We start from the raw sequence: 71706 nt of genomic DNA, 5'->3' as shown, positions 1-71706 counted from the left end.
AGCACTATCCATGTTGAAATGAATGAATGACCTTACGTCTTGGAGGGAATAATATTAATAATTAGGGAAATCTGCATTTTATAGCTACATAATAGACCCGTAATAATTTTATGAAATGTATTTTATTCCATTCTTTGTAAACAATACGATGTCATTACCATAGTAACATATGCATGTTTCGTTTGGCCGTCCTACCTCTCCGTTGGACTGTTTGTTTTTTCCCGTGCCGTCCAGAAGGTGTTGTCCGTCTGCCGTCTACCGTCCATGTGAATGCAGCATAAGTATTCCTGAGCAAGACACCGGAACCCTGAATTTCAGCAGATATATTGATACCTCTGGACAGGTATGCGTTTAATTTGATCCATGCATTGGATAATTCATGCCAGAACAGGCGAGGACTGAAGCGTTCCATGTGTTATGAAATAAACTCACACTGCAAGCCAAAAGACGGGCGCCTTGGCCACGTTGTGCAGGTGAAGCTGGGCCCGGGACAGTCTTAGCTGAGGACTTGTCAGAACTGGAGCTGGTCTGATGGTTTTTAGCTGAGTCAGACTCAGTGGCTCATTCTCTGCTCTGTCATTATATGATTAGCTCCATAACTGTACCAACTGTGTGTTATTTCTATGTATGGGTATATGTGTCTGAGCAGGTTTTTCACCAGTGAAGACTTATGACTCCGCTGTTCCTCCTTGTGTTGCTCAAAGTTGACATAATGAAGGCAACATTCATACGCAAATATCAGATATGTGCATGAAAAATACACAAATACACTTTCTGTCAGTATTTGTTCACTCTTTTCCTCTTTCTCTCTCATGTTGAAAAGGTTGTCGTTGGTTCCTACTGCAGATGTTGTTTCTGGCAGGAACCATTTCAGCCGAGGACAGACAGGAGTGGAAAGTTTTTTTTTATACAGTTTGGGTGTCGCTGTGCGTGTTGAAGGAAAAGTCTACTCTTTAACCGCTGTCATGTGGAGTTTTACTTTTGGTGGGTTTGTTTAATGTCGGTTGTGCTGTGGGTGTTTGACACAAGGTGTGGATACTTGGGGTGGCCAAAAAGACTACCCAGTATGGATACTGATTCCTTATATGACCATATTCTACTGATTAGAACTAGCAGGATCGAGGAAAAGAAATGTTTAGTTTCAGTTATCATCAGTAGTTATGTTTCCATCATATTGTTGTCCAAGTTTTAATTGAATTTCTGCTAAATAAAATGTGAAAATCAAAGCATGTGCAAATATTTGAGATGGCATTTGTGTTTTCCAAAGCAACTATTGATTGGGTTTGTAACTCCCACCTGTGAAAAACATGCTGCTAGGAAGATTTGGTTTCCTTTGGACACAGCGAGGCTAGCTGTTTCCCCCTGTTTACAGTCTTTACGCTAAGCTAGGCTAACTGGCTGCTGGCTGTAGCCTCATACATACATGAGAGTTGTGCCAATCTTCTCATCTAACTCTCAGGGAGACCGTGAATAAGCATATATTAACATGTAGAACTATTCCTTCAACAAAAATTCTAATGGAAAATACTTTGAGAAAAGTTTGAGAAAATGTTTTCCAATTAACGACAATAATACGATTTTGTTGTTTTTTTTTATAACCAGAACTTAGCATTTCAGAACATTATTGCGACTTTGAGTTTTTCTGAATCCAATCACACAATCATATGGTGGGGTGGGGTGGGGCGGGGCTTATCTTTGCTGTACTTTTTGTACTTTTATCATTACGCTGTGGTTATTTCTTGTTGTGAGGAACAGTTGTGAGTCTGTTCTGGCATGGACTGAATTAAACGGACATATTTAGAGTCTCAATGAGTATACTGGCATTTATTAATCTGATCAGCTGATCAAGGCCATAGGGTCCTTCTTTGCTTTCTGTGCTAATGTATAGTGAACGCTGGATACAGACACAGATGCAGTCAACTTTGTCAGTCTCGCTCTTGCTCTTCTTCGTGCTCTTCCTCGCCTTAGCACTAGTTTAACCCAGTAGTTCAGTGACCTTGTATGTAGTGTATGAGACGGTGTTCACGGTGGGTGTGTGGGTGTGTGTGTGTGTGTGTGTGTGCCAAAGCAGCAGAGTGCTGTGATTCTTCCTGACAGTTCTGCAGTGCGACCCACTCCACTGCAGCAGTGTGTGTGTGTGTGTGTGTGTGTGGGTATTCCTGCATTCATGCTTGTAGATGTCTGAGTGGCGACTATGAGGAAATCTCTTAACACCAGTCTTGGTTTTGAGGGGTCCTGTGTGTGCTCATAATCATGTTGGTCTTTCTGAAAGCAGCCAGTTTTGCTGTGTTCTCACTGCAAGACTTAGAGAGGTTTTCACAATCAGCAGCCGCCCATCAGATGTCAGTGTGTAGATGCAGACTGAGGTGCTATTGCATGCTTTGACTGTGCCACTTGGCCCCATCCTCACAGCAGGGGGTCACCACACTGACCCGGGACATTTCTTTGGACAAACCATGATAGTTCCCTCTCCTTACCTAAACTGTGTCGACATTATCATTCAATCTGCTGATTATTTTCTTGATTTTATCATTTGTACTATAAAATATCAGAAAGCAGAGAAAAAGAAGAGTCAAAAAAGTCCATAACATGAAGAAGACGAAGAAAAACGAACAAATATTCACATTTGAGAAGCTGGAAAAAATATAATTTATTTTTTCAAATTGCTGTTGAATAATTTTCAAGTCAATTGTTTAATCGGCTAATAGTTTCAGCTGTAGTTGACATCACTGAATGGCGACACAGGCATTTAATATTTGAATTCATTTATTTTATTTACTGCTTCCTTGTCAGCCTGTGAGGAGATACAAATTGTGCATATACACTGAAACCCTAACCGGGGAAATATTGTGCACAGATTTGGTCTGTCAGCTAAAAGTTCCAGCAACCCTCCATGCCAGAATGGATGTAGAGGAAATGCCATAACACATCAACCAAGTTGGTTTCAGTGTGAACGCCTACTTACTTCCTGAAAAGCTGATGTTTTGGAGACGTTTCTACGCCCAGCTGTTACAAAATCAAACATGCTAAACTGTAATATAATTTAAATCGAGCTCACTTAGTAGCCTTTCCTAGTTAAGTTGCATTTTTCAAATGTTCAACATAGACACTGAACTTCACTCTGCAAAGCAGCACCACTTCTGTTCTATTTTATATTATTCCTTTTCTTCTGCCCTGCAGTGCTGGCAGCTTGTGCCCCATTTAAATAAAATAAAAAAAATCAGGCAGCAGACTTCACCCGAGGCTATGTGTGTGTGCGTGAGTGCAGTTGCCAGTGCTGTGTTAGGTGGGTTGCGAGGATGTGTGTTAGCTGGTTACCAGGCAGACCAGTACATTATTACCTCGTGCAGCTCTGCAGCCAGGCACTGGCCATGGCAGGGTTGAGGGGTTTGATTCCCACTGGACCTGTTAAGCACTGCCAGTGAAGAAGAGTTCATTTTGTTAAACTTGCTTCAGTAACGGCATCTGATCTGTTTTGAGTGCGATTCGCAGTGATGCAGCATCAGAGATACGCTGTGCACTAAGTGGCACTAAATGTAAAATGTGTCTGTGGCCTTCAGCTGCTGTAGTCTAAACTGTCTGCTGTCAAGACACAAGCTGTTCTAAATAGGTGGGTTGGGGGTTATCTACTACTCCCATGCCTTAACCTTCTCTGTTGCAAGTATCTCTCACACGCACACACACTGTCTTTCTATGCTCGTGAGGACCCTCATGGAATGAATGCATTCGCTAACCATTACAACTAAATGCCTGATATCTAACCTAAACGTAGTTCTAACCTTAATCTTTAAACCAAGTCTTAACCTTCAAACAGTACTTTGAAGTAGTGAGGTCCTCACTATGATGGACTCTTCAGCTTCCCAAATAGCTTTGGAGTTGGGAACATAATCTGTCATGATTTTCATTTTAGTTCTGTACAGCAAGCCAGGCCAGTAGACCTGCAGTGTGATGGCCAGCAGAACCAGCAGTTTGTTTTTCTCTTTTTCATGCATTCTTTTTCTGTACTTTTTGTACTTTAATCATTACGCTGTGGTTAATTCTTGTTGTGAGGAACAGTTGTGAGTCTGTTCTGGTGTGGACTGAATTAAATGGACATATTTGGAGTCTCAATGAGTATACTGGCATTTACTTGCAATGCTGAAAGAATTTTTAAAAGGGCAAACTTGACTTTAGTTGGAGTATACTGCTGGCCTTTGAAGAGTCTGTTTCCTTTTCCTGTGCTCTCAATACCTCTCTGGATGTAATCTGCAGCTACAACCGTAAACACAGCCTCAAACTTATTGTGTATTGTCTGAAACGTGATCAACGTCTTACTGACAGACTGCGGTAACATGATGAAATGTTGCATAAAAATAAAATGAGACCTGGGTGGACCTTAGGTGATTACTAAGTGATGTATGTTTGTGTTGCCATCAGGATTATGTTTCTTAAGGCTTTGAAGAATCTAAATGATTAAGCAATGCATGAGAAATGTTGTAACAATGTCTTTATTGTTTCAATTAAATGTTTCCCAGTTTGCTAATTATTCTGATAATTTGTTGTGGAAACTGTAATCATGACATTATACACACTATTAACTGTGCAGCCCACTTGAATTAGATGTCGAAGTCTCATTATGAGTGATATAATGGAGAGGTGAAGCTATTGTTTTCAGTCCGAGGTTTTAAAGCCTCTGTTTTGGCAGGCCATGTTGTTTCATAATACCCTTTAATGCGGCCCGTTAGGCAACAGAGGAGTCATAAATCTGCCGGGAAGGAGAACCAGAGCTTCAGCATCACGAAGCCTCAACAAGCATATTACAAACATATTTGTATCCACCAGGAGAGGATGGCCTCAAAAGGAAGGGATATTTACGGAGATAAGAAAACTCATAATCAGATACATAGTTCTGTAAGTCGATGGTAACCTTGTAAAGATGGTAGAAAGGATATTTAATAAACAAAAATAGGACCCAAAACTGAGATATTTCTCATTATAAGAAAACTCAAATCTGAAGATCCTCCTCCTCCTGTATCCGGCGAGGTCGGCTATCTCAGAAGTAAAGAGATCAGAGCTGCAATTAATTGATTCGTTGATTGATAGAAAAAGAATCAGCAACAATTTTAATACTTGTTGTTTACATCATTTTTTTAGGCAAAAATACCCAAACTTCTCTCTCTGAATGTATTTAAACTGCTGGACAGACAAAACACGACACTGGATGATGTCACCAAGGACCAAGTGACATGTGACGAGTATTCCTCACTACTTTCTGACATTTAGACCGAACCATTGATTGATAAATCTCAAACTAAATACTTGGCAGATTAATTTGTAATCGTTAGTTGCAGTCCTAAAAAAAACATTGGAAGACTAAATCCAAACTTGAACCTACCCAAGCTGCATTTACCCACAATCCAAGTTCACTCACAAAAGTCTGGGCAAGTACCAAAACTAATGTTTATAATATTGACCAACCAAGTTACCAAATTCATGCAAAATGAGATATTTGCAAGATAAATTCAGCAGCAATATTTACTTGGAGTTCACATCTTTGAAACAGAAGATTTTGGTGACTTATATGAGATGGCCTGAGAAAATGATCACATCAGTAGTACAACTAGTAGTAGTAAGCCAGTGGTTTACAGTGTTGGTCAGTATTACAGTGTTAGGGCCAAATAGCCTCTGCTGATCATTGCTAAATTAAGCTAGCAGATAATGGAAGTCCACTTCTGAACCACGGTCTGAACTGTCAGTGAAGGTTTGGAGTGCCTAGCACTGCTTTCAATGTCGGTTGGTAAAAAGTCAAACAAGTGAAATAAATCGTGAGATATTATTTAACTACACTTGTATGAATTCTGGATGATGCCAGATGTATTATCTGGGCATTTACACGGCTAAAAATGGCTGAAACCTAAGGGGGAAGATGGAGAGACAGTGGGGGTCTTAAGTTGCCATTCTCAATCGTTTTGATTTTTAAGATGAAAGCTAGTGCACTTCATTTGTCAGTCCGTCTCTTAGACCAACGGAGTGGTAAAATAATCCGGCTGTCAACTCTAAATCCTGGATGACAAAAGACAATGAACAACCTCAAACTCACAAGCCAAAAAATAAATATTTGCGGGAAAGATGATCCTCAAAGATATTGGGAAACTCTGAATCAATGATATTCATTAGGAGAGACTAACCGCAAAAAACAGTGATATTTATATTATTAAGAGGTTGTGATTAACCCACAAGCAGAGAACCTCAGCACACCAATCCCGTCAGAGTTATTTACAGAGGGCAGATGGTCAACCACAAGCTGTTTTGATTAGCTAATTCTTCCTAATACTTTCCTGTGAAGTAATCGGTTGCAACACGGAGGGATGAGGAACTATTTTAAATGACACATCGGTTTTTAATTCCTGGAATGAGATGGTCAAGTGTCAAGTCGTATGTCACAACCACATCAGTCCAGCTTGAACTTCACCACATTAGGGAAGGACACATGAAGTACAACCGATCACGGAGTTAGCAGATTGTTCTGCTGCCGTCAGTTGGTTCTGTTGCTATAGCAACGACAACTGACTTTATTCCATAGCGGTTTAACTGACAACCACCATTTTGTCAGATATCTGTGAACAAGCACCTTTTATCTGCTCTATAAATACCCCTGTTGGGCCATTATCTGTAGATACTCATTCTTACTGCTGTTTTTGAGCTTTGATATGTTTAATACTTATCTGTATAATATCTGTGATCTGTTATATTATTAGCTGTCCCAGACTTATGTGCTGTACATTTTTGATTTATGTCAAATGTGTCACAACATACCATTATAAAGGAAGCATTGTGGTGCTACAGAGATGCCCCGGCCTGTAAATCATATTCTCCAGACGCAAGGGAACATGCTTGTTTGTTACAGACCCCAGCAAAAATCACATTATCATCATTGTGAGCAAAAATTACCATTCCCACTAAAATGGTGACTCAAATTGCAATCGCAATATCTGTCCAAATAATTGCAACACTTTTTTCACTGGTGATACTTAAGGGACAACGCAACTTATTTGACTGTTAGTCTAGACTGAACTGTATCCAGTTCTTTTTTTTCTTTTCAAACTCTTATTTGTGGTGTCTGATCTTTTTCTGATTTGTAGCCGTTAACATCGAATTGGTTGCGTTTTATCTAATACTGCTTTCACTGTTGCTTGCAGTAAAACATTCACCAGCCAAGCCCTGTCTTCAACCTCCAGTGGTTTAGTGTGTTTAGCTCACACAGCTGGGCTCTTAGACACACTGTGAGGGCAGAAGAGCCATTCTTTGTATCCATGTATGATCTTTTCATTACCTAGTGAAGCCCTTCAGGCTGAGTGGTGGACTCTTTTGTTATGTAATAGTTTCTGGACGACAATAAAGGAAGGTCTGTGGCACGGGGCCATAAGCTACTTTTTAAAATATGAATGCACTTTGCAGTCAGCTGTCCAGCTTCGGGACAGTTGCTGGTTTGAATCCCCAGACTGGTTTTAATAGTCTGCGCTTGATGCACTGATGTACCCATGAGCAGTACTCTGGTAGAGAGCAGATAACTGTGTATTTGTCCCAACAACAGTGTTCCTGTTGTTTCAGCCATCAGCTACTGATCATATGAGAGCTGCTAATGACCTTATGCAAGCAAGGATTGTTGGATTGAGTGTGTGTGTGTGTGTGTGTGTGTGTGTGTAATAATTTTCTTCTGTGCATGTGATGTGTTAACATTTTTGTGTATTTGTAATGGCATGTGACAGATGCACACTCACTGTGTTTGTGTGTGAATTTGTGATAAAGGTCAGTTGTGACTGCAGCATGATTGAATCTGACTAGATGACGTTTTGTCATTATGAGCTGTGATGATTTAGTGAAATGTCACCAATTTGGAGCTGAATGTGCAAATACAGTTCAAGAGAGGCTGAATGAGGAAAATACAAAAAGAGCAGTGGGTCGAGAGAGACAGAGACACATTGGGAAAGAGAGAGAGAGAGACTACAGCAGTTTTTAAATGTTGTTACATGTCAGTTATTTTTAGGTCACACACATCCAACCTGCTCAGCATGATAGAAACACACACACCAGTGCCACCTGCTGACCGTACATTTGGTGTGTAGACAGCTGCTGTGTGTGTGTGTGTGTGTGTGCGTGTGCATGCGTGCGTGTGTTCAGAGGTATTTTTTCCACCTTTGATGGAAGCTAGGCTAACAGTTTCCCCCTGCTTCCAGTATTTATGTTAAGCTAAGCAATGGATACTGGACCCACAAAGATGGAACTTGCATTCTCCTCTGATTCTGGTAAAACAGCAAACATGTATTGTGTTTCTTAAAGAACTATGGCTCTCTACAATCCCCAGATATTTAGCCACCAGCCTAACCCAAACCAGTTGTCAGAAGCCCAGTGTGGTTTTCATATAGTGCCGTCAGCAGGAAGGAAGACGTGCGTCTGTTTTTCTGTCGGTCCAAAGGAAATATGAACATGTGTAATAATACTTTTTCTGTGTGTGTGTGTGTCTCTGCAGGGTGATTGAATCCATCCACTCTGTGCTGTGTTGGAGCTGGACTGAGCAGTGTCAGCAGACCAAAGGTAAACAGCGTTAAACTACTCTTACCATTTCATACCTCAATGTCACATGTGGGAAGGCCTGCTCTGCTGTTTGTGTGTGCTAGAATGTGCTTCATAGTGTTTACTTTACAAAGTCGTGTACATGCTCGAACAGTTTTTCTGTCACACTATATGGCCAAAAGAATGTGGAGCTTTTGGGTACATCTTGTCTGGCGCTGTTTTGGTTGGTTTGGGCTAGCCCCCCAGTTCCAATTAAGAGAGATCTTAATGATACAACATACAACTATATTTTTGACAATAGTGTGCTTCCTACCTTGTTTAGAGAACAAAACCAGCTCTGTAAAAAAGAAATTGTTTTCCCAGTTTGGTTTGGAAGAACTCGGCTGGCCTGCACAGAGCCCTGACATCAACCCCATCCTATGAGATGAACTGGAACAAAAAGTAAAGCCGGGCCTTATCGCCCAACATCAGCGGCCCCCCTCACTGGTGATGTTGTGGCTGAATGGGAGCAAAGTCCTGCAGCCAGGTTCCAAAATCTGATGGAAAGCCTGAAACCACAAGAGTGGAGTCAGATTAATGCCCATCGTTTTGGAATCAGACGTTTTCAAATGTCCACATACTTCTGGCCACATAGTGTATTTGATAATATTCCAGAAATCAAATAACTTTTGACATAATTTATTATGGTGCTACTGTTACTACAACTATGACTAGTACTACCACTACTATTACTACTACTACTGCCTCTGTTACCGCTACTTCCAGACCACCTTTAGAGCCATCCTGATTTAGTTCTTGCCTGTAATGGTCATTTTTAGCTGACATCTGCTTCAGTAATTCTGTGTAACATTTGTTATTACCCCACCGTGTGCATATTTGAGGCGTACCCAAAGTGTAGCATATGCTATTTTTCTATTAATGTCCTGTATGTCACTCATTCTGTAGATAAAATCAGGCCAGCACTCAACTGATGGTTAGAAAGCTATGTGGAGGTTTCCAAAATAAATTTTCCTGTAGTGTCTATGATAATCAATCACTCCCAGCCTCTTATGGGCTTTTGTATTCTTTATACTTGTGTTTCATCCCTGTTGAGTTCTCTGGAAAACGAAATGTCTCTGTGGCCAGAGGCTCCAACGTTTACCCACAGCCAAAGTGCCAGAATTATAAATCTGTGGTCACTGCAAACTAATTCCTGGATACTTAAGACAGAATGTCATTTTATGTAGCAGCCTGCGGGGGTTTGGTATTAATAGTGGAAAGTGACATGATACCCTTTGTGTGTTGGAATGTTTTTTTCTTCGCTGTCTCCTAGAACCAAAAACTGCATACCGTTAGCATTAAATCTTGTAACCTCATGCTTGACTGTTAGTTTGTGCCAAGTGGTCTCCAAATGTATTAGTAAGAAATTATTATAATGCTAAAAAGCAATGTTAAAATGATTTTTAGATCATTTAGTATTGCTAAAAGAGTTTTATTTATATATATTTACTTATATAATCCATGCTAACAGTGCTATTGAAACTGTAGCAAGCAGAGTTTTATATCAAAGTCAGATTGGCAACATTATAAAAACAAAAATTCTAATGGGAACGAAATTATTGCTTTGATTGCACAAATCTAAAGCACATTATGGCTTTATTCATTCTAGATGTTTGTTCAGCGTGTTTCCTCCAACACAACTTGCATATACTTAAATTCGTCTCCTGAAAGTTGCCAGGTTTGAATCTGAACCTGGCACTGTGGCACAAAACAAAAGAAAATCTATAGATAAGAATAAGTAAGAACCCCAAGCATGTGACAACTGAAAATTCAGAAGTTGAGTGTTATTCAGGCCAAAACTGGTGACTCAGAGTCGACTTGGAAAATTCTGATTCGGGTACAGCGCTGCTCCAACATGATCCTCAACATGCTTATACATCAGGAAACACTTTTTCCATCCAAATACAGCGTTTCACAACTACTTGTGCTTGTAAGGACCCCTTGAATACAGAATTAAACTTAAGTAAAATGGTGTGTGTGTGTGAGTGAAGAGAGAGAAGGTGGTTTGGGAACACTTAGTTGGGAATGTTGCTTTTTCTGTGATGATCAGACAGTTTGTTCAGAAACTTAAGGGTGTGTGTGTGCGCGCGTGTGTGTGTGTGTGTGTGTGGGATGCTGCCCTGTTATCATTCAGTTTTGGAGTGAGTTTAGCTGCACACACACAGCTGCACATACTACACCGCTTGTGCGGTACTGATGATCATATCAAAGTGGTGTGTGTATACATATACATATACACACTACATAAACACACACTTTGTGTGGTTGTGGGCATTTGTGAAGGGAGTGGCTCGTGTTTCTACGTTTATTATAAGGAGCTGTATGGGTTTGGCAACATATAGCAAGGCAAAATATACAGAGTAATGTCTAATCATGACAATGTTGAACGTGACTGAAGCTGAGGGCATTAGTAGAGCAGCCCACCGCGTCTCACACTGTACATAAAATATGCTGCTATAGCATGGCTAGATTCTGCAAGAAGTGTTGTATTTTCTGTGTAAGTACATCTAGCACTACTGGTCACACCAGAAAACAACAAAGCAAAGGTGTTGTGACCACTTGCAGAGCTAGCTGAAGGTGAACTACTGTAGTGGGCAGCTAACCGCTAACACACTTGCAAACCATGAACAAGCTAGCGCTAGTCACAATCATGTCAAAAGCACGGCAACTATCACTTAGCCAGCCCGTTAGCTCGGTTGCTAATGAGACAAAAAGTTCACACCGTTTATTCAAGAGATGCATTTGTACAATTGATTCCTGTCTCATAACTGTTTGCAAAACAGTCTTCTTTTTTTGTGGAGCAAAAGTGGATGGTACAACTAGCTAATAAGCTTCAAAAGCTTCCTCCATTTTGGACTCTCTGGCCCTCTGTTAAAGGTCAGCACCGTCCATGACAGCCATTTGTCAATGGCACAAATTTGCATGTCAAAGTTCAACAAAGATGAACTTGCCTTGAAAATTTCAACAGATTCACTTCGCTCCTGCAAGCAAATCCACTTTTTTGCTGTTTTTTTAAATGTTCGTGTTTGCAGGCCTTCAGGCCAAAGAACAAGGGCAAATGTCACCTCTTGACATTGCCAACCCTTTGATTCTGGTGACAGCTGTAACTACCCTCTGGCTCCACCCTCAGGCCAGTTTGACATTTTTGGCCCCAGTGGTGGTAAGAATCATCCATCACATGGAGCTGCTTGTACAGCTCTGCCACACATGAAGCATCGCCTCAACTTCCAGCCTTCTTACAGGCCACTGGAGCAAATTGGCAGCAAGGCTGACTCGGCCACACCATCCAACATTGTTAATACATCCATGGTAAATCCATTCAGTTACAATCAAATCAACTTCCTGCTGCCTCTTGTTTGTTTCTTTTGGAGCAAAAATAGAACAGTTCTGTCCCTAAATCTGGAACACACCAGTGTGTGTGTGTGTGTGTGTGTGTGTGTGTGTGTGTGTCTCAGCATCAGGTTACACAGCAGCAGCTGAGTTCCCTGGGATCTGCTTGTGACTCACACAGTGCCAGTACCTTCGGCAGAGGCTAAAAAAACAAAAAAGATGTACAGACATGAACAACCATTCATGCCATGTAGCCAAAATGAATAAAATGTAGAACACTATGAACAGCTGGGTTAGGGTAACTACCTTTGTGTGTGTGTGTGTGTGTGTGTGTGTGTGTGTATTGATTCAGCATGTTGTATCCCTCTGTTAGCTGTGTAGGAAACAAAGAGAAACACACTGAAGCCAAGACTGAGGTTTCAGAATGTAAAGCAGTGTATGTGTGTCAGTAGGGCAGGTTGCAGTAATATCAAGTATTTAGAGTAAAATGCAGCACAGCGTAGCTGAGCAGAGTCAAATAAGAGCAGCACACAGTCTGTCTCTACCTCCCACTCTTTCTCAGTATTAATCTCCCTTCCTTGTATTGAGAGACGGAGGCAGATGTCGATATGAGGCAGGGAGACGAAGAGGAAATGATGTAATGCCTCCTGCGGGTCTCAGGGGAAGTGATATCATTGTTGCTAGATCAGCAGGCGGCTCCTCACTCGTCCTCTGCTTCCTCTGCCTCCCTCCATTCTTCTTCCTGTGTGATACAAGCTACATGTTTCTGTGCCAAAATTACACCTCAGTCATGGGTCACTGTTGAGAATCATTCAAACTATATTTATACAACACCCATAAATGACTAAATCTGAGTAAAAATAAAACATGCTGATGGTTTTGTATATTTTAGCTGATTTACTGAAACTGCTGAGCATTTTCCAAAGCAGCTTTTTTGGTTTTTCAGTGCGATTTCCCTCCTTACCTCTGAGCTATCAATAGAAATTGGAAGAATGTGTATTGAGAGGCTCACAGGTGGGTTCTTTGGGGTTGAAGAGGTGAACAAAGTCTGACAGCTGTAACAGAGCTTACATAGAACTGAGGGTTAGGGTTAGGGATACACGTTAATCCCACAAACACTGGACAGCATTACCGTAGGATATACATGTACACTGCCACCATTATTTCAGTTTAAATGGAGGAACAGAGAATGGGTGTGTCGGCCACTAGTCCAGTGAAAATGATAGTCTAACCACAGATAACTTTTATTATTTTATCGAAAAGGAGCCAGACAATAAAACATTTAACAAATTAACAAGACATATACTTAATGGAGGGCGGCACAGTGGCGCAGCGGTGAGCCCTGTCGCCTCAAGGCAGGGGGGACTTTCTGTGTGGAGTTTGCGCGTTGTGTCTGTGTGGGTTTTCTCCAGGTGCTCCGGTTTCCTCCCACAGTCCAAAAACATGCAGGTTAGGCTAACTGGTGACTGCGAAATTCCCCGTAGGTGTGAATGTGGTTGTCTGTCTCTGTCTAGTGTCAGCCCTGTGATTGACTGGCCCCTACGACCCTCTAAAGGATAAGTGTGTATAGCCAACGGATGGATGGATTCTCAGTTTGGATGACATAGTTTGTGAGAACGTAGTAAGTAAGTATTTTCAAAGCGTGATTGTTCTTGTGTTTGATCAGGTTGTTGAAATCTGGGTCTTGAAATCTGGCTGTGGAACGTCCTGAAAGTCCACTCTGTGTCTTCAGGCCATTAGCTGATCTCCAGACCGGAGGACTCTACTACACATACACATCTCACATGTCTCCTGAATGAAAGAGAGACCAGCAAGCATAAAACAGTTTCACTGTAGAATCACCGTCTGACTTGGCAGCCCTTCAGGCCTCACACACGCACACGCGCACACACACACACACACACACACACACACACACACACACACACACACACACACACAGACAGACAGACACAGGCTAGCTCCTGTAATTGATGTCACAGTGTGAATCCTCGGGCTAATTATGTTCCCTGGCGAGACACAAACGCACACACACACACGGGCACTGTGTGTGGTTTATTTACAGCATCTAGTTGAGCGTGAAAGATGACATTAAAACTTGAAGTCTGTGAGGAAATGAAATAAAACATGTTGTAGTAAAAACATTTATTCCATCTACTTGGTTTGTTCTGTAATGTCACATGGGATTTCCATTCGTTGTCAGCTACTTATAAGTCAATAAGATAGAATTGTGCTCTTGAAGCTGTTGTTGAGACAAATAGAAGAACTCATAAATATAGAAAGTTTGGTAAAGTTTTTGTTTGCATGTACAGTCCTTTTAGAGTGTGTGTGTGTGTGTGTGTGTGTGTGTGTGTGTGTGTGTGTGTGTGTGTGTGTGTGTGTGTGTGTGTGTGTGTGTGTGTGTGTGTGTGTGTGTGTGAGAGAGAGAGAGAGAGAGAGAGAGAGAAACATCTCAAATTACTCTCTGGATTCACTCATTGCTGCTTGTTTCTCTGGATCTGATTTATAGCTTCGCTTCACAAAAACCAACCAGGCCTAAAAATACCATTGTATATATGTGTGTGTGTGTGTGTGTGTGAGTGATGTCCTGATATAGAGCCGTGGGAACGGGCCACATTGAATGCAGTTGAAGGAACTTTAAAGACTTTTCTGTTGTTGTTTTGTTGTGGCAGTGGACCAGTTGAGGCTCTGTGTTGTGCTGTGGGAAACTGGGAGCTGCCCAGTACAGATGCAGTGTGTTGCTCAAGGGCACTAAAGCAGCAGATGTTGGTGTGAGTCAAGAGGGAGGAGAAACGGCTACCAACAGTGCAGTTTTCCTCTTGTCTCCTCTCCACTCCTCAAGAGTTTAATGTCCCAGCAGGGGACCCTGGACAGCCTGTGTGTTTCCCAATGTAACACTGTATGAGCACCAGTCAGCCCTCTCTCCTCTCTGCCACGCTACAGCCATCTTAGCCTCTGTATTTCACTCTGCGTGAGGAGTCAAAGGTCAGAGGTTTCGTACACTTCCTGTCTGTGTTCAACAGGTGGTTACAGGAGCCACTGTTTGGGTCTGCTGTAAACCTGCTGAAAGCATGTTTTGGGTTTAAACTTTTTAAAAATATTTACTTGCTCTCTTTAAATAAAAGCAGAGTGCTGTGTGCATCATGTATTAGCACCCCACATCCTGTTGAAAACATACAGACTGTATACAAGAAGTGGATGTAGCCACCGTGATGTCACCCATTGGTTTTGGTTTTGAAGCCTCGAGTTTGGCATTTTGGCCGTCGCCCTCTTGTTTTTTTTGGAGTGCAACCGAATGCCTCTATGCTGATCGACAGGTCGCCATGGTAGCAACTTATCAATCACAAGGTAGCCACGCCCTAAAGCATACCCTTTATCTTTATCGTCTTTGTTCATTTATGAACATCATGCTGTATTGATGAAGACTTGAAACTAGCGACTGAGACCATAAACCCATCAGGAAAATGTTTACTGAGGTCATAAATCAAGTGAGAATAGGGTCATTTTCTCATAGACTTCTATACAATCTGACTTCTTTTTGCAATCAGCTGGCCACTAGAAAGAATGCATTGGCTTCACTTTTCAGACCCGTAGGTTAGTGCTTGAAAACATACCAAAAATGGTTGGATTTGTAAGTCCAGTAGAGTGATTTCCACGTGACGGTGTCTGTAAGGGCTCCGTCGTTGCTACGGGAGATGAAGAAAGTAGTAATAAAGTTTGTATTTATTGTCTCACACCCACTGATTAAAATAGAGGAGAGACGAAGTAAAGCAATGGAGAAGGGTTAATAGAGTAAGGAAGAAGAGGAGGAGGAGGAGGAGGGAAAACAGTAACAGACGAGGAAGAGGGGAGAGAAATTAAGGGAAAGAAAAAATGAAGAGAAGTAGGAGGAATGAAGGATGGGAGTATGATTGCATGGTTTCAGTCTGACAGACAGGAGGAGTGTGGCTGCAGCAGCAAAGTAATTACTGTTTACTTTGGACACACACACACACACAGCACTTATAGCCCATCACTATGACTTGCTGTCTCAGCTCTGTTTGACAGAGAACAGCGTCCTGGTTTTTACAGCTCCTTCTGGTGGTGCATTCAACTGTTGTCCGACACACAGCTGAACAGCAACCGATAGAATACAGAGAAATTCTACATATGACACAATCGTCCTCTCGCTCCTTTCCTGCAGTGAATACACCAAGATGAGGTGTGAAGCTCAAAAAAAAAAAAAAAAGAAAGAAATAACAGGGGCTGACTGTTGGCTTTCTGCAGCATGTTTGGACTCTCTCTGCAACATAGTTTTCACAGCATAATGAGATGAATTTAAACCAATCGCTAGCTGTGAGGTACAGTAGGAAATCAAAACAATAAACTTGTGCTATGTTTTGAAAAATGGTCAATGGTTATTGACTAAAACTTCAAAACCAGCAGGATCGTCCTTTTCAAATCCAAATTTGAAGCCTACTCAGTACGTTGTGCCTGTGGAGAAAGTTCACCTCTGTTGTCTTTTCTACTCGTCCTACGTCTCCCAGAACAGTCCATACACTTATACATTGGCTTCATCAGAGTGAGAGACATGGACAAAGTCTAAATTGTGACGATTATCACTGCATTATCTTGACATCGATATGTAATAACTACTGTATATTTTAGTTTGTTGTAGCTTTTTTAGAACAAAATTCAGTAATTCTTTAAAGTGGCAGTAATGATTTTTTTTGGCCGCTTTAGCTCAGTGGAACAAACAGTAAGCTCTCTTTGCAGTTGTGTTTCTGTGGACCCGACAAATGCAAATAAATCGTTTACTCATCCTTTTAGCTCTGTTTTTGGTCTCCACCCACTCCTGAGGGAAATGTCTGGCTCTGTGGCAGCCGATCTATGTGCCATGTTCACCAGCTAGTTGCTAACTGTCTGTCTGCTACAGTGGGTTTATCAGAGCTTATTAGCTGAAAACAGCTGACTACTGCTGCTGAAAATAATCTTAATAATCCCACTTTTTCATATGATCAATTATTAGTATGAAAATATTGATTAGTACCTCTGTAAGCTTTCACACGGACACATTTTGGCCAAATTGAACTTGACTTGGCAACTGTGAACCATGATGTCTTGATAAGAGAAACTTGTATCAATTGTAATTATGTGGAAGGAAGGTCAATAATAATTATTACCTATTTCCTACACACCAATGTGCATTGTGGAGCTAAAAATGTCATGGCCATTTCCTCAGTTTATGTGGTTGGCGTCAGATTTGCGTGGAGCAGTTTTAGTCGACATGTTCTCTTTCGCTCCACACGAGGAACAAGCTGAGTTCAGGCGCAACGTGAAGTGAATTTTCTTCTCTTGTGCCTGAAAAGAAAACAGGTTCGTTTGCTGGCCTGCGTCCAACCTGCGCCTGCGTGAAAACAGCAGATTGTTGTACAAGAGCGCAGCTGTGAGAGTTTTCACAACGCTCCTCTAGTGCCTCAGCAGTCCCCAAACCACACACACACACACGCGCACACACACACACACACACACACACACACACACACACACACACACACACACACACACACACACACACACACACACTCGCCCTATCCCCCAGTCTAAATGACAGACCTTGCTAACCACAGGGATCTAATTGTAGCGCCGCTCCTCACTGTGTGTGTGTGTGTGTGTGTGTGTGTGTGTGTGTGTGTGTGTGTGTGTGTGTGTGTGTGTGTGTGTGTGTGTGCAGTGTTTTTTTAATGTGTTTGTATGTGGGTGTGTGACATTCTGCTCTCTAATCTTGTGTGTGTGTTGGCTAGCTGTTTCTCCCCAGAGAGGGACGGGAGGGGGGCAACGACAAAACGGCTACCCAGGAATAGCACACTGGGCCCTGGGCGATACTCTGGGGTCGCCTGGGTGGAGATCTGGAGGAGAAAATATACAATGAACAATGAATGCAGGAAAACATGCTATTTTTCAATTTCACTGTCTTTTTTTGTGACAAACACTTATTTGCTCTCTTGCCGAGAGTTAGATGAAAATCAATGCCACTCTCCACAGCTTGTTTTTACACTTTGGTTTCTGTACAGATAAAATATATATAGTATTGTATTGTAATATAATGAGTGAGCTTGGTAGGCAGATTTCGAGAGAGAGCCTGCAGTTTTCCCCTGTACCCAGTCTTTATGCTAAGCTAAGTCAACTGTCTCCTGTAGCTTCATATGTAACATACAGATATGAGAGAGGGGTGTCCATCTTCTCATCTAACTCTCGAGAAGAAAGCAAATGAGCGGGTTTCCCAAAATGTCAAACTATTCCTTTAACTTTTACAGAATGTTTCCATGCATTGAACTTTTAACACTTTCAAGCTGATAGATCAGTACTTAGCTCCACACACAAGTTTTTAGTTTGATAAATCATTTGAGAGTGTATTGTGTATGCGGTGGAAAACTGTTTCTACTGGTTGTCACCACAGAGAAGAATTCAACAGCTGCTGAGTGTCTCTGATCTGTATTCCAGCTGAAGCTGCAATATATTTTCATAACTGTGTGTGTGTGTGTGTGTGTGTGTGTGTGTGTGTGTGTGTGTGTGTGTGTGTGTGTGTGTGTGTGTGTGTGTGTGTGTGTGTGTGTGTGTGTGCGTGTCTCCCAGTGAAGGATCATTATTGCCATCATTAATCACAACACTCTCTCCAAAAGTGTGTTGACTTGTTCTCAGTGTGGTTACATAAACCGTTTACATACACACACACACACACTATCTTAATCTCTCATAACCCTTCCCCTGAATTTCCTGATCCTGCTTCTTGTATTCTTTTGTTATGAATCATGGTTATGATTATTCTTAGACTGTGGAACATAAAGTCAATGTTCAACATTATCTTTTTGCTCGGTTCAAAGCCACAATGGCTGTAAAAATGTCAAAAGGTCTCTGGTCAAAGAACAAAGACAGTCTAAAGCCTCGATAGTCTGGTGGCTGCCGTGTTCATTACACCTCCCAATACAAAAGTGAGGATCGGACTAAAGATATACTGATAACCTCGATGTTATTCGGAGCCGAACCAGTTTAGGGGGCGTCAATTTCATGTCCGTCTTTTGATTTTGGTATTTGTTGTGAGAGAGGTCACCTGCCGATGGGGCTTGAGGAAACGTCAGAGGAACCATTAACTGGGCATCATGAATTTTGATAACATATTTGAGCAATCTGAGGAGTAGTTTTTAATAATTGATTTACTCAATTAAAGCAACTAATGGTAAAAACTAATATTGGCGTTCTTTGTCATGAGAGACAAAATGTCCCATGTCTTCTGCTCAGCTCATATTTCTGTCCTTGGCTCTTCTGAAGAGCTTCCAGAAAACACTTAAAATGTCCGAGAATCGTATTAAGAAGGGTCATAACAATTCTTCAGGGACAGGAGCTCAATCTGCATCTTGTCTGATTTACTTAATACAGCTGGACTCTTGTCTCTTTAACTAAAATCTAAAAATTGGGTTCTGTCCATTTATTGTATTTTTATAACTTTCACCATCTGTGATCTGTCACAAACAGGCTTTTATTGTCATCTTTGAATTTTAATTACAGCTTTCAAATTTGTCTTAATCCTTGTGCCAAGAAGCTTTGGAAAGGTTTCAGGAAGTCGTTTTATGTGGAATTCCGGTCTGCAGGCAAACCGATGTCAGGAATATCTGGTCCCAGCGTTGTCAGGGTGCTGTGACGCTTGACTTCCTCACTCTTGAATGCCTGAGATGATGGTGATCCAGGAGTTGAAGCGCGGAAATGATATGAAATCAGAATGCAATGTGGACGGCTGTAGTGTAGTGCAGACTGTTGGCCACTAGATGGAGCCGAGAGATCACGCTGTGTGTTGAAACTGCAGTAGAATTAACCAAAGTTTCTTTTTCCTTTGCTCTTTTCTCTTCCTCCTTCTCTTCTCTCCTTTAGATGGATCAGTTGTCAGATGAGGAGGTGGAGGTCAGGGAGGAAGAGGAGGAAGAAGAGGAGGACAGCGATAAGGAGGACCAGGACCTGGATAAGATGTTTGGAGCCTGGCTGGGAGAGCTGGACAAACTCACACAGGTACACACGGTAGGAAAGTCCATAATAATAATATAATAATTATTATGATATGAGTCATAAGTAACCTTAAAATCTGCTGAATGTACATGCATGAATGGACTTCTGCCATGCAAACATGCAAAAGGTGAAAGAGGTGTTGCACACATGGAGTCGCACACTTGCACACGTTCATTTTCTTCTTCGTCTATTCAGAGTCTGGATGATGGTCGCCCGGAGCAACCCCCTCAGCAGAAAGCTCCCCTCAGACAAGAGACCAACATGGCCAACTTCTCCTACAGATTCTCCATCTACAACATCAACGGTCAGACACTTTTATTCCCCTGCAGTTTGTTTACTCGTTTTTAAAACGCACACATTTCCTCTCCCGCTCTGTTAAGGTCTCTCCATCTCTCTCACCCCCTACGTCTCACATCCTGATATCTCTTGTGTCTGCAGAGGCGTTGAATCAGGGGGAGAACGTGGATCTTGATGCTCTCATGGCTGATCTCTGCTCGATCGAACAGGAACTCAGCACCATCAACACCAAACCCAACAGCATTGGCAGCATGGCTCGCCTGGGGTTGACCGACACCAAGGTACGCACATTCGCGTACCTATGCAGAATTATCACCCCACAAAACATATGAAGAATTAAGCTTGAGTCTTGTTTTCATAGTGTGAGTTTTGGCCGTCATTCGTCGGTTGTAATCACATTTCCTGTTGTTGTCCATGAGGAATCTTTTCAAAACATTGAAAGCAGAGATAAAGCAGATGTTGGTGTATTCTACCAGCTCTAGTAGAAAATTCCGTTTTGTTGGTTTTCATGTCATTTTAAGGTGACGTTTCAGTTTCTATTTTCTTTATACAAAAAATGAGGAACTGCTTTTGTTTCTATGTTCTTAGAATCACATAAATGGCACATTTTCTCTTTCTTTCTGTCTCCAGGTCCGTCAGAAGCCTCCAGCAGGGCGCAGCAGCAGGCAGCAGCCAGCAGGGAGCAGCAGCGGCGGTGGTGGTGGTGGTGGTGGAAGCAGTAGTAACAGTGTTAGCGGTGGGGGAGGCAGCAGCGGGGCGAGCAGTAGCAGCAGCAGCACTAGAGCGTCACCTGCTGGCACTATCAGAGCTCCCACCGGGCATCATGGGAGACCGGCACTGGCTTCTAACTTCAGTCTTGACGACATCACTGCCCAGCTGGAGAAGGTGTGTGCCAGTGTGGAGATTTATTTTATTATAATATAAGTCTGTGTGAGTGACATATTTGGACATACCATTCTGTGTATCATGGCGTTTTTATTATTCATTTCAACAAAAACTCCAACTTTTGTTTTATAACATGATAAATAAAAATGCCATGCTTTGATATTTGTAAAGACCAGACTACTCTGCCTTAGGGGGCGCTGTTAGCAAGAGGTAAACATTTCAAACTGTAAGTAAACTTGACAACGCAATCATTGTCTCATCAGAATCATGGAAGTCTGGAGAAAGTCAAGCATAAAGGGAGACACAGTGGAATCTCTTGATACTGCAAACCAATAGAAATAGGTCAGGAAGGACTGGAGGCAGAGCCATGTGCTGCTGCTCAGCAAAGAAGGAAACTTGTTTCAGTGTTTTTGTGGTTGAACAATAGATTTCCTCCCAACTGTGGTCAGTATTTTGCTGCAACCTTTTAGATACAGTTTGTTTTTTCCTGTTGTGTAGGATTGTCTGGGTTGAAAACCAGTCCTTTCACAGAGGAAACAGTAGCGTATTGAAACATCACAAAGGAGCAACATTTGTGATGTTTAACTCATATTTACACCAACGCTTTAAATGTTCATATGTGTGAAGAGGATACAAAGAAATTCACCACCACATACCAATTAGTGCTAACATTTGGTTCATTGAAATACAAATTAAACAGCTATCCCATGCCAACGTGGCAGCATTTGTCTTTTGTTTTGGTGACACTGAACGCAACCCAGAAGTGCAGGTTGTGAATGCGACCACCTGGAAGAGAATTAGAGATGCTCTGATCCACTGGATCGGTTTCAGGACCTATACTGACCTTATTAAGCTGTTCGAGTACCGGCCAGATGTCTCTTTGTCCGTGTATCAGTATTGGCGGGCTTCCAACTCAGTTTTCAGTGTCATACCAATCCACAACTTTGGTTTTGATGAGATTGAAAAGAATAAGAGTTTTGCCTGCATTATGTGTGGGGGGGTGATATATTTACTCTACAAATCATCTGTGCTCACTTGTTGTGTTTGTTTTGTATCATGTATGAGCTCAACCTTCAACCTTCTGTCCTCGGTCTCCGCTCACCCGCCAGGCGTCTCTCAGTATGGATGAAGCCGCTCGTCAGACCTCCTCCCACTCTCTTAGCTCCGCCTCCACTTACACGTCAGCCACAATGCGACGGCCCGGATCCTCTCAGCGCCAACATCGACGCACAGGATCAGTCGGCACAGTCAGCGAACATGAGGTAAACTAAGCTTCGAAGTGACCCCAGCCTCTATATTTTGTGTTGATTTTCTTTTCACAGTTATTACAGAGTATTTTGAGCTTATCACCTTTTATATCACTGAATTGGGACCTCAAAAGTCTCAACCCAACCTTTTGGTTTCTCCAGGCGTGAGAATGACAAACCCGGCTCTTCTCTTTCTCTTGTTGTGCCACTTTAGGCACGTTCAATTGTTCACTCCTCGCGCTCCTCCGTCACCTCAGCATCCGGGGTTTCCGTAAACTCTGCTTCCTCCATGGACTCATTGGACAGTGTTCTTCGCAGTGAATCAGACGGTCAGCAGTCTTCAGTTCTGCCGGCAGCTGAAGGAGCCACTCATGGTCATCACAACACAGAGGTACATGCCCACTTTTTGTGGACAAAAGAATGAATGAATGACTTTGGCTGACACTCACCTTGCTTCTCTCAGACAATGTGGGGCAAAGGGAATTCATGATAAACCACAAACGTCATCCTCCAAAACTGAACAGTATAACCTCCATGTAGGGAGGATTTATAGCAGGACTGTTGCATTAGTTTTAGCTAGGTGGACCTAATAAACTGGCAACTAAGTGTAGCATCTACTCCAAAACACAGGGTTGAAAGAGACAGTGTGCTAATGCATGCTTCTACAAAGACACATTAGCTAATGAGCTAGTCAGAAATATTAACTTGCTAACTGAGCAGATGCTATGGTTAGCTAGCTAAGGTGGACATTAAAATGGCTGCCATCCCTCTCGTCGTCTCTGTAAATAATAGCCCCGAGATGTTATGAATTGGCGCTGTATTAATAAAATGGAATTGTACGGTGGATCGCCCCCCACTAAAAGCGGGGATAATGCTGAGTCTGCTATCATTTCGAGCAGATTATGAAGAGATTACGTGCTTCAGCAGATAATTGAATTTGAAACACAGGAAACAATGACTAGCATACATACAGTTTTAGTTAAATGAACTGTTGTCCAAGAGACTTTTTGTGAGATTGTAATGCAGTGTGGACATTTTCAAACCAATCTGCATTTAAACATGTGACAGCAACGGCACACAGCGATACAAGCAGATGTTCACTGCTAATGTAAAGGTTTAAAACTCAAATACTGACCTTTACTGTCCTTTTAGGCTTCAGGTCTGTTTTCCCCCTCACTTTACCAACACTGTCTATCAGTTGTTCCTCGGAGCTGCTAGACAGGAACAGGTCATCTCCAACAGTCCACCTTCCTTGCTGTTGAGTTTCTGATAGCGTAGCTTCATTCAGGTTCTGCTGCAGCTGTGGTTTGTGTTGGTTAGCATTCTCCCCTACTGCTGGCTGTGTGCTGCTGACAGTCTCTGCTGCTTCAGGCTGTGTCCTCGCTTCTTTTAAGATCAAAAGCCGCTAGTTTTTTTTGCTGTCCCAGAATACACCGAAAAGAAAAGGCCTGATCATAATCTTCCCTGAAACACCTACATAGTCAGACGTGAACAACTCACAGCTGTGCTAGCAAAATGTGAACAGGATAGAAAGCCAAAAAAAAGAGCACATAACAGTTACAGAGGTTGGTTTTCACCATTTCACAAGGCCTTTTCTGAGCACTTCAGTCCCTCTTACATTTCTAAGCCTGGTGGCGGCTGAGGGAATTTAACCCTAAATCCTGTTAATGTTAGTGCTTTGCTCGACCCAAAGAAGAAACCCAAAGAGCTGCACTGCGAACACAAACCCTGTTCAGCGAGTAGGAAACTGGGTTAGTGCTCCAATTCATCCAGTGCATATGCAGATACCACAGAGACCAGCGATGGAGAGATAGTACAGAGAGAAGAGGAGTGAAGGAATGAATAAAATTAGAATAATGAGATGAGAGGCCAGAGTGAGTCAGCAAATGACTATAGATGATAAAGGAACAAGGGACGGCGACGAGGGAAACTAAAGGGCGAACATAGAGAGAAGCAAAGAGTGACACAGATGAAAACAAAGAGGGAGAAGGAGTATAAATACAGAGAGAGAGAGGGAAAACAGAAAGAGAGGGATTAGAGGAGAGGATGTGCTGTAGTGTTTTCGCCCAGAGCGCTGCTCCCATGAGTCCAGCTCATTAGAAACCGGGACTGCTGCAGTCTGAGTCTTTCTCTCCTTTACACGCTCACTGCGAGTCTATTGAGGGCAGTAAAAATAACATTTCAGGACTCACTAAATCCCCATTGAACTGGAGAAATAAAGGTTAAATTGATTATTGAGGGTCAGATATAAGCTCTCTAATCAGCGCAGCACTGTGTCACGAATGCTAGCTTGAAATGGGACTGGGGAGTTTTTTCGCAGTGGTTAGCACTGTCGCACGGGAGGTAAAGCTGGTTAGAGCGGGTTGGGGGTTCGATCCCCGGCTGCCCCCGTCATGTCGAAGTGTCCTTGAGCAAGACACTGAACCCTAAGTTGCTCCCGATGGAGACCAGCACCTTGCGTGGCAGCTCGGTCGCCATTGGTGTGTGAATGTGTGAGTGAATGGGTGAATGAGACTTAGCTGTAAAGCGCTTTGGGAACCGTGAAGGTTGAAAGGCGCTATATAAGTGAGATCATTTACCATTTACCATTGGTGCACAGTATTTCTTTCAACATAATGTCAAGGAACAAGAGAAGAAAAAAACAACAAAAGGTAATTGACAAGCTTATCATTAGGCTTTAAAGGGCACAGGGTACAATTTAAATTTAAACAATTAGTTGTCCAGCTGATGGACTGTTTGCTAGCCTAAAAGCTGAGGTGGGGCGAGCAGCAACTCGAGACACCTCTTCAACAAGCAAACACAATCCAAAAATCTACCTCGATCTGCATGATGGTTGGAGTATTGGACATGAGGAACCCCCTGCAGTAAGGCCTCTACTGCCTTACTGATCGATTACAGGGTGATGAACAGACAGTGCAGCCAATGGATAAATTATTTGTGAATACATGTTAGATTCTTGGACAGTTGCAGGTCATACAGAACCTCCTCATCTACTGTTACTATCAAATAAATCAAGAAATACCCTTAAAAAAAAAAAGAAATGTACTGCATATGGTTTTGTAGAGTAAACATTATCCCGGCACTAATCGGGTTGCGTTTGACACATTTCCTGCTTTTTGCAAATGTATTTCCTTTTTCAAGTTCTATGTTAAGGAAAATAAATTGTTATGTATCGTACGCTCTTGTGATATTGTGGAATCACTTGTGTGTTGATACCATATCTGTAATGTGGGAAAACTTGATTATCGTTATCATATTGTGAGTTAACCTGTGACTTCCAGCCCTGCGAATGCATTTACTCACTGATGATGAAGTCCACATATTTACTCATCTGTCGTAAATGGAAATAACGTGAACATTTTCAGCAGGAACAGGCTTTTAAGTCCACAGTTGGAACTAAAATCTATGCACATGTTGACGTACAGGTATATTAGATACAGCAGATACCAAAGTACAGCCTATGAATCTGCATAACCATATACACCAACAAAGTCTTCCTATGTAGCATATAGGAAGACATATATATCTCCTCCTGGTTACTCTGTCCTATAGGGGATCAACACACACACACTCATACACACACACACACTCATACACGCACACACACTTAAATGTTGGTGGTCAGATCTTGGCAAAAGCGGAAAGCTGAACGTAATCATGTGCGTTTTTATGTGTGTTTGACCTAAATATTCTTTTTTAATCTGCAGACTAATGCTTTCTATAAAATGGTTTCTAGTGATTGAAGCACACACACACACACGCAAGATAGATTATTAAAGAAGAGAACAGATAGTGTTTGGCTGTCTGAAAATAAAGTGTAGATTTGTTTTTATTTATTTATTATTCATTTATAACACTAAATGGATATCAGATTTCAACATTATCTCTTTTTGGGACAAATTAAGATCAAAATATTCCTGGCTCTTCCACCACGCTGACAGTCGCAGCGCATGCTTTCCGCCACAAACAGCTTAATGTTTTTCAATGTCTCCTTTGCACCAGTAAAAAGGTCAGAACCCAGTCTGCTCAGCAGGAACCTGCTCGGGGTGAACTGGTGACTCACAGCGCTGCTGCACGTTCACGTATGTGGGATTATATGAAGCTCACTGAGCCACAGATTCGGCCCATGTCTGTGGAATACACATTGTCAGTAAATATGAGTAATACAGTAAATAATTTAGCAAATAAATAATTAATAAAAATGTGTCTGGTATCCTGCTGGTGGAGCTGGAGTTAAAATCCTGTGTGTGTGTGTGTGTGTGTGTGTGTGTGCGTGCACCCTGTTTCCTACCAGTAAACCCTGAAGCAGTAGTGACTGTATACTTGTTTCTATTTGAATTATTTAACCTTTGTTTCCCAAAGAAACAGGACTCCGGTCCACTTTAGTTTGTAGTCTCAAGGATAGTAAGACAGCAGACTTTAAAGGGAAGCCTTACATGTCTTCCCACTGGTTTTATCTGTTTGCATATTATTCCATAAACAGCATAATGAATAAACACTGAGTGACAACTTCCCAATACAGTTTATAGTCTTGCTTTGTCACACCTATGTGCGTAAATATGACGACATGGCCAAATTTAAACTTAAAAAGGGATTTTTGTGCATTTGATTCCATGGCAGTTCAGAGAAAATTCATTTTAGCTGTTTATATTATGAGCTTCCAGGTATCTCCAGTTGCAGTGAAGCAGACAATGTCTCATCAAACGTAAAGGTTAGTTCTGGTGTCAGTCCCTCGCAATCAAAGAGCCAGGACGTATTTTTAGAAATGTCATTTTAGATCAACATTCAACCATCACACAGGGAGAAGAAAGCAGAGAAAAACATTTCTTTTCCTACCAGAACAGGAAGTGTACCAGAAAGCAATGCAGCAGACCAGATTACATTAACACAAGTTGGGTTTTAAGAAAGTGCCAAGCACCACAACTACATGGTAAAACAGTTAATGTAGTTCCACTCATGGCCACTAGACGTCAGTTCAAAGAAAACTAAACTCAGTCAATAGGAAAACTCAACATTTCTCTGTTCTTTTTTAAAATTAATTTTAGTTCAATAGTTCTAAAGTAGTAAATTAATACTTGTAGGTTTGGTCTTTTAGTGGCATTTCTACAAATTCTTCAATAAGGCTTAAAAAAAATGTTATGGTTTCAAAAAGTCCCTTCAGAGACCTCTGGGTGACTCACAGACTATACATTCATGGTCTTGATCAATGAAAGTGCCGACTGTATGGCCGCGAGCTTGTTGTCGAGCTGACCACGTGAGATGAAGTCAGATTTAAGTCACCCTTTCTTTGCTAAGATTCTTCTGAATCACAGTGTGGGGGGAAAAAGTGAAAATCATGTGAGTAGACTGGGCAGGTTGAAGAAGAGACAATATTGACATGAAGGCACAGCATCACAAAATAACTGCTGGAGACTGATGAGGTACAACAGGATCAGATGGATTTTCTTCTGATCTAGTCTGGCTGAAAATAAGCTTTAAGTTACTTCGTATGACTTCCTGTTGGTTACTGTGTGTCTTAACGTTTCATTTCCTTTATCATTACCGTGATCTGTTTATTATGTGGACACTTCTCCTTCACAGGTTTCAGTCTCTGACCACTTCATCAGTGACGTTGATGTTTTCTCTGCTGCTGATTTCTGCTTCACCACACAGCTTTCTGCTAAACCGCCACGTCCAGTCAATCAAACACCAGATTAATTCACCGGGACTCTCTCTGTCTCTCTCTTTAAAGCACTCCTATCTGGACAGGGAAACCTCTCTGATTCTGAGAAACATAGCAGGAAAACCTTCCCACCTGCTGACCAAGGTGACGCCATATTCACTACTGCACGCCCTTCCTTTCCTCTTGCATGGCAACACCCTGCCCCCCCCCCCCCCCCCCCACACACCTTTGTATCTGTTGCATGTCCTTTCACTTGCTATGCTGCATCAGGAGTCTGCATGCTCACTCCTTTTTCTTTCCACCTCCCTGTTTCGCCACCTCCTTCTCAGTAGTGTTGAAGAGGGGGCAGTTTGTGTGTGTTAGTGTCCTGTTTGGCTGCAGTATGCTGGTGTATAATCCCAAAGCTTTACAGAAACTGCGATACAACTTGGTGTCCCCATGTGGTATCATAAAACTCTTACTTTCGAGGTATTTTAGCTGTACCAGTATACTGTGTAACAAAGTACCAATCTGAGCTCATTTGGTTTGTCATGATGTGGAATGTGTCAAAGCCTGCAAGGCAGAAATGCACTCGAAACGTCAGATGCATTTTTAGATTGGTTTCTAATGACTGAACACGCTCTCAAATAAAATGGAACAGCAACTAGATTTCCACGCATGAGCAAATAGTGATAGTGATAATAGTCAAAAAATACAAATAAATGACTCGTAAAGGCCTTTGCAGAGCACAAAATCATCACATTATTCCTTACATATAAAATATACAACCTTTGGCTTTGCACTTTTTACTTGCACCTTGTTTCATTCATAGTGGGCCACAAAAGTAAGTAGATATAAAGATCTGCAGTTTTATATGTATGAAGATCAGATTGTTGTGTCAGAAATCATTTGCTTAAAATGTACAATTTGCTTAAAAGTAAAAATGAACATTCGGACAAATGAACACAGTGTAATGAAGCTGGTGTATCAAATGTCGAATAGCTGCAGAAAAGACCATCTATTTAATACCATTACCAACAGGAAAAAAAGCATTGGTTATCACTTTCACTTTATTCTGTAAAGCTTTGTGAATACTGGCCATTACTGTGTTCACCTGTGTTTTTGTGGGGAGAAAATATTCCTCGTGTAAGCAGAGGCATGTGCCACTACATGATACTGTTTCTGCATCTCACACAGCGCCTCTGTGGTTGTTGTTTGCTGGTGAAGTTTGTCACGGTGATGACAGAGATGACTATGAAGCATGAAGGTTTGCTTTTGTTTAAGAATAAGAAAAGGCATGAGTGAAAGAAAAGCCTGTCTCTGTGTGAGATTTATGACAGTTTCATTGCTATTATGTGCCCGTAGCTGACAGGACTGAAGAGTCTTACAAGGATGCGATCACACAGGAGGCATTGTAAATGACCAAAAAATGCTTCTTTGCCCATGAGATTATACCAAATTTAAGTTTGTTAATACTGCTTGTTTAACATATGTGTGTGATTTGCATATTAAATCACAAAGGCCCAACTGATCCGTTGTGTCTATTGTACGTTCAGTTGTCACAACAGTCTTTCCTCTAATTGGACGGTAGAGAGATAAAGTGGAAACAATCACATCGCAGACAAACTAACACACATCCAGTGTGATCGTGCTGTAAGACTTCTCCAACAACACTGTTTGCTTGTAATGAAATGTTTGGGATGATAATAATAGTGATGATGATGTTGGGATTACTCACTCGTGTTTGAGGAAACAGGTAAGTGTGACAGTCAGCGCTTCTGTGTCTGCTTTTATCTGCTAAAATCAGTCGTACTGTTTGTTCCTGTGACACCATCTGAAAAGGCGTTTCCTCTAAGAAGAAACGGCACATGTCGTCATTTATTCGACAACTGCGTTTTCGTTGCACATTTAAACTCTTATCAAAAAAAGGAAGCAAGGCCAAAGATCAATATTCGGGAAGATTTTGAAGAAGTTTGCTGTATAGGTTTTAAAAACTGCAAGCTTTTGTGTTAGTTGCAGTAATCAGTGTTGAGAGGATATTGTCTTTCACACAGATTGTTGGGAAACTGCTGTGTTATGTTGCAGTGAAGTGTATGCAAAGTACTCCAGTGTGTAGTTTGCAGCGTGTAGTTTGTAGTTTGCAGCGTGTAGTTTCTGGCTTGCAGTTTGTAGTTTCCAGTGTGTAGTTTGCAGCGTGTAGTTTCTGGCGTGCAGTTTGCAGCGTGTAGTTTGTAGTGTGCAGCGTGTAGTGTGCAGCATGTAGTTTGTAGTGTGCAGCGTGTAGTGTGCAGCGTGTAGTTTGCAGTGTGCAGCGTGTAGTTTGCAGTGTGCAGCGTGTAGTTTGCAGTGTGTAGCGTGTAGTTTGTAGTGTGCCATGTGTAGTGTGCAGCGTGTAGTTTGTAGTGTGCCGTGTGTAGTGTGCAGCGTGTAGTGTGCAGCGTGTAGTTTGCAGTGTGTAGCGTGTAGTTTGTAGTGTGCCATGTGTAGTGTGCAGCGTGTAGTTTGTAGTGTGCCATGTGTAGTGTGCCGTGTGTAGTGTGCAGTGTGTAGTTTGTAGTGTGCAGTGTGTAGTTTGTAGTGTGCAGTGTGTAGTTTGCAGCGAGCAGCGGTGACCTGAGAGGAGGTTGTTAAGCAGCCTTGTTTGCTCTGTTTGGTAATGAGCGTTTGGAGCTCAGCCAGTTGCAGTAATGCAGCTCAGTAGATTAGCCTGGTGCTATCTAACACTGATCAATGCAGATAATGGGACTAGCTGCTACTCTAATTGTTGTTGGTGGTGTTGTTGTTCAACCCAGATCAGGATGCTGATGGAGATCAGCCTCTCATGGGCTCCTGGCTGTAGAGGTTACTAAGAAATAAAATGACAGTGAAGTTGAAATTTTCCCTTTCAGTGTAGCGTTCCTGCCGTCCTACATAATGACATATTGCTTGGAAATATGGCTCCTGATCATATGTGACTGTAATGTTAGTCGGAGTCTCTGCTGCTCTTAAGCTAAAGCTGGCGGCTTCTTAATGGCTAAGGGCAAAGTTTTATTTATCTGTGTGTGTGTGTGTGGTGGGAGAGGGGTTGGGGCATTAGATAGAGAGTAAGTAAGCAGGCTTTATTCTGATTGGATCTGTAATGTCATGATTTGATTGGATGATAAAGCAGATGAAGCAGTTTGATTGGATGTTAGAGGAATGTGCCAGATCTGCAGGGGATAATCTTCTTTGGTGCAGGGAGGAGGTGATTCCCTGTAGCATCATATACATACACACACACACACACACACACACACACACACACACACACACACACACACACACACACACACACAAACACACACACTCTCACAGCGGCTGGCTGGCAATGGGCTGTCTCGTTTGGAGTGGGCTCTGTCTGTCTTTGTAATGGCAGCACACAGACATATAAATATCCTCTGAGTCCTCCTAATTTTATTTATTGGTTCTGTCAACCTGTTTCAGTTTGGAGGAAAAGGAATATCTTCCTAAACCTCAGGAGGTCAAATGAGTTTTGGATCAAGCAGACCGTAGTTTAACATAATCTAGCAGACATCCCTGAATTATCAAATACTCTGTGGACTCCAAACTGATGCACCATTATATTGCACATTATTGGATTTTTAGAGAGTAAGAGTAAGAGTGCAATACTGGCTCCAGAGAGCAGTCTACGCTCAGTGGGACCAAATTAAGTGAATGTAGTCGGATTAATGTTCTACTTTTAAGATCCATTTATCTCTCAAATCCAGCTTTTACTGCTTTGGAGCAAGTGTTTCCAGCGTTTCCTTCCTACACAACGTCTGACTTCACAGATTCATGGAATAAAATGCTCTGAGCCGCCTTTGTAAAAAGATTTTGTTTTAATTTGTGGTCCCAGATTAGAGTGGGCGGGTCCAAGATGGGTCCTGAGATTCAAGGCAGATTACAAGCTAAGGGGCCAGTCTAATTCCTGCAGTGGTGATTAGGCTGAGGGTGTAATTGTCACATTCATGCACTCGGCTTCCAGTGTGTGTGTGTGTGCGCGCGTGTGTTTGTGTAAATGTATGTACTGTATGTGTTTAATTCTGCATGTTGCATACTCTTTCTGTGTCAGTGTTACACTGCCTCAGCAATAAATGCAATCGACCCACACATTTTCTTGTTCACACACACACACACACACAGCTGGCCCACTTCTGCTGCCTCTATATACCCTAAGTCGCATCGCTGCGCTCTGTTTTGAGCCTACGGTGGCCCAGGAGGGACACATTCTTTATAACTTCAAAGGCAGCAGGATCTTTCCTGGGCAGAAGCTAATTTTAGTGGCTCTTTAATGTAGGTCAACTGAATATCTATGAGATGGAGAGAAAACGTTTATACTGCAAGCTGGAAAATGACATGACGACGGGTAGGAGGCAAAGAAAACCACCATGTTGTCTGTGTTGGAAAGTACAACAAAAAAACTGATGTAAAAATCATTATTATCTAATAGAAACTGAGCATTTTATGGCCAAATGAAAATGCAATAAGATGCCAGTAAAGACAGATTCGGGCTTAATGGATAAATTAATGGTTCATATTCATATATGAATGGGTTTTAATTTGTTTTCTTAATGGATAGAGAGATTTTATAAATGATGAAACCCTTTTACATTTTACCAATTCATTAATTATCCCCTCATAATCCCACTAAAATACTTTAATTACATCATTATTAATGGGTAAATTAATGGTATTTAAAGGAAAAAAGAACTAAACACAATGTTTTTGAGCAGCACATCTAACATTTGCTTCAGAATCACAGTTTCTGCATAAATTAAAAACATCAGAATTCTGTCGATGGAAACGACGGCTTAACAAGTCACTTCTGGGATTTAGAACTACAGACTGTAATACTCATATACTTTATTTGATCCATGCTAGTCAAACTTGGCTCAGGAGGTAAAAGAAAAGCTTTCAACGCGGATTCTTTGGAGGGGATCTTGTACCACATTTCACGGCAATTCATCCAACAACTAGCTATCAAAACAGAGTGACACCTCCATTACCCATTAGCATGGTTAAAATATGTAAATGAAAATATAGAGGTGATTACTGGTGAGTACAAATCATTAGAAGTCAGTAGGAAAGAAAACAAAAGAGATATTCATCAATAACAACCATTAGGGACCCAGTCTTGCACCCATATGTGGAAACTTGCAACCCTGGACATGGCCTCGCACTAGCATGCTAGCAAGACAGTAATCATTCTGATGGCTGTGATGATCAGAATCAGAATCAGAATCAGAAACTGTTTATTGCCAAGTAACATACATTACAAGGAATTTGCTGTGGTCTGAAGGTGCTATTGTTTTGATAACAAATAAGTAGGATATAAAAGCTAAAATAACAATAAGAATAAAAATAAAAATAAGATAAGATAAATAACAAACAGTGCAGTGACCAGAATAAAGTAAAGTAAAGTGTCCAGATAAAGTGTCCAGTAGGGGGTGAGTGCGTTAATGTAACGCAGTGGGGACAGGGGTGATGTACGTTAATATAACGTATAGCTTGTGGTAGTGTTCGGGGGGGTGTCAGTGAGAGTTTGTCAGGTTGACTGCAGAGGGGAAGAAACTGTTTTTGTGGCGGGAGGTTTTGGTCCTGATGGACCGCAGCCTCCTGCCAGAGGGGAGGGGGTCGAACAGATGGTGTCCGGGGTGGGAGGGGTCGGCAGCGATCTTCCCTGCTCTCCTCAGGGTCCTGGAGGAGTACAGGTCCTGAAGAGATGGGAGGTTGCAGCCGATCACCCTCTCTGCAGAGCGGATGATACGCTGCAGTCTGCGTCTGTCCTTGGTGGAGGCAGCAGCGTACCAGACGGTGATGGAGGAGGTGAGGATGGACTCAATGATGGCGGTGTAGAAGTGAACCAGCATTGTTTGTGGCAGGTTAAACTTCCTCAGCTGCCTCAGGAAGTACATCCTCTGTTGGGCTTTCTTGATGAGGGAGCTGATGTTCAGCTCCCACCGGAGGTCCTGGCTGATGATGGAGCCCAGGAAACGGAAGGACTCCACAGTGTCCACTGGAGAGTCACACAGGGTGATGGGGGCGGGTGGGGCTGCGCTCTTCCTAAAGTCAACAACCATCTCCACTGTCTTTGAAGCGTTAAGCTCCAGGTTGTTGCTGTTGCACCAGGTCACCAGGTGGTCAATCTCCCACCTGTAGGCAGACTCATCCTCTCCAGAGATGAGTCCGATGAGGGTGGTGTCGTCCGCGAACTTCAGGAGTTTGACGGACTGGTGACTGGAGGTGCAGCTGTTGGTGTACAGGGAGAAGAGTAGTGGAGAAAGAACGCAGCCTTGAGGGGAGCCGGTGCTGATCGTCCGCGAGTCTGAGACGTGTTTCCCCAGCTTCACGTGCTGCTTCCTGTCAGACAGGAAATCTCTGATCCACCTGCAGGTGGGGTCAGGCACGTTCAGCTGGGAGAGCTTGTCCTGAAGAAGAGCCGGGACGATGGTGTTGAAGGCAGAGCTGAAGTCCACAAACAGGATCCTGGCATAGGATCCTGCGGAGTCCAGGTGCTGGAGGATGAAGTGTAGAGCCAGGTTGACGGCGTCGTCTACAGACCTGTTGGCTCTGTAGGCGAACTGCAGGGGGTCCAGCAGAGAGTCTGTGATGGATTTGAGGTGGGACAGGACCAGGCGTTCAAATGATTTCATGACCACAGAGGTCAGGGCGACGGGTCTGTAGTCATTTAATCCTGTGGGCCCTGGTTTTTTGGGGACGGGGATGATGGTGGAGGCCTTGAAGCAGGCTGGCACGTGGCATGTCTCCAGTGAGGTGTTGAAGATGTCCGTGAACACCGGAGACAGCTGATCGGCGCAGCGCTTCAGGCAGGATGGGGAGATGGAGTCTGGTCCAGCAGCTTTACGCGGGTTTTGTCTCTTGAAGAGCCTGTTCACATCTCTTTCAAGGACAGACAGAGGTGTCGATGCTGGAGGAGTGGGGGGCGCTGTGGGGGGCAGCTGTGGTGGTAGGAGGTGTGAGAGTTCAGCCCCAGGTGTGATGAGGGGGTTGGGGCTGTTGGGCTGGAGCTGGTGGGTGATGGTGTGGGGGATGGTGTCAGGACTGTCCCATTGTCTTTCAAAGCGACAGTAGAAGTCGTTGAGGCTGTTGGCGAGGCGTCGGTCGTTAGCAGAGTTGGGGGCTCTTGGCTTGTAGTTGGTGATCTGCCTGAGCCCCCTCCACACAGAAGCAGAGTCGTTGGAGGAGAACTGGTCTTGTAGTCTCTCTGAGTACAGTCGTTTAGCTTCCCTCACCGCCTTGCTAAACTTGTACTTGGCTTCCTTAAACTCTGCTCTGTTGCCACTCTTAAACGCCTCTTCCTTTTCCAACCTCAGCTGTCGCAGTCTTGCTGTGAACCAGGGTTTGTCGTTGTTGTAACTCACCCTGGTCCGAGTTGGTACGCAGCAGTCCTCACAGAAGCTGATATATGAAGTCACAGCCTCTGTGTACTCATCCAGACTGTTGGTAGCAGTCCTGAAAACATCCCAGTCAGTACAGTCCAAACACGCCTTCAGGTCCTCTGCAGCTTCACTGGTCCACTTCTTCGAAGTTCTCACAACAGGCTTAGAAAGTTTTAATTTCTGCCTGTATGCAGGAATCAGGTGGACCATGTCGTGGTCAGAGTGTCCCAGTGCAGCGCGGGTGACGGCGTGAAAAGCGTTACTGACTGTGGTGTAACAGTGATCCAGAGTGTTCCCCTCCCTGGTGGGGCATTTAATAAACTGTTTGTATTTGGGGAGTTCATGTCTGAGATTACCTTTGTTAAAGTCACCGAGGACAATAACTAAGGAGTCCGGGTTGGTCCGCTCCGTTTCCAGTATCTGATCGGCGAGTGCGCGCTGTGCGTCCTGCACGTTGGCCTCCGGTGGAATGTAAACACATTCAGTCATCATGAAGATGATGATGACTGACACTCCTTCGCGGGCTGCTTCAGGCGTCTAATATTCTGTTGATGAGTCTTTATGAACGCTAGCTAAAACACACATTGATGCTAACTGACGCAACGTGGAATGTAATGTCAGTTAGCGTTGAAATGCTAATTGACGCAACATAGAATAATGTCATGTGAGTGGTGTTTCAACATTTCCTGGCTACATGCATGGTCTCATTCACGACGTAACATGCTGACACGAACATTTAAATAAACGTCTGTAGAAGCCATTAAAGTGTTGACTTTTCAGTCACTCCTTTAGTTCAAATGTTAAAAGGCACTAACAGATGATGTATTATATAAGATGTTTTTTGTCAAATTTAATCCTCTGATCTACTTTTTGTCGTTTGTCATGATTCAAATCTCCAAATATTATTTTTAGCTATATTTTAAGCACAAATAGGTGTTATGTAAGTCTATTGTCGGTGCATCACGAGTACTTTAACAGCTGCTAATGCTAGATTTATGTAATATCAGAGCATTTCTTTAAGACTAAATATATTATCAGACTTCTACTGTAACCTTTCATTAGCAATTCTGCTTTAGTTTTACTGTCCTGCCATTATAAATGCCAACAGCCACATACATGGTATGTCACACCAAATGAATGACATACATGTATTTTGTCATATTACATTGTAGCTGACAGTTTTTATTATATACCATTTTATTTTTAAACCAAAAAGATTTACATCGTAGCATTATAACATTAGCTATTTTAAATCTGTACATACATGTTTTGGCACAATATGTTTGCTGTATTCATATTATTTCTTTTTCCACACACATCCCATGTAACTCCTCTAATTTAAATATTATCACGCACTAACTGAGACAGTATATTTCTCCAGATGTATTAACTGATTTTATGCCTGTTCAGTGATTCCAATACAATTTTTCATATATGATCTGCTGGCAGATTAAAATACCATCACTAATTTTCACATTTAATTCTACATTCTCCCACGTTTGATGCTTCACTGCTTTTAATGTAAATCCTCAATTAGAAAAGAACTGATTATGGTGCCTGTTGTGTGAAACTCTATACATCACAATGCTTTTAGCCAACGTTAATCTTCTGTCATCCTTCGCTACAGGCGTTAACCCCAACCAACAAAGCATAGGCTTGTCATTATCAAGCTGTTTATGAGCTTATGCTGCTGCTGCTTTGAGAATTTGGGTCTGGTGTGTGTGTGTGTCTGTCTGTGTGTGTGTGTGTGTGTGTGTGTGTGTGTGTGTGTGTGTGCGCTTGAGGGGGTTTTGGGGGATGCCGATAAGAAGATTGGCTGCTAATCTCTTCTTCCTCGTCCCCATCATCTTCATTTCATTCTGCCCTTTCGCTCGTTCACAATATGGATCCTCTTGTGTGTATGAGTGTGTGTGTTTAAGCTGACTGGCTAAAGTGGGACACCTCCGCTAGGGCGCGCGCACACACACACACACACGCGCACACACTCGTGAAGTGACTGGAAAGATCCCCCAAAATTGACTGCACACTAAGAGAGTGTTTGAGGGAGAGAAAACCAGTGAATTGGAGAGCGAGACGAGGACAAAAACAAATCAAATAAGAGAAGAGGATGGACGAGAAGACGGGAGCGAGAAAGGAATAGAGGGACTGCGAGGAGGGGCCATGAGAGCTTGAGATAAAGAGATCAGTGCCTCTGCATGGAAGTTGGCACAGCAACGACGCCCCTCCCCCACACCTCCCCGTCCATCTCCACTTCCCTCTCTCCTCCTCTCAGTCCCTCTGTCTCGCTCGGCCAGGGAGGATGTGACAGGACAAGGTAGCATCTTTCACTTTGATTTACCAGCTAGTCGGGGAACGAGTCAGTCAGTCAGTCAGTCAGTTAGTGAAGCAGTCACTAAAGCAAACACTCAACCAGGCATTCAGCTAGTCTGCTGGTCAGTCACTAGATTTCCTATTTAATTAGTCAGCAAACCTGGCTGTCAGTCTGTAAGTCAGTCTATAACTACCAGTCTATCAACCTGCAGCTCAGTCAGTTTCTACTTCTATCAGTCCTGCTCTATTTGTGTCTACTAGTGTTTCTATTTCTACTTTCATTTTTGCTTCCAGATCTTGTACGCATGTGTCTGCACTCTGCTCTGCTGGAATTAAGGCTGTCTGACTACTTCTGCTCCACCGTCCACCGTCCGTCCTCCGCCCACTGCCTCTCTCTCCTGTTTATTTTCCCCACAGCTGATTATCTCGGCTCCATCGTCGCGTCGAAGCTCGACAAGCCGCGTGTTTGTGCCGAGTCCAACTGAAAGAGATCGGAGCATCTCGCTGCTGAGTTGTCAGAGGACAAACAGACTGGACTTTTTCCACTTTGTCACATCTCCATCCGTCCTCTAGTTTGTCGGCTGCAGTGTCAGAGAAACACTGGCGTTGCTTCCAGTTTGATTGTGTGTGTGTATGTGTGTGTGTTTGAGAAATTTGGATTATCCTCCTTCAGAGAGACAATAACTATCTACTAACATGTAGCGTCCGAGCTTTAATCCGATCTCATTCCCCTGCGGTCACAATAATACAGAGAGGATGATTATGAAGAGGAGGAGGAGGAGAAGCAGGTTTTGCGCTGCCAACAGATGATTCCTCACAGTTTGGGCTCCTTGGGAAGTGCACCGCTGTCTTGTTGGGACTAACCTTGGGCGGCTGTTTTTGGGGAATAATCAGCTTGTCTTAGCTCTTCCTTCACTCTGTCAGGAAACTATCAGCACCATAAATCTCCATCTGGAAGAAGCCTAATGAAACGGGAGTAATGCATTAGGACGAATGGCGCACGACCAACTGGGAATACACTAACACTTTGTCCAAACTCTGTCGATAAAACTGGGATTTTCTGGACTTGTATTTTCTTTTTTAAACACCAGATTTTGTAGTTTTGTGTTGATGCTAAGCAGACACAGAAGTGTTGTTGTTGTTTGAGGGAAATCTACTGCAAATAAACAATGAATTCCTGCTGGAGGAATCAGGTAGGTGACAGGACAGGAGTGAGTTTCAATGAGCATGTGTGTCCTTAATACGGATTGAGAGAGAGCGAGAGTTGCAGGAATGTGTCTTGTCAATGCTACTGGTTTGTATTGACTGACCGGTGTATCATCTCTGTTGGCGTCGTCAATGTGTGTGTGCAGGAGGAGCAGGCTGCCAAGCTGAAGGCAGACAATATCCGAGTTGCCCTGGAGAAGATCAAGGAGGCCCAGGTTAAAAAGGTGAGTCTGCTTCACACACTGAAGAAAGAAATACAGTGTGTGTGTGTGTGTGTGACTGTGTGCATGTGCCTGTTTGTGTGTGTCCAGCGGACTCAGTTTTCTGGGTCAGGTCAGTGTTACTCCACATTGAAAGCTCTGGTCAATGACAGCTGTGGTCAACACACACACACACACACACAGAGCACTCAACATAATGACCAATGCATGTTAAATCCCAATCCCTCAGAGAGAGACAGACAGACAGACAGACACAGAGAGAGAGAGTGAGAGAGAGAGTGAGAGAGAGAGAGACTGGATTAACAACCTGGATTTATTACACACAGAGACAGAACTCAAGCTACCTGTCTGCGTCTGTTAAGTCTAATCGCCTGTATGTTGATGCTACACAAAGCTCCAAAAAAGTGACAGTGGATGTTAATACACCGCCTCTCTCTCTCTCTCTCTCTCTCTCTCTCGCAAAATATCACGATATTATGCTGTGTCGACCCCCCCCCCCCCCCCCCCACCGCTACAATGGACCTGAGAAATACTTTCATTTGATTGGCTGGTGGGTGCCAAAAGTATAAACGATGCATACACAACTACGAATAGGTCTTGTTTTTGTTTATAAAAGCAACATCTGATGTGATAATGTGTGCAACGTACACATACTGGATAAAACATCAATTAATTGAAAACATCACTTTGAAGTGAGTGCATTATCAGTATTAAAAGGCACAATCATCTATCTGTCTCTGTAGATGTATAAATATATACAGTGTATCCATAATCAAAAACACAGGAAGTTACCAAACCAACACACAAACATACCTTTAATATCAATGGTCAAATGTGTTTGGGCATTTTAAACCGCACGTAACCATAGAAACGATACTTAGCTTCATGCCATGTTACTGTACCATATTATATCGCTACAGCTGAAACCTCTAGCTAGTCTGTAAGTTCACTGTATGTTTTGGTGTGTGTGTATAAATAAAAAGTAATACTGCTCTCTGCCTTCACTTTGCTGTACTGGGACTCCTCATTGTGCATTATTAGTTACTTCCTTACTGTACAAGCTGTTCTGTCAGAAAACTAGTTCAACACAACCGCGGCTACGGCAGTGAGAGAAAAGTGTTCATCCTCTGAGGAGCAATCTGGAGTTTGTTTCTTTCTGAATATGTAAAAGTAATGTAGTTCAATTATTTAACGCTCTAAACTCTGCGAAGCCTTGTAGCGACAAGGTGGTCTTTTCAACCTCAGAACTGGATTACTGTAAGAGAATACGTAATAATAAAGGTGACCTAACGACGACTTCAACAACCAGAATGAAGACATTGGACATAGAGGTGTCATAACTTGACAATTATTAACAATAATTCTCATCTTCTCTCTTCATAGTTGGTGATTCGTGTTCATTTGTCAGACGAGAGCTCAAAGACCATGATGGTGGACGAGAGACAGACCGTCAGACAGGTAGGACTCTGACTTACACTCGTAGTAGGGATGAAGTCACAGTGACGTAGCTGAAGCAGTTAGTTTGGAAAGCAGTGGCTGTTACAGTAGACGTGGCAGCTGTGTCAGTAATGATAATTAATAAAATAATATTAATAATAGTAATATTAGTAACATTTGTGAGATCAGTAGTATTCATCATTTGTTTTAACATTTCTCATGGCTGTACTGTAGTATCAGTAGTAGAACCAGCAGTAAAAGTATCAGTACTTATTCATTTATTATTAATCGCACTTGTATTATTAATTCAAGTATTATTATTAGTATTAGTAGCAGTATTAATAGTAGTTATGTAAGTGGTAGTAGTACTAGTAGCCGTGTCATTAGCTGTGGCGGTAGTAGTAACAGTAACATCATGCTAACAGTAGCAGTGATGATGTCATTAGCAGCAGTAGTGCTGTTTGTGCAGCGTTATACACTGTCTCTGTTCTGTTCTTCAGGTTTTGGACAGTTTACTGGAGAAATCTCACTGTGGTTACAGTCCAGACTGGTCACTGGTGGAAACCATCAACGAGTTGCAGATGGGTGAGTGCGCACGCACGCACGCACGCACGCACACACACACACACACACAGATTAACTACTGAAACGCTCATACAGTTTCTGCTGGATCTCAGTAAGCAGTTGCAGCAGCTCAAAGTGTTTTACGCTGCACGAACTAGTAATGCCTAGAGGTTTATATCACTGGCCCAGAGTGAGTGAAACAGACAGCATATTTCAGCTGATTCCATTCATAATTAATGTCTGTTAGATGGTGTAATTGGATTTGCTAGCTTTATGTTTTGACATTGCTAAATATGTTTTGCAGCAACAGATTTAAGTCATTTCTAGTGGCTACAGTAAAGCCTTCTGAGTGATGCAACCTGATTTAGTTCATTACTAGTTTGACAAATTAGTAGTAGTGCACCTATTCCAGATTTCCAGGTGTGTGTGTGTGTTGAGGGAACGGCATTACTGAGTATATTTGTAGTCAGTAACATTGTGCCCAGCGGTGACTATCAGACAGCATAGATATTCAGCCACAAAGATGTGAGCACACACACACACACACACCTCCCTTGGGGGGGTGAGATGTGTGTTTGCCAGCACACTGTACTACGAGCTTCAACTCCACTTAACACTCTTTGACAAACACACACACACACACACAGTCTTTATGTAGGTCCGGTGCAGTGATGCATGTGATCTAACCTACATCTTGAGGGCTTTTGCTGAACAGCCAGTCAGCATCGTTATGAGAGAGAGAGAGAGAGAGAGAGAGAGAGAGAGAGAGAGAGAGAGAGAGAGAGAGAGAGAGAGAGAGAGAGAGAGAGAGAGAGAGAGAGAGAGAGAGAGAGAGAGAGAGAGAGAGAGAGAGAGAGAGAGAGAGAGAGAGAGAGAGAGAGAGAGAGAAGGTAAAGTGTAGCTCGTTCTGCCACGTTCGGCCAAACCTAAACCTCTCGTCCTTTTAAATCTTCTCCACGCATGTTTCTAAAACCTTTGGATTTGGCCTTAGGAAGATTTAAATTGCCCCGTGTTAATTAAGGGAATAAGTGGTGTCGCTGCAGAAGAGGGGGGGGAGGTGCTTGACAGCACCCCCACCCCTGCATACACACAAACACACACCAGCACCACCAGCACCCTGCTGAGTGCCCTTTGGCAAGAGACTGACTTCCTGTTAGATCATGACCTCTGACCTCTGACTATTTACCCTACAGGAAATAACAGTGTCACATAATAATTATGATCATAATGAGAAGAAGAACAATTCTTTTTAATATTATTAGTAGTAGTAGTAGTAGTAGTAGAAACAGCAGTGTTTGCTGTTATAATAGTACTAGCGTTAGTATTAATTTTACTGTTATCTGTTATAAGTGTTAGTTTCCATTGCATGCCCAAATGAAAGAACTAAGGCGTTTAGTTCCCCATGATTACTGAGTTATTAAGCATGTTTATGTCTTCCTACTACCCTGCAGTAGAAGACAGACTGGATCAGTATTATAATCGTTATTATAAGTATCTTTCAGACTGATGTATGTAATAGGTGAGAAATTATGACATACTGTAATTAACATAAATTATAAATTTTATAAATTAGAGCTACATTATTACTGTAGATATTATTACTTCATATAAAATACCCAGTAATAAAGCTCGACAGTATTGACATTGTCAGCTGTACAGGTGCAAACTAACAAACATAATCAACATAATCGGTTATCAGCAAATCATCAAATTATTTTCTGCCGTTTACAAATTCCAAGATCATATAATATAGTTAGAATATATACATATAATAGAGTTTATAATTACTACCACACTGCCATAATCCTAGCCATAGTATTATTGTGACATCTGTGTTAATGTGCTGTTGCTGGACATAATGATTATAAGACATAAACTAGTGTATAGTAGCAGGTTAGTTATCCGTTAAAAATGTTGTGCCACTTTGGATTGTTAGTAAACGCATATATAAAAGCTGAAGTCCATATTTCAGAATGAGCTCCGTCACAGTGAAACCACATTTAACTTACACAGGTCCTGTGGCACTTTTTATTAGTGAGGTCAACACAGTAGTCCTCAAATTCAATGTGGGTCACAGCTTACATGGTTTTGTCCATTTCAGTCCTCAGAGGAAAACATCTGAGAGGCAGCTGGGGTGTGAGACAGGAGAGGGAATGAGGGCAGCAGATTGCCATTAGCCATGTAGCCTCTGTAGACAGTGAGGAGAGTAGGGTTATGAGCGGGGAAGGTCCCTACAGTAACAGTCTTCTTAATTTTACAATGTTCCCATCCCCAAACAAATTGGAATATGTGCTTACAAATCCCAGAAAGCATTGCAGTAGGAGACATCGAATCAGCCTTAAATTCTGTAAGTTAGAGGCTGAACCTTGCAGACCTGTTTGAAGTTCAGTTCACTTTCAGATTTTAAATGGATTCAGCAACTGTACTGTAGTATTTAGTGCTGCACGACAGACCAAAATAAGAGAAAAAATAAATGTTATTTCTCAGAAACAAAAGCTGACATATTTTATATGATGGACACAACTTAACTACCTTATTGCTAAATTGTACAGGAGACTCACATAGTAGTACTACTACTTTAAAATGAGAACTAAATGGATGGATTTAAGCAGTTTGAGTTTTGTGCACAAACCTTTATATTTGACTATTTTCATGCCAAGACACTCTGCAGATGAATGTGACAGCAACCTGACTCAGACAGGCACATACAGTCGGTTACCTGTCGGCTTATTACTTCAGTTTCAGAGTCCTGCCAGTGATGTTAATACTCAAAACAGAATAATAATAAATATAATAAATACTAAATTGTGCATTTATTTATTTCTGCATACGTGGCTCTGCTGTGCGGCACAGAACCAGATGACCATGTTCCAGTTTAATAATAATAACAGGCGTATTTTATTTACGTAGATGATCCTGGTTCACCTGATGTAACTGAAATGAACTGACATAAGGAATTCACTCTGTGCAGAGCGGATTTTCGAGGATCATGAGAACCTGGTGGAGAACCTGCTGAACTGGACCAGAGACAGCCAGAACCGCCTGATGTTCACCGAACGCATCGAGAAGTACACTTTGTTCAAAAACCCGCAGGTGAGATGCAAACACACACACAAACACATGGGAGGCTTTACCTCGAGGCAACTTGTATAATTAATACTATACAGATGTTTTTGCTGTTGCTACTCTGTCTCATACCTGCTCCCTGTCTGCTGCAGAACTATTTGTTGGGGCGGAAGGAGACATGTGAGATGGCTGAAAGAAACAAAGAGGCTCTGTTAGAGGTTAGTTAGTTAGTTTGTTTGTTTGTTTGTTTGTTTTCACCTCTTGCACACAGCTGCTTCCTCAAATGCAACATCACCCAGAAACCATCTGGAAAGTTTCCATCTCACAGTCAACCAGTGTTGATAATCCAAAAATAATAACATAATCCAAGGCAGTCTGACATGATACACTTTCACATTGAGCAAGCATACCAATTATAGAGATACTGGAATGTCCATTTAATTCTGTTACATAATGTCTTCTGTCTGATCCTTACAAACAACATTTAACCTGCTATCATGTTCACCTGACATGGCGCTCCACAGCCAAACTGTGTGGACAGGCTGATGGTGAGTCTGACACTTCTGTGACTGAATCCAAGTTTTACTTTTTAGTTTCTAGTCCTATTTAATCATTAATCATAATTCTGGTGACCCCTGAACTTTTGTCTAGTGCCACAATATAAGGTATCTTGAGGACTACGGTCCAGATTGACCAATGACCAAACTTTTAAGCCACTGCGGCTCTGCTCGCCAGCAGTGTTGTTGCAAACCACTGACTGCTGTTTTAGTATTGTTCTGCCACTCTGCATTTTGCTTAATAGCCATGAAGAAATTATGATATTGGTATGAAGGTGAGAAAATCAGTGGAAATCAAACCCGTCACAATGGTGAATAATTCTTCACTATGCTGTGAACAATTCAATCTTTAGTTGAACTGGTGTAGACTGAAATTGAACAAGTATCTGCTGTTTGTTTGTTTGTTTGTTTGTTTGTGTGTGTGCGTGTGTGCGTGTGTCAGGAGTGTTTCGGCGGCAGCTCGGTGTCCGTCCCCGAGATGGAGGGAGTGTTGTGGCTGAAAGAGGACGGGAAGAAGTCGTGGAAGAAACGCTACTTTCTGCTGAGGGCTTCTGGCATCTACTATGTTCCCAAGGGAAAGGCCAAGGTGTGTGTGATGAAAAGAATCTGAGAGGGCAGTGAAGATGATGCTCGATTGTAAAAACTGAAGAAGATACTTGAAATTCAATGTGTGTGTTTGTGTTTGTGTAGGCATCCAGAGACCTGGTGTGTTTTCTCCAGTTGGATCACGTTAATGTCTACCATGGCCAGGACTACAAGAGCAAGTACAAGGCTCCTACAGACTACTGCATGGTGCTGAAGGTACACTCCCACAGTGACATACATATACGTACACACTGGAGGGAGGAGTTTTGGGATAAATGAATACAATATAAGTAGTCTTGCAATGCCACCTAGCGGTGTGACAGAGTAGTGACACCTCTATTTCAAAGAAAAGACAGATACTACAAGAATAGAAAGAACAATAATCTTTTTTTGTAGTTGGTGAAATATAAAAAGTATTAGGGGGAAAAAGTTAGAACAATAATATTTGAGTTTAATGTATTAATACTGCAGTGGTTTGATTTACATTAGAAATACATTAGAAATACTAACTATAGAGTGTTTGTAGCTTCAATAGTGACAGGAGTTGTAGTACTAGTACCAGTAGTAATTTCAAAAATAGAAGTAATAACACAACTAGTACAGTATCCTGTAGAGTAATACAGAGTGTGTGTGTGTGTGTGTAGCACCCTCAGATCCAGAAGAAGTCTCAGTACATCAAGTACCTCTGTTGTGATGATGTCAGAACCCTCCAACAGTGGATCAACAGTATTCGCATCGCCAAGGTAAACACTCGTCCTGTCGTATAACAGAACATGTTGCTGCTAATGCTATGCTAACATCTGATCCTTAGGGAACAGTGTTATTCACACACTAACAGCCTCCATGCTGCACTATGTTTAGTGTGGTGAACATGCAGTGCTATTAAATCCTAATAGTACTTGGATAGTAGAATTGGATTGCGTCAATGCAGTTGATGTTTGTTGTCATGTAGTTTTTCGTGTAGTTGTATATCTGCCAATATCTGTTGTATGTCTGCCTGTCTATCAGTATGGGAAGCAGCTGTACATCAACTTCCAGGAGGCAATGAGGAGGACGGAGGCAGCCTACGATTGGTCCTCCCTGTCTTCTTCCTCCATCAAGTCAGGATCCAGCTCCTCCAGCCTTCCAGGTCTGTCTGTCTGCTTTGGTTAATAGAGACAATTCTCTGGCGAGTTCAAGGGCCAAATGTGTGATTTTCTACACATTATACAAAAACAGCAAACATGAACCACAGTAATTAATCAACATTAATAAAAATCCATTTATAAATCAAATAGAAGCATCATTATCAGTAGTAAAAGTTAAACAGAACTTATTTCTGCTTGTGTGTCCACACTCAGAGTCCCAGTCCAACCACTCCAGCCAATCAGACAGTGGCGTATCAGAGATGACATCATCAGGCCACACGCGCTCCCAGAGTGTCGTCAGCTCCATCTTCTCCGATGCCTGGAGGAGAGGAACGCAAGGAGAGGTGTGAAAACACACAAACACACTCTGTCCTATCCTTTCCTGTCATTGGCCTGTTTACTTGTGGACTACATTTCCCATAATTCCCCTCTGCTTCCCTGCCAGCGGTCAAAGGTGAAGGGACGTTTGCCAGTTCCTCTATGTGCAGGAGGAGGAGGAGGGAGTGGAGGTTAGACAGGAAGTGATGTAACAGGCATGTTAACAGTTTGGCTGCAGCCTTTGAAACACTAAGCTGTTTGTGGTGGTGCTTTGAAGTGGAAGTGGGTTTGAACAACTTTGCGTCTTATCGCACTACTTTCACTGGCAGGTATAGTTAAATCACACTTGTGGGTGTAGCGTTAAAAATATAAAATATAAAATATCAGCTACACGGGGAAACAGACATAAGACACAAGTTAAAACATAAAATACCACATGCTACCTAAATGCCTCTCTGAATAGACGGACTACTCCAAAGCTTAGTGGCTGCCAACTGGAAAACACAATCTCCCCGAGTCTTAAAACGTGTCCAAGGTACACTTAGGTCCTCTACCCTGGGTTTTCTAAGGGCTCACATCTTGGTGTGGGCGAGCAGAAGGTCCATGATATACTGGGAAGCCTGGCCATGTAGGGCGAATTAACAGGAAGCCAGTGCACAGAAGTTAAAATAGGTTTAATATGTGACTATCCGTCACATACATAGTACATGATGATCTGCACATTTGCCGGCAAATAGTTAACAAGCTGCGAAACACTTGACTGGTGTTGCTCTTTACTTATGGAGGATATTTACAGCTACTGGTAACGTACCTTAAATCAGGATGAACTAAGATTTGTGGTTGTTTGTTTTAACACAATGGATACATGTATGTCAAGTTTTGAACCTGACTTTGTATATGTATGAATGCAAGTTGTCTGGTGAACTGCATCCCTGTTTTTAAATGGCTGCAGCTAAACGGTTGATTTGTTCTAACCTCGTGGTGTGATGGAATGTCCTAACCAACAAATAATAAAACAAAAATTGACAGTGTTTAACCTACAGCTAGTTGGACACATTTGCAACCAGACTGACACCATTGGAGCTCTTTTTTTTCGTATTTTAGATCCAGTTAACAACCTATTTGACCCAGTTTGGAACCAGATTATAGCCGTTCAACACCACTAAAAGGCCATCAGATAGGAGCTGTTGCGCCGTCACTTAGCATCATTGCTGCGGTTTAGAACGGGTCCAACTAAACCAGAACTTGCAGGGGTTCCAAATGCAGCTGCTTGCTATACTGGACCAGAGTGGACCGCAGCTAAACTGCAGCTAAAACAGATGTATGATGCAGTTGTCCTAAGATCCACCCAACACCGGTGTGTCAGAGGAACGCAACGTCACAATGGTCTGCTTTAATTGTCTGAGGACATGGAAATGTGATGATTTGATGTTTGACAACATTTAAAGTGTTAAACAGTCAAGAAAATGGACGGATAGATAAACTGACCTTCGATCCATAGTACATCCTTCACTTTCCTAGCAGCAGAAAAACTGACAAAACTCTAATAAACCAAGTCAGTCCTCGAGGTGAGTATTATAGCATAGCAGAGTTTTTCAAGTTTTGATTGCAGTTGACCCTTTTTCAATAGCTGTGTGTTCTCAGACTGCACTGGTTTGCTGTTTGATTTCTTGCATCTTGTCTTTGATTGTTTGGTTTCAGAAACACGATAGTAGTCGAGTTGTTTGTTACTTGTTGTAAATTTGTCTCTCTTCCTCCTCCTCACCCCTTTCTCTTGTGTATCTTCACCTGCCTCTCCTCCTACCTCCCTACCTCCATGCTCTCTCTTCACCTCATGGTTCCTCCCCATCCTCCCTTCTTTCCCTCTTGCTCCTCTCTCCTTCTTCTCTCCAGATGATGAGGATCGACCCTATCAGTAGGCCCATCCCTGTCCAGATACCTTCCCTCTCCCCCCAGCCCCTCCCTCTCTCTCAGACTCCACCCTCCCGGAGCAGCTACACCGATGGCCTCGTCCAGTCTGAGGATTCCTCCCCGTCACCGCCCTCGCCTCCTCCACCTCCGCCTCCCCCCATCGCAAGTGTGGGCCATCAGTCAGCTCCTACCTCCTCATACATTAAGTACAGCACGCTGGCTCGCCTGCAGAGCCAGAACCAATCCAGGACACAGCCGGCAGGACCTGCCCTTCCCATCCAGTCTACCAAATCCAACTACAATACCCTCCCAGCCGCTTACAGCACCTCCCCTCCACAACCACCATCTCCTCCCCCTCCTCCTCCACCCACAGCGCCGGCTCCTGGCTCGGCCATGGCCGCACTGAAATTTGGTCCACCAAGCCCCTCCGCTCTCCCACCGCCACCCCCTCTGGAGGAGGACCTGCAGGAGCCCTCCTATCTACCGCCTCCTCCACCGGAAAGCCTGGAGGCCAATGGGTTGCCTCCGCCTCCCCCCCTAGATGCCATACCCAACTCCTGCACTCAACTCTCCAACAGTGGGCTGCAGCAGTTCCTGTCACAGAAGTTTCCCAACATGGTGTACGACTTTGGCTCATCACTGGCTGAGGATAATTCTCCTCCTCTTCCTCCACCTGAGCTTTCTCCTCCTACCTCCCTGCAAGTTCTTCGGCCTCTGTCCCCAAATGCGCCCCCCCCTGCTCCTCCCAAAACCTTCACTGGTGGTTTTCCCCCACAAACTGCTCGCAAACCCTCGGGCCCTTCTTCCCTTCCAATTGCCCTCTCACCTGTGTCACCAACACAGCCCCACAGCAGCCACGGGCCAGTTAAAAAACAGCAAAGTTTCTCAACAGGACATTCCCCAAATCAGCCACCTCCCACTCTGCCAAAGCAGCACAGCCTCTCCTCCAAAAACCTTGCCCTCTCTCCCTCTTCCTCCTCTTCTTCCGTCTCCATCGCTGCTGCTACCTCCTCTTTGGTCAAACAGATTGTCAATCAGTTCCCAGGAAACGCTGCCCCTTCCTCTCTACCTGCCTCCAACTCCATGGAAGGATCTAAGTTCACTGCTCCTCAGTCTCCTCCAGCTGTCAAGGCCAAACCAAAGTGGCAGCCAGGAGGCGTTGTGGCTCCGCAGTCCCCAGAGTTCCCCCCACCTCCTCCTGACAGCTCCCTAGGAGATTTCCCTCCTCCCCCCTCTTCGTCCTCCTCCAAGACATGCTCCCCCATAAAGAAGTCACCTTCCACCTCGTCCACAGGATCCACCAAGCGAGGGCCTCCACCCGCCCCACAGAGAGCCTCCTCCATCAGGTGCAGCTCATCAGGCGAGACCCAGGATGAGAGGCCAAAGAAGGTGGAGAGCCTGGTGAACAAATTTGGCCAATCTCCTCAAACAGGTACCTCGTCCAGCTCCTCGTCAGTGACTGGGTCTCCTTCAAAAGATTCCTCTGCGCTTCCTGCTCCGCTCCCTAAGCCGGGGAAGCTGAACTTGGCGAACCTCCCGTTGGCGCTCCAGGGGCTGCAAACGGGCCAGCACCATCAGTCCTCTGAGTTCCCATCTCCTCCTCCCCCACCTCCCGCCTCCCAGCCTCCTCACCTCGACTCATCACCTGACTACTTCCCGCCTCCCCCCAGTGACTCTGAGCTTTTCCCTCCTCCTCCCCACCCATCAGAGTTCCATCACCCCCCAAAGGTCGCCGTGGTGAACCCCCAGCCTCAGATGCAGCCCCCTCAACAGTTGGCAACCACCTCCTTGTCGTCGTCGTCATGGAAACAAGGCTCACTGAAAAAGGGGTCAGTCCCTCCTCCAACACTGAACCGGCGGACTAGCAACACCATCCAGTACGACAATACACCTTCAATGCCCCTCTCACCGCCTCCCCTGTCTCAGACCCCACCTCCCTCCCTGTCCTCTTATTCTTCTTCCTCCTCTCCTATTCCCCCAACCTCCCCAAAATCACCGGGGCCGAGCTCCCTGGCACTAAAGCCTCTCTTCCTAGAAGACCTCAACCGCACCCTTAAGAGGAAGTCGGTGTCTCGCCATGGCTCTCTCACCTCTTCCCACCTCATCCCCTCCTCTAAAATGGAGCCTGTGGGTACCATGGACGACATGGCACTCCTCCCCCCTCCTCCCCCAGAGCTCCTGCAGCAGCATCAGCAGCAGGGAGTCCGAGGACACTCCCAAACTTTGTCTCGCCACCACACACACTCCCACTCCACCAAACATGCCAACATCTCAGGCTATGCAACGCTGCGGCGAGGCCCACCTCCCGCTCCACCAAAACGGGACCAAAGCACCAAACTGACCAGTGACTGGTAGGGAGCAAGGACTCTGGGTGGAGCCTAAAGAACTGAACTGACTATTTAGGTCTCATCGTTCCTGCAGAGAGGAAATAATCAATGTCTGTCTTGACTTGTCCGTCTTTCCTCATCCTAAACCATCCACCCTTGGATTCCGAGCAAGTAGCAAGCCGTCTTTCCTACTCTTAATCTCAGATTATGATTGTTCCTATTATCCTCATTATTACTATCATCCTCATTATTACTATCATTACCAATACATGTTTAATCCAATGACATGAGTAAAAATATATATATGTATATATATATATCTGTATACAAGCAAGCCAGAAAAAAAAAAATCACCTATCAAGCTTTTTTCACAATGTCTGTGCAGCTTTGCATTGAAATATACAAAAGACAAGACTTGAACGACGACAGCAACAGAGACAATTTGCTGCAAAATAACTGGTACTGCATGGAGCCGTGGCAATGGAAGTAACGTTACTGATGAAGGGAAGGAGCGACTAATGGAAGAAACAAGAGATGCGAAAGTGGGATGATGTGTACAGAAATGTATGTTGTGAACTGGGGGGGGGGGGGGGGGCATTGCCATTTATTTCAAACTTTTTTTGTGTGTGTTTTTATATAAGATTATTTAATACTGGAAAGATATTGTTATTATTATAATTATTTTAAGTTTTTAAGAAGAATGAGTTTGACTGGACATGGGTCCAAAATATGTCAAGGTTTTGATCTGGTTTGTCAAACTAGCATACAGCTAGTTTTCCATGGAGTTGATATTTGGATAATTTCATCAAATCATATTTCTTTAGATTTAGAGCTTCATGGCTGATTGGTTGGTGACTCCCAGGGGAAAAGACTTAATAAATACTTAAATGCACACTGATTGAACAAATACTTCTTTTAAGTCAGATAGAGGATCAGCCAGTAAGGCTGTGCTCAGATTAACTAGTTTTGAAATCAAATTTTAATGTTATTACACCAAAGGGAACTATATACCAGTTGTTCTCACGTCTTCCCTTCCCTCCCCTCTGTAAAGTTAGATGTCTGGGGGGCCATCCTTCATCTCAGCTGTCCAAATAACCCATTCAGATTTAAATGTGTTAATATTAATCAGTTCTGCATTATCAGGACTGTCCCACATAGACTCAATCTGAGCTCAGCCTTTGTAAGTCAGTCAACAACAACAACAACAACAACCTAATTTGGACACATTTTGGTGACAGACTTGATTACCACCTTGTTTAAACAGACTCTATTCTGTTCATTTATTAGTCAGTCAGTCAGTTAGGTAATTGTTTGATATCCAGTAGACCAAGCAGGTACAGTGAACTCTGTCTGAAAGAAGGTAATCATCAATTTGCTCTTTAATAAATCAGTCACTTGTTTGTCATCTTAACGACTGGTCGATCACTTTGCTAGGTAGTTATTAAAAGGTGTGTGTCCCACTTAGGATCTTAAATGATCAGAGAAGCCCAAGGGACGCCCCGGGAACAAGTGCCTGAAAAACAAAACGCTCAAACTGCTCAAAGGTGTGTGACAACATCATATCCCACAGAATCCCTGGACTGTAACCGACGTGATGTCAAACATTAGCTCTCTGACATTTTGAAACCAGGAGTTTAGATTTAACATTCACTCACTGCCATCTTTGTCAGAAAATCTAAATTTGGGCACCTGGGAGGAGCTGATGTGGGACAACAAGCAGCAGCTAACATGGGTGAGAGTGATGGGCTCAGACAACGGTCTACTTAATTTGTCATGAACAGGTCAAGGCCCAAATGTTAACCAACACCGACGGCCACCGCATGCACAATTTGAACATTTTTACTCTAGCGACAGCAGTGCTCATGTCCAGAGGCCTCAGGTGTCAAACGTTCACTGGTTGCAGCATCTCAAATATTAACATTTGCTGGTTTCCTTAGTGATCTATGACAGTGAACTAAAAACATTTGGGTCTTGGGACTGTTGTTCAGACAAAATGATCATTTTAAATATGTCGACTTGGGCCCTGGGAGATTGTGATGCAGATTTTTCCACTACTTTCTGACATTAACCCTTTAACACCGAGTGTGTCGTAGGAGACACATTTGCGCAAGCGCACTTTGGATTACCATAATTACGTCACGGTTTGCGCTATTGGAAAAATTCCAACGGTTTCTGAAAGCTGAGACGTTGCGCTTTACAGCCAGGTTTAGGTTTTAAAGGGTTAAAACCTAAGCCTCAACATGTCCGCCTGGACTTTTTTGCTTATTTTGACTGAGAGGCGCGAGTGAAATTACCGTAATGACACCATATTGGCTTTAAAGCGCAACGTCTTAGCTTTCAGAAACCGTTGGAATTTTTCCGATAGCGCAAACCGTGACGTAATTATGGTAATCCAAAGTGCGCTTGCGCAAACGTTTTCGCCAACGACACACTCAGTGTTAAAGGGTTAACTGTAAAGTTAAAGTGCGTGGAGATTCCCCCACAAAAAAGGAAGAGCTATATAAATAAATAAATAAATAAATAGCAGTCTGGTGCCAGGAGGCAGTTGCAAGCACTCTAAAAGCAGTGGCACTTAGAGACGGATGCCTAATGGAAACACCCTTTGGGACAGCAAGTCAGTACATCATTTCAGACCAGTATGATTCTGGTTTCTAGCAACATGTTTGAACAAAATGTTGTTTATTAGTCCGTTAGATAGTCACAATAGTATCTTTCGGTTGGGCAGCCACATCAGATAAGATAGCCAGTCAGTGAAGTCATCAGCTAGTCTACTGCTTATAGTTACAGAAACATGGTCTGCTATTTTAAAGAAAACAACTGTGTCCAGATTAGCTGAAGACTTTCTAAATACATTTTCTGGACGTAGTTACATAATTATTAAGTGCAGCTGAATTTAGGTCTGTTCCTAACTTCCTGTTTTCATCCCAGCACTAGATTAAAATGATCTGCATGACAATTCACCACCAGTGCAACAGCACAGATGCCAAAAATTGTGATATTACTGCCCCCAGTTTGGATTTTTAATGTGCAATTGTTCCTGTTGTTGAAGTATTCTTATTTAATTTGAATGTATAATTATGGTTACAAAAATGATTTCAATTACATCAAATCTGTCTGTTTCGTGATGTTGTTGGGGGGGAGAATTCACCCGAAAGAGAAGTACTTCCTATGCCCACTGCCCTGCAGGAGAATAATCACTAGGCCTACATCATGGTGTATTTCAAGAACAACATGCAGTTTAAAACTGATCAATGTCTTGAAATGTTCTTGTTTGAGGACACCCAGCAGAGCACATGGCTGTTATTGGTGTCAAATCTGCTGTTGCATTTAAAATAAATGAGAAAAATGAGTCAAAAGTGCAGATTCTAGAGTTTTTCCACACTTGTAATTTGGATATTTGGGGACTGAAAAGTGTGAAGGAGGAGTTTTCAGGGAGGTTTGGCACCAGACTGTATGTGAACTGATGACGCATGCAGTCTGACTGCCCTGCTCCTGACATCATACTAAAAATCACATTAAACCTAAACCGTCACATTAGTCAACATGCTCCACTCTCGGTGAATATGAAACTATTACTGCCTTCAAATTAAATTGGTGAGGTCATGCTTTCAACAAGGGAACTTGAGTGTATGGTGTTCTTGGCTTTCAAGTAGTTAAAACCGTTGCTCACAACAAAGATGGACGTCACCTTTTTTGTGTCAAAAACAAAACTGTCCCAAGATCTGCCAATAACAACAGGTCACACTACTAAATGCCAAAACACATCGGCAAGTCTTGCCCTTCCTGTGCTAACAGAAAGAAAGACGGTACGCCAACCAAGTGGACCAGAAAGACCGCAAACTAACGTGGACCAAAGATTGCAACAGCTTCAAGCTACAAACAGATGGAAGGAGCCAAACCAACAAGAGACAAGTGCTAAAAGGTAACAGGTAGAGACTGGGATGCTAATGATCCTACACTGAAAGGGTAAGTGAGAGGAGAGACTACAAATTATGCTGAAACAAATAACCAACAAGTCAATCAACAAAAAAAAATGAATTTATCATTCATTAATTTATCAAGCAGATACATCAAACAGTCTCTGGTTCCAGCTTCTCAAATGTGAGGACCTTTGGTGAAAAATAAAAAACTACAGTCAGAAACCCGAAGACACTCAGTTAACTGTCATAGAGGACAAAAAAACACACTACTTGTGTGAGAATTATAATTAAAGCTGGTAATGAGAACAAATCGGACTTCCAGCAGAACAGATCTCCAGGACCCAGGGGTGGAAGAAGTACTCGGATCCTTTGCTTAGCTCAAAATAGAAATATAGTGATGGAAAAATACAAAAGTATTACCAGCAACACTGACTTAAAAGTATCAAAAGTAAAAGTACTGATCATGCAGAATGGCTCATTTCAAAGTGTTATAATGTTAACTTATAGATATTTCTGTTTTTAACACTAACGGATAAATGTAGGCCTAGTGGAGTAGGTTATAAGTATAAAGTAGCATGACACGAAAATACTCAAGCGCAAGTACAGTATGTCAAAACGGCAGCAAGGTACTTGAGGAAATGTACTTGACTTCGTCAGTCAACCACACCCCTTTGCGACAAGTCCCGCCCCAACCTTGCCTCTGATTGGTTAACCCCACCCTAAACCGAGCACTAGCCAATCAGAGGCAGATTTCGCGGGGACTTGACGCAAATGAGGCAGGGGGAAAAAATTGTGCGTTAAAAGTTCTTACGTCCAACAGAGCCCTGACATGCTAACGTTAGCTTGACGAAATCTTTAACCCAAACCTCTACAAAAAGCCGAAAACAGCCGAAAAAATATTCGGCAACCGGCAAAAAAAAACTGATTGGCTGAGGAACAAATGACAAAAAGCAACTTGATAAACGCTGTACTAAACTTCACCGTCCGCACTCTAAATCCACAACCAACTGGCAAAAACCCAAAGAACAAAGCCCGGGAAACTGGGGACTGTTGGAAGTTCTCGCTAAAGTGTCTTACCTTTAAGTTAAGTAGCAGCCTACCTGTTGCCGGTGACGCGTTTCCTCAAACAAGACGTTTTGACGAAAAACCACAACAAAAAAAAAAAAAATCTCTTTACCGTTTTCAACAGCTGCCGTAACTACCTACACTGACCCATTCGGCTGAAAGTCGCCGTAAACAAACCGAAACACCGGCGACTGCACACCTGTGGCACCCGGGTGCAGAGCGTCATGGCGGAGGGATGAGCCGCAGACTTGCTCGTGTGTTTCATCTGCATGGGTCAAGATCGCCGCCTGCTGGCAGCTCTGTCTGGATGCGTGTCTGCTGTGATTTGGCCTTTCATTTGAGGAAGTCAACACTGTACTGTAATTAAAGACTCTAAAGTCTCACTGATGCCACTCGTCACCCGTTGACCTGCATCATTCATATCAATAACAAACATCTGGATGAGGTGTCTGTGGTCCATGATTGATCACAATCAATATTTCTGCCGGACAGTTTGAGATGAATAACTGTCATCCATCAGTCCCTCAATGCACCAAGTGATGCCCGCAACTAAGTACATTTACTAAAGTAGGCTACTGTGCTGAAGTAGAAATGTGAGGTACTTTCTTCTTATAACTCTGTTACATCTCAGAGGGAAATACAGTACTTTTTACTTTCTGACAGCTTGAGTTACTTGACACATTGAGATTGTTGCATACACAGAGCTTATGAGTATAAATAAAGCACACAACAGTATATACAAGGACCGCCGAATTGAATAGGCGACTGTTTTGATAATCGTTCACTTCATTTTGAATGAAAAAAAAAAAAAAACATTTCATGGTTCCAGCTTCACAAATGTGGAGATTTTGCTTTGATATTTTATTGTCAACAGTTTGGAGGTTTGGACTGTTTGTCGGACAAAACAAACACTATGAATGGTGTCACAAACAATTCATTAATTCATGGAGGAAACATCAGCCAACCAACTGCAACAATAAAATCCAGCGTTTACACTAATGCATGAGTAACAATAATCGAATGACTCAATATTTAATAGTATAACAGTCTCAGTATTTTGACAGTGTGGTGTTAGTACTTTTAGTAGGCCGAAAGGATCTGAATACTTCCTGGACCACTGAGTGATGCACACATGAGTCAGTCAATTTGGTGATTTTGAACGTGGCTGTTTCTGATAATCTGAAGGATGAAGTGTTCCTTTATGGGTGGAGAAAATTCGAATGAACTACTTAAAAAAAAACAACAACCTTGGATTAGCTGGAAAATGCATCGTCACAAAACTGAAAACAGGCTGTTTTTGTGACCGTCAGACAAGTGGTTCTCAGAGGATTAAACAAGTATATAACAGTATAACCGTATATAAAGTAGTTCAAATTAGAACCTTAAAAAACTACAGCAGTAAAATGCAACATACACATTAATGCAGCAGTAATATTGATCCAGAAACATCGTATGTAATAGGAAAACACTGACAGAGAACCTTTACTGCATAATGAGTACTTTTACTTTTGATACTTTTACTTTACTGGAGTATTCTCACAGTGTATTAGTACTTTTATTTAAGTAAAGGATCTGAATACTTCTTCCACTACTATTCAAATGTAATAACGTGCTGGAACAAAGCACATGCATTTATAAATCATATCCGAGGAAACAGTGAAGTTAAGACTCACTGAAATATGTAATTATAATGAAGTAATAATAGATTTGACTTTATTTAAATTCATTTCAAGAAGACTTGGTTTGATCTGATCACACACTCACTAAGTTACACACATTCACACCTGGAAGCTTCCCAGTGTAACCACAGTCTGAGCTGCTGGTTTTAAGGGCACTTCAGGGCCAGTGTTGACTGGAGTGGGGTCAGTGTCTGGGGTCCTCCTGGTCCAAACAGGAAGCAGCATGGAAACAGACAGAGGAATAGGTAATGAGGATAATTGTAATGGACATCTGTCTCTCTGACAGCTACACCTGCAGCTATGCATGAACTACTGCTAGACGACGACTCCACATGACTCTGGCGATCCCCTGATTTTTCTCCTAGCGCCACCATGAGGTTGACATTTGTGGTTTTGAGTGAAATATCTCACCAACTGTTGGACAGATTGCCATGAAATGTGCTGCACACATTCAAGCCTCCCTCAGGATGATCTGTAGTAACTTTGGTGGTCTGCAAAACTAACAGCACGCCCACCAGCCTCAGCTGTACTTTGTGTTTATTGCTGTCATTGTGAGCATGTTAGCATGCTGATGTTAGCATTTAGCAGCAGATTCTTAGTCCTGTTTATTCTTCCCACATAATATATTTGATCTAAACTCATGGATGTTTTTGTGCATCACTTTTTTTTTTTCTTTCTTCATAACATTGAAAACACTGCCATCCTTTGATACGGCAACTCTTACAGCTCCACCAACAGCACTATGTTGTGTATATTCATGTTTCTGTGGCGGCTCCACCCTGATGTTTTATGTCTCTCCGGCTGTAGTTACCAGTACGTTGATCCACTGAGACTCAGTGTAGATGTACAGAGCTTTCCTGTCTGTCCGCAGCACCATCACGTTCTCCGCCCGCAGCCTCCTCATCTGTTTCTCTCCATCTGCGATAAAGATCTGGAAGAGAGTCGGACATCAGCCTGTTTTACACTGTGAACTTCTGAAAATGGAAGTGTCAGTCACAGACTCACTTATTCATATTGAGCAGCTCACAGATTCTCCACAAGAGGGAGCTGTTCAGTCATAGTCTCTCCACACCTTACCTGCACACCTACAGGTGTTTGTGTTGATTATAACATTCACCACAACGCAGTGTTCAGTGAAAGTAAAGATCTGTTTTAAGATCAACCTGAAAACATTAAGACGTGTGTGTGACACTGACCGTCTGGACTCTGTCCAACATTCGCTGTGGGCTTTGAACCCGTGGACAGTCACATTTGGCTGAAGGACCTCGGTTTCCTGTGTCCCCCTGCAGGCCTGGTAGGATGTAGACTACAACACAAGGTGTCATTCATCAGTAAGTCCTCATCTGCACAACACCATCAGCATGACAACATATTTACTGTTCTGTTGTTCCGAGTTTCTCCTTTTAGCAGAAAGTCTCTCACTAAGTTTCATTCTTTTAAAAGCCAACCAGCGAAGGAGAGGGATATTCAGTGGATTAGGACCCCTGAACTGCTGGTTCTGGTCTCTGGCTTTCAATATCTGACAACATCCAACATCTTACCCGCACCAACATAAAGAGTCATTTTGACCAAACTGTGGGCTCATGATGTTGATCAATCAATCAATTATATGCACAGATCTGTGTTGATTAGCAATGCTTATATCCATGTCAATTAACATTGGGGTGGAGGGGTACAGTCTCCGTACACCACTGCACAGACCTGGAGCTTGTAAACTTCCTGCTGTCACGCACCTTGTCCAGGCAGTCCAGGTTCTCCGGTCAGACCGAGCAGTCCTGCAGGACCAGGGTGACCCAGCTTTCCAGAGGGTCCACGAGATCCCTTCAATGCCTGCACACAGTGATTCATTCAGTCACTGAACAGTTGATTGGCCAGACAATTAGCCGGTTAGCAGGCAGACGAACTGAGATCCGAACCTCGAACAACCAGCTGTGTCATGAATGATAAGTGGTACCGAGTTACACATGACAGACCGGACTGAACAAGAATCCTGTTCAGTATTTTTCTCCTCTTCTTTTACAATAATGACGTTTCGTTTTCTAACAAGGCGACAGTATTTAAACACTAACTCAGTGAGATCGATCATGTCAGCCTTCTGTATCTGTATATACCTACCATGGCTCCTCTGCCTCCGGGCTCTCCTCTGGGTCCTTGCTCCCCCTTCCGCCCTGCGTCGCTCCTCTGGCCTGGGTCGCCCTGGAACAGCAGAGTACACAGTACACAGTACACAGTACGCAGTACGCAGTACGCAGAATACAGAACAGCAAACAGCTTTACCAACATTCACAATGTTTTCCACCGTCTTTTATTTTGAACTTGTTGTTACTATGGCAGCCAGTCGTCTACCTTCTCTCCTGACACTCCAGTGATGCCACGCTCACCCTGAAGAGACACACACATTGATTGGTACAAACTGTTGTCCACATTTCCAGCAACAGCAAATGAAAGAAAAAGGAACTTTTCTTCCTCACCATCGGTCCACTGGGTCCTCCGCGTCCTTTCACCCCTTTATCACCCTGACGGATAGAAATTAATACAGAAGGTGAGGAATAAGTGCCCGAGTTGTTCAAAGTGTATAAAACCAAAAAAGAAGACATGCAGCATAACTGTCACTTACCCTGAATCCCTTACGCCCCTTACTGCCCTGTGAATACACACACACACACACACACACACACTCTCACAGCACAGGATAACCATGCTGACCTGAAGGTTTGGCGGTAAATATTTTACGGGCCGAATGAAAGAAGAGATGCAGCCAGCCTAATGTGCGTTACCTTTATCATCCCAGGAGTTCCTATGTCTCCGTACAGGCCCCTCCAGCCTCGGTCCCCCTTCTCCCCCTGTGGAAACGTCAAGTCACAGCAGGTCAACACGGCGGACTTTGTTACTCAAAGGGGATTACTCATTTGAAACATATTGTGATGATGTGAAGGGAGGGGAGAGTTTCCTTATAAGCTCTGCATTGCGTTTGTTTGTTTGTTTGTTTGTTTGTTTGTTTTCTTTGTGGGTCACGTGACCTGCAGTTTTGACAGTTTCCAGGAAGCTAGAAATAAGAAGCGATATCAGTGCTATTCTGGGTTTAGTACGTGATTCAAGCTGAATGTGCCGTTTTCAATATGCATTAATATCCTGACTTTTTCCAATGACTGCTGTCTTTCAGTCTTTCAGACGTGAGAGCGCTGTATGTGCGTGTATGGTGGCTGGTGGGTTGATGGACATGGACAGTTTTTCTGTGACCTTTTGGCCTGCCTGTCCCATGGCCCCTTGTGTTCCAGCTTCTCCCTCTGGACCCGTCACACCAGGTTCGCCCTAAAATACACACAATCACACACAACATGTTGTAGAGAAGAGCTTCATGCTCACACGGTCGCACACGCAGCAAGGGGTTAAATGTGTGTGTGTGTGTGTGTGTGTGTGTGTTACACTGTACCTTCGGTCCTCTGGTTCCTCTGCAGCCCTTTAAAACACAAACAACATTAAAGTGTGCTCATAAAAAAACATAATAAAAACATTCCTTATATGACAAACTGTTCTCAGTGAAGGCGTACGGGAAAATCTGTCGTACCTTTTCCCCTCTGCGTCCTGTGATGTCATCCGTTATATCGACCTGAAGAGTCAAAGGCAAATCAGCGTGATTCACTTTTATGTCCTGCGAGTGTTTTATTTTAGTCATGGACACATTTAGGTTTTTATAATTGGTTTGTTATCGCATTTCAAATTTAAAGCCACTGTGTGCTCAGACATGAACCCCTCCCTGAGAGGTACAATCCACTGACACAGCAATGTACATTTGTGTGTGTGTGTGTGTGTGTGTGTGTGTGTGTGTGTGTGTGTGTGTGTGTGTGTGTGTGTGTGAGATCACCATCAGCTCTGCTTTCCATTTGACTGAAGGAAACAGAGGAGGAGGAGGAGGAGGGATGAAGACTTCACATGTCCGAGCTGACCACCTGCTGACTCTGCTAGTCAGAAGTCCTACACAGACAGACAGAGGGACAGACAGGCAGACAGAGGGACAGACAGGCAGACAGAGAGACAGACAGGCACACGGACAGACAGGCAGGCAGACAGACAGGCAGGCAGACAGGCAGGCAGACAGAGGGACAGACAGGCAGACAGAGGGACAGACAGGCAGACAGAGAGACAGACAGGCAGACAGAGAGACAGACAGGCACACGGACAGACAGGCAGGCAGACAGACAGGCAGGCAGACAGACGGACAGGGGCAGACAGACAGACAGGCACACAGACAGACAGACAGACAGACAGACAGACGGCTTTAAGTTTGGGTCATGTTAGTTCCTGCCTGTTAGATTACATAGTTTTGAGTGCTTAGCAACCACAACATTGATGACACTAGTTGTGAAGACGTTGCTTCACACCCGTCAGCCATGCACATGGAGTCCTATCTGGTCCACAAACAGGACATATAATTACTGTGTTTAACCAAGAGGAGCGAAGCCAGCGTTACACTGTGAGTGCTCTCTCTGGTCCAGGTCTGTGTGAGCACACAAAGTGATGTTACGTGGCCATTAAAGAGCCTGTGTGAGAGGCTCTCAATGTTTTTTGGAAACAAGGCAGTTAGAGCAGTAACTGGGACTTTGGGGGGGGGGGGGGGGGGGGTCTAAATAAAGATTGTGACCCTTTAACCGTCTTTATTACATCTCACCATCCAGATGTTCACCAAAAGCAGATTTTTTATTTTTTTGCTTTACTGAGTGAGAACGAGACGTGCAGACGTCTGAGGAGCTTCTGAGGTCACGAGTGTCGGCCCGCATGGCGTCAGTCAAAGGTGGGCGTGCACGTTGGAGAAGACTGCAGTTCCCCACCATGAATGATTTGCTTCCATGCGGGTTCAAGAAGCAACTTCGTACCAATTTCGCAGCGAGTTACGGCTGCACCTGACCTGGGTGAGCTGTTGCCGTGTGATCTGGAGGTCTGTATGTTTGTACTCACTGGTTGTGATGGAGGAAACGGCCGGCTGGAGGCCGCTGAGCAAGGCAGTCCATCCCAAAACCAGCTGAGTCAGCATCTCCTCTCTTCCTACGGCAACAACTGAAAGTATAATATCAAAGACAACATGAATATTTGCATGTACAATTGACAAGTTTATCTTAATGATGAAAAAAGAAGAACTTCTTCAATGTGTTTCCTCAAGCTCCCTTTTTCTGATATATTCTGTATACATCACTTCAACACATTTGATCAGGTTCATCAGCGTCTTGTTGCTCATTTATAAAACGTACTCAACTCAAACAGCATCATTTCTCATTGCACACAGTTGATAAACGCCAACCTTTTTGTGAAATGGGGAGTTCTTTCAGACAGATTTAGAACTTGTTCCATTCATGCTTTGACAAAGCTTTAATCTCTTTTGCCTGCACTGCAAATCACGGATTACAGATTACGAGCCTCTTATTCAACATTTTAAGGTAAAACTGTTCTTGTAACGAGTAAAACAGTCTGTCAGTCTGCGATGGGGACAAGAACATCACACCAACTTCAAAAGCATTTCCACTTTTTTTACGGTTTGTATGTTTCAGAATGTCAGAAATCGTATTTATTAACATCAACAAGTTACCACGCAGGTTGATTCACACTGAAAGTAAAGACAATTAACTCACGTCTTTAAAGAAAATCACAAAATCAGCCCAACAGATAAAGAACAGCTTAATTCGAGATGCAATCGATGCGATTCCTTCTCCGAATTATCTATAAAATATGTGAATTTTCTCAAAAAGAGGATGGTGCATCTAAAGCTCCTGATACATAATAAATTTCAGCTGGTTTCATTTCCTTCGTGTCATGATCGCTGACTCTGGCGCAGACGCTTCTCATAGCTCTCAGATGTCAGAGGAGGTTAAAGCGACTCTGTGTGATATCACGCATGATGATCTGTGTTGTGTGTCTTACCTCAGTGCTGCCTCCTCTGCACGGCGCTGCGTGGAAGCCCTCGTCCTGCAGTGGAGAGGTCTGTTAGAGCCGATTCTCCTCCTGGTCATCGTCCAGCAGAGCCTGGAGCCCAATCTGCTAGGCTTGCACGCTGAGTCCGACTTATCTCAATAAACTGTGGAAATGCAACGCAGCCTCTGGCAGCGCTCTGCCGAAATAATCAGATAATTACTTACACACCGAGCCAAAGAGAAGCCTGCTCATCAGGCCACGCTGTGGAGGGTGAAACCGTGAAAGCAGTCAGTGGCACCTTCTGTCATATTGTATTATATTATCGTTACTGTATTTCCATTTACATTCTAGGCTTTTAGCCAAGTTCCTCCCAGCAATCATATACCTTTATCTGACGCTATAAATCCCACCAACGCTCCGATTCAGAGAGACCTCGCCGAGAGGTAGAAGAAGCTATGCCGAGCCACCAGGACAAAGGAGGTCAAAGGTCAGTGCCTCATCTGAATAAGTGGCAGTTCATCATATTTGTCTAGGTGCTTTGTGTTAAATGAGGTTAGATGTTGAAAGAAATATGGATAAAAGCTTCAAAATAACTCACTCCACTTCACATATCTCATACAGAACATCTTCACCTGGCTGCAGTGATGTAAAGTGTACTTCAGGGTGTGTCAGTACACCATGACATCACAGCTGGGTGTGGTCAGAGCGAGGCTGCACTCTCAAACCCCACCAACAGTAGGAACTGCACAAAACGGCGCACCACTTACGTCAACTTGATTACATAAATGCGCTTACGACTGAAAGCAAATGGAAAATATACTGTCGTGTCTGTGCCAACACTTCAAAGTCGTCTCCACTAGACAATCCAAAACATTTGCAGGACTGTGAACATGCTTTCCCAGATATGGCTGAACAAAAGTTACTGAATGTTGCGTCATTGCACAGATAATGTTGTCCTCCAGAGAAAAGCTCAAACAGTTATTTCAGTGTTTTCCTAAAACCATAAATCCACCCCAAAAAGGCACTGTGTATTTGCGGTGCTGTCTAGTGCCACTTAGAAACGCATACAAAATGGATTCTCCAGGAGAAATCTAGCTGGGGATATTTCCTGTTTGGATGTTGCACAGCACAAAATGATCAACTCTTCTTTAAATTACAACATTTAAAAAAAAAAAGTGATTTACTTAATATATATCATTATATTAATGTCTATTAAAATGTTTGTTTTCACCTAAATCAAATAAATCTACTTTACCTGACGTGGCTGTATGGGTGATCGCCTCATCTTTGCTCCTACATGACATATGCAACTTGAACAAAAGGTTTAATATAATTGATAAAAAAAATCATCAGTTCTGTCTTTTATTGACGTATTTAAAACCACAAATAAAGACCGAAGAGCAGGCCGTCTACAAACATCCACAGTACGCTTAATAATTTTAAGAAATGAAATAAGACGACATGAAATGACAGACGAGGTTTACAAACCAAGAAATGCTACAAAATATACAAAAGCACTGATGAGTTGAATTGTAAACAGCCTAAAAAAAACAGGCACATGGAGGAATTATGACATGAGAGGAATCATATGTACAAAACTGGAAAGTGACAACAGCATGTAGAGAAAAAAAAAAGAAGTAATTTTTCCTCTACACACATTTGTAGTCTCACATCAGTCTTTTATTACAAAATCTACAGAGGATAAGTAGGAAAATACCATCCATGTGGAGACTACAGCTATTAAAAATCTTTTGGCACAGCTTAAAAAGTGTGACTGCTTCCCTTTGAGTGTTTCTTAAAAATCGTACAAACTACACAACAGCTCAAGCTATATGGGGAAAAAAAGTGCTGCTAGCATTTATTTAAAAAACACTTTAAAGAAAACTCAAAAAAAAAAAAAAAAAAAAAAAAAAAAAGGTGAGACGAGGCCAAGGCAAGTTAAAACCATAAAATCCTCCTTTGTAAAATCTGTTGATTTAACACGTCTTTCTACACAAAGCCTGGCTGGATAAAAGACAATGTTCAAATCTTTTTATGTGCCCTTTAAGGCCTGTGTAGGGGTCTGATCCAACAGAAGCGGTAGTTTCTTCAGGGTTTGCCGTCCGTCTGGCAGAGGCGCGTCTGCAGCTCGACCACCACGCGCCTCATCATGCCTCCTAACTGATCGTGCATCTGAACCAGCTGCTGTGGGGGGCAGCAACTCAGTTCTAGTGGCGTCATCCTGCAGGTCAGGGCCTCCACCTCGGACAGCAGCCCTTCAGGGTGTCCCTCAGGTCTCTGTTGTCCGGCCGGCGCGTCGGGTGTCTGGTTCCCGGACCCTTCTCGCTCCGGCCTCCCGTCTGCTGAAACAGGCTCGTCCACCAGCTCTGTTGCTGCAAACGGAAAGAAGACGTTTATATACTTCAGTTAGACATTTTAAGAAGTCCACGAGTTGGATACTGTTTATGTCTATATGCAAGTATGAGGCTATAGCAAAGAGACGGTTAGCTTAGCATAAAGACTGGAAACAAGGGGAAACAGCTAGCCTAGCTTGGCTCTGTCCAAAGGTAACAAAATCCTCCAACAAGCACCTTTAAAGCTCAGTAATTAACAAATGATATCATTTGTTTAACCTGTACAAAACACAATGCGCAAAAACTTTATGCGCCAGACTATTTCTTGGCTGGGACCAGTTGCCAGGCAACCAGCTGAGACTCCAGGAAGTTAAGAAGAAATAGTCCCGAACTTATTTGTGTTATAATCCATAGGTGAAATGTAAATTTGCTGTGATAATAAATGTATTTCAAGACGATTTCCAATTTGAGTCACAGCTTTTAACCTCAGTGGCACCGACTTCGGTGACATTTTAGCTTTTACACACCCAGTGTCTCGCCTGAGGTCTTATCCTCCTCATCCTGGTTTTGAGGAGCACTGGTCTCCTCCAGTTCAGAGGTCATCATCTCCATTTCATCAAAACTCTTCAACTCGTCACCACCTCGTCCTTTGCGCTAGAAGAGGATTGTTCAGATGTCAAATACAAGAATTTCACCTTTCCATATGCATCTTTGTAAAATGTATGTTATCATTGGTGTTTGTGCTGCGTGACCTCAGTCCTGTTGCAGCCCCCCATCCCCTGGCATACCTGTTGTTCATAGATCTTAAGTGCCTTTTTGACGTTGGAGATCTTTGGGGAGCGAATTGGCAGAGTCTTGATTTCACTGGGGGTAAGAGCACTAAGGTCACCAACCGTTTTGATGTTTCTGGCTCGAACAAGCTGTCCAAAACCACGAGACCTACAAGGAGACAGCAGTCAATAAATGCACCTGATGAGGATAAATACTTGGCCCAATGCAAAACATTTTCCTTTCATTAACCCCGTGTTGTATTCACCACATGTTGGAGGATATCTGAGGCAGCACAGCTTCTACAGGTGTAGAGCAGCCGACCAGAGCAGGGTAGATACAGTCTCTGGAGACAGGCCGCGGCTCTTGGCTCATTTCAGAAATCTGAGGGGGGAAAAAAAAGGGTTGCATCTACCGTTAGGACTAATGGCCTCCAACTGTGAAGCAAACTAAAACAATTAAAAGCTGCACTCAATTCATTTTTGTGCATACCAGGCACTTCTTGGAGCTCTTGTAACCTGGACTGTGCAGATTTCTGGGACTGAAGACCAGCAAGCCCTTTGTTGGAGTAGTGACATACTAGAATGAGGAGCAGAGGGGCGTCATGTTAATTCAAAGCAGATCATTTTCTCGACAAACGTTCGGTTCATGTGGAAATATGGCAATGAAGAACAATCCTGGCCTCATTCATACCTTAGGCTGTGGGATACTGCCCACTTTGGATCTTCTGGGGGAGCTGGTTCTGACAGCAGGGCTGCGACGGTCGATGTCGTCTGCGATCTCCTGGTGTTGGATTGGATCAGCAAAAGACACACGCCTGGACTGCAAAGTTAAAAAAGGAGAAAATAAAGTTACTTTCACCCACATTACAAACAAATACAACGTCAGATATTTATAGCAGAGCTTGAGGTTTTACATTGCATTTTTAAATCTACAAGTGTTTCGTTACTTACTTTGACAAGAGGCGAGGGAGTCTCATCCTCTAGTGGTCTCTTCTGGCCCTTCTTAAGGATACTGGTCGATGGGGAGGCTGAAGGAGACCAGGTTCCTCTGGTCCTGCTGCTGCTGGGGCTTTGGATGACATCTGTCCCCATTACAGCCTCCAGGTCCTTCTGCTTCACCGGAGAATCCGGAAAAACATCTTGGTTTGTTGATTCGGATAATACTGAAGGGTCGCACACATCAGCCAGAGCAGCGTCCAGATTTGCGACTACATCCTCCTTAGCGTTGGCGGTCTGAGTTTCCTCTTCAACCTGACACTCCACGCTCTGGGTTTGGCCAGCTTCATCGCTCTCCTGTAGAGGTGCGATGTCGTCACCCGCACTGGCCTCCGAGTTTGTTGATTTGCCTTCTTTGATGGAGGCAGACTCTTCCTCCTCCTCCTCCTCCTTTGAAAAATCATCTGTAACATCTGGACACTCCATTAGGTTTTGTCCAAAAGAGGTTCTATGAGCGTCTTCAGCTGCATCCTCCACTGGAACAACTGGATGTTCTTCTTGGTTTGAATCATCATTTTGTTTTTCTGCAACATTGTCAACAGGCTCAGACACTTGTTCAGCTTTCTCCTCTGAAGGCTGCAGTTTCTCTGTTGCCTCATCAGGGGGCGCTGGTGTGTCCACAGCAGATACCACAGACGGGTCACAGGGCAACTTTTCCTGAGTCTGTTCAGTACTGATCCCAGCTGATTCAAGGACTTCAGCAGATTGCAAGTTCCCAGTGTCACTTTCTTGTGAAGAGGTATTATCAGTGTTTGTTTCAGAGTCATTTTGTCGCTGCTCCTCATTGACGTTGTCTGTCTCAGTTTTCTGTACAACAGCGTCAGCCTCTACCTCCATTGGTGATTCTTCGTTACTTTGCTCCTCAATGTTAGGTGTAACCTGGAGCGACTCAGAACCCTGCAGATCTTGCGTTTTCTGTGAATCCTCCAAATCTGATGTCTTTCTAGCTTCTGTGCTTTGTGTATCCGCCTTTTGAGGAGTATCAGAATCGTCCTTAACCACATCATAATGACTTTTGTCTTCTTTAGATTCAAGGGTGAGAGGACTTTGAAGAGACACTCGAGGTTTCCTCCCTCTCTTTTTGGGCATATTTTCTTTGGCCTCCGAGGATTCAGACTCAGAGGACTCTATATTAGCTACTAACGCTTGAGAAGACCTTCGCCTCGAGTATCTGCCCCTGCCTTGAGAGGACTCTGTTGATCCTGCAATATCTAATGACTGAGAATTCTCTGGGGTTGAGCTAGGACTCGACTTCGACTGCTCCTCTTGTACCTTGCTCCTTCTGGTCCTACCTCCAATTCTGGCCTCTGCCTGACCAACAGCTGACAACACTGCCTGAGAATCGGCCCTACTCTGCCTTCCTAATGAATCCTTATTTTCATTTTTGTCTTCAGACTCAGCTGCCTCAGATGATGCCTTGCTTCGTCTGGATCTACGCAGAGACTGGCTATCAGAAGTTGAGGGTGTGATTACTTGAGAGTCCTCTTGACTAAGGCTGTCATCTGTGACCTCTTTTGTCTTGTGTTTGTCTTTGACCTCTGATTGATTCACCAACTTGCTTGTCGTGCTTGTTCTGTCTTGGGACTCGTCTTTAGTTGAAGAAGCAACTACCTGAGAATCTCTCTTTTCCTCTTTGGTCTTTTTTTCTATAAACTCAAACTCTTGGGATTTGTCACCAGTTTGAGGGGAAGGAGTGCTCATTTGAGAATCTTTTAGCTCATCACCATCTTTGTTGGTCTGTTCAACAAGCTCAAACTCTTGGGATTTCTCACCAGTTTGAGGGGAAGGAGTGCTCATTTGAGAATCTTTTAGCTCATCACCATCTTTGTTGGTCTGTTCAACAAGCTCAAACTCTTGGGATTTGTCACCAGTTTGAGGGGAAGGAGTGTTAATTTGAGAATCTTTTAGCTTATCGTCCTCCTTTTCAACCTGTTCTACAAGCTCATTTGTGGCAGTTTGGCTGGACGCTTCTTTGTCAGGCAAAACCTTTTTCTTCATTCTACCCTCCTCCTTGGTCTCCACTGATGATTTGCTTCGTCGACTGTGCCTACCCTGCGACTGGCTTTCATAATCAGACTGCGAGTCTGTTTGGCTGGACTCATGCTCTCTGGTGCTTCTCCTTCTGGGTTCAGGTTTATCAAGGAACTCCTCTGAGTTGCTATAGAGTTTGATCTTCTTGTGTGGTCTACCCTGAGAGTTGGTTTGGCTTGACTCACTCTTGTCCCTCTGAGCCCTCGTTCGTAATCTGTCTCTGCCACTGTCCTCCTCAGCGGCCTGCTTACTTCTCGTGTTGGGTCTGCTTTGCATTGAGTTCGACTTTGGAGAATCACTTTTCGCTTCTTCTCCAGAACGTCTCCTTTTGGACGGTGTGTATTTCTCTTCCCGTTCCTCAGGCTCCTCTCCAGGCAGCAGAGGTCTGACTCTGTAGCGTCCAGACCGTCTGGGTTCTCCTGAAGAAGTCTGGGTCACAGAGGATTGAGAATCATCCAGAGTCTGTTCAGATTCCTCTTCCTGGCTTGAGGGTTTCATTTCCTCTGGTGCTGAAGCCATTTTTGTACTCTCCTTGCCCTCCACTTTGGCCTGGGTGTCTGGGATAACATCTTCGTCCTCAGTTGTGTCACTGGGTAGTCTCTCAGTCAGCCTTACTGGCTCACTTTTCATCCCAGAGTCTTTTGGCCTTCGAGGGGACTCTGAGGCATCGTTCACAGGCCTCTGAGAGTTCACTTTTGCCGTCTGGGAATCCTGAGAGTTTGGACCAGTGGATGTCCGGGAAGCCCGAGAGGATGACGTCTTGTTGGCGTTTGAGCGTTCTTGGCTATTGGAGGTCTTTAAGAGGGGACCTGTGAACGAGGATGCACTGCTGGGGCTGGCAGGCTTTCCCTCAGCATACTTCTCTAGAGTGATAAAGGATTGACGGCGACTGTTGGGTTTCTGGGGAGTCCCTGAGACCACATCTGAAGAGCCAGAGATGTTATTAGGACTTGTGCCTTCTTTAGACTGCATGTCTTCCGCTCCATCATGACTCTTGGCATCATCCTCCATAGAAACATCTGCGGACTCAGGGATCATCTTTTCCTGCTCGTTGTTTTCTGTCATGTTATCTACTGCTTTTGGGCTGGCATAGTCTTGAGTCTCTGTTGTGAGAACTTCAATGTCTTTCTTATTTTCCACATCTTCCTGAAGAACCTGAAAGAAACCAAAAGCAAGTAACCAAGTCTGTCTGCAAAGACCAAGACAAACACGGATGCTTTCTAACATCTCACCATGGAGAAATCTGACTGGATTGCTGGATTGGAACAAAAGTAAATGTTTCAGAGCTCCAAAAATTGTCAGTCATTAAAAACAACAATATCTGAGTCTCTCTGTTAACAGTGGGGTTAATTAACTCATCAACGGCAACTGTTGAGTAAAACATTTCAGGGTGTTAATTGCAGCTCCATAAAAACACTTTGAGTGGAACCTAATTTCAAATCTGTGTGTGAAAGAGCACCCCATGAAGATTGTGCTGATGCTTTATTGTTTTACTTTATACTACAACTTCATAAAACACGTTGAAAAAGTGTTTTTCCATGCACTGTAAGAGTAGATGGGGGAACTGTAACATTGCACATTTTTTATAATCTATTGCATTAGCTCCCATCTGATGATGGGGGGGATGCCTCATGGACGCCTCATGGGGAGGTATTTTAGGCATGTCCAACTGTGAGGAGAGCCTGGAGGACGCCAAGAACATACTGGAGAAATTACACATCTGGCCTGGGACTCTCCCCCTGGAAGAGCTGGAGGCCGTGGTTGGGGAGAAGGATATCTGGGCTACTGTGCTTTGTCTGCTTGCACCCCAACCACAACCAAAATAAGCACCGGAAAATGATAGATGCATGATCTGATTCTGCCATTTTAAGTAAGTAACTTTTCTGGATTAAGATACATGTCAGTAGTTAGGAAAGTAATTAGTGTAGTAAC

General features: G+C 43.2%; 3 protein-coding genes across 3 annotated transcripts in view; 1 reads left to right on the top strand and 2 right to left on the bottom strand.

Annotated features, from left to right (window-relative positions):
- Window positions 1-19827: 19827 nt before the first annotated feature.
- Window positions 19828-52475, top strand: LOC139292336 (ras-associated and pleckstrin homology domains-containing protein 1-like). Its single transcript, XM_070914654.1, has 18 exons — window positions 19828-19962; window positions 20155-20263; window positions 20398-20537; window positions 20887-21141; window positions 22251-22403; window positions 22603-22779; window positions 28120-28194; window positions 39110-39187; window positions 40568-40642; window positions 41122-41206; window positions 44157-44278; window positions 44404-44469; window positions 45251-45394; window positions 45499-45609; window positions 46038-46136; window positions 46402-46522; window positions 46734-46864; window positions 48732-52475. Exons 1-18 carry the CDS (start codon window positions 19828-19830, stop codon window positions 51102-51104), a joined length of 4449 nt encoding a protein of 1482 aa, XP_070770755.1. The 3' UTR covers window positions 51105-52475.
- A 6052-nt stretch (window positions 52476-58527) lies between these two features.
- Window positions 58528-62772, bottom strand: LOC139291948 (acetylcholinesterase collagenic tail peptide-like). The gene is made up of 13 exons (XM_070914025.1): window positions 62697-62772; window positions 61606-61715; window positions 61309-61350; window positions 61174-61200; window positions 60981-61052; window positions 60518-60583; window positions 60358-60384; window positions 60212-60256; window positions 60087-60122; window positions 59856-59936; window positions 59474-59570; window positions 58937-59046; window positions 58528-58671 (listed from the first exon to the last, which is right to left on the bottom strand). Exons 1-13 carry the CDS (start codon window positions 62770-62772, stop codon window positions 58528-58530), a joined length of 933 nt encoding a protein of 310 aa, XP_070770126.1.
- A 2849-nt stretch (window positions 62773-65621) lies between these two features.
- Window positions 65622-71706, bottom strand: part of rif1 (replication timing regulatory factor 1) — a 17637-nt gene continuing 11552 nt past the window's right edge. The window contains exons 28-34 of the mRNA XM_070914745.1: window positions 67699-70929; window positions 67439-67567; window positions 67238-67324; window positions 67014-67129; window positions 66766-66916; window positions 66505-66631; window positions 65622-66016 (exon numbers count right to left, since the gene is read on the bottom strand). Coding sequence (XP_070770846.1) covers window positions 65733-66016; window positions 66505-66631; window positions 66766-66916; window positions 67014-67129; window positions 67238-67324; window positions 67439-67567; window positions 67699-70929 — 4125 coding nt within the window. The 3' untranslated portion in view covers window positions 65622-65732. The remainder of the gene's footprint in view (window positions 66017-66504; window positions 66632-66765; window positions 66917-67013; window positions 67130-67237; window positions 67325-67438; window positions 67568-67698; window positions 70930-71706) is intronic.

This window comes from Enoplosus armatus, chromosome 11 (assembly GCF_043641665.1).
Source record: "Enoplosus armatus isolate fEnoArm2 chromosome 11, fEnoArm2.hap1, whole genome shotgun sequence".
In the NCBI taxonomy this organism is placed as follows: Eukaryota; Metazoa; Chordata; class Actinopteri; order Centrarchiformes; family Enoplosidae; genus Enoplosus; species Enoplosus armatus.
Note: the sequence above shows the minus strand (reverse complement) of the source record. Positions and strands in the feature narration are given on the sequence as shown.

Excerpts from the sequence above, each read along its gene's own strand:
- LOC139292336 (XM_070914654.1), top strand. The coding sequence starts at position 19,828 with ATGGATCAGTTGTCAGATGAGGAGGTGGAGGTCAGGGAGGAAGAGGAG. Across the intron at positions 41,207-44,156 it reads CATCAACGAGTTGCAGATGG|AGCGGATTTTCGAGGATCAT; the intron begins GTGAGTGCGCAC and ends CACTCTGTGCAG. Across the intron at positions 44,470-45,250 it reads ACAAAGAGGCTCTGTTAGAG|GAGTGTTTCGGCGGCAGCTC; the intron begins GTTAGTTAGTTA and ends TGCGTGTGTCAG.
- LOC139291948 (XM_070914025.1), bottom strand. The coding sequence starts at position 62,772 with ATGCTGACTCAGCTGGTTTTGGGATGGACTGCCTTGCTCAGCGGCCTC. Across the intron at positions 60,257-60,357 it reads AGGGGCGTAAGGGATTCAGG|GGTGATAAAGGGGTGAAAGG; the intron begins GTAAGTGACAGT and ends TCTATCCGTCAG. Across the intron at positions 59,571-59,855 it reads CCGGAGGCAGAGGAGCCATG|GCATTGAAGGGATCTCGTGG; the intron begins GTAGGTATATAC and ends CACTGTGTGCAG.